The sequence below is a fragment of the Wolffia australiana genome, chromosome 14, assembly GCF_029677425.1.
Source record: "Wolffia australiana isolate 7733 chromosome 14, ASM2967742v1".
NCBI classification, from domain to species: Eukaryota; Viridiplantae; Streptophyta; class Magnoliopsida; order Alismatales; family Araceae; genus Wolffia; species Wolffia australiana.
Window position 1 is genome coordinate 5339949 of NC_135848.1, and position 64648 is coordinate 5404596.

The following is a 64648-nucleotide window of genomic DNA, read 5'->3' on the forward strand; positions in this document are numbered from 1 at the left end:
GTCAACAAGATAAATAACACAAGACGAATGCCAACATATTTAGATGGCATGGGGGGATGATAACCTTCGCAAATTGAGTCAGGGGCTGGCTTGGATCTCGTGATGTGGTGAGGAGAATCTTGGGGTCATTTTCCGATGCATTCGCATACTCGTCATCCTCATGGGTCCTCGGAACTAAGTCAAGAAATGAATAGCAATTCGAAAGAGGAATATGACAAGTCAGAAATTTAACAGACTTCTTTTCTCAGTGTAAGTAACAGCTTGTGAGTCTACGTATGGCCTAAATATTTTATGATCAATTATCTGTATAGCACAGAAGTTTTCCAACCAAACATTCCAAGTTTAGCAGCATTTCGACCTCTTGACAGAGAGGCAGAAGAGGGCTAAAAATTATATCTTCTATAAAAGTATGATTCAAGATTTGTTTTTGAAGAAATAGCATGATTCAAAATAAGAACTCGAAAATTAAGAAACGCGAACAGAAACAAAGACTATAGGAGGCTATCCTGCAAAGAGGCAACATTTGATGAAGGAACATGGAGATAAATTGATGGGTCACAAACCATGTTATACCAACGAGAACTTCAACCAAAGAACAATCATCAAAAACAACAAAAAAGGTAAGAGAAATCTCGGGGTCCTTTTCTGATCCTCTGAACTGAGTCAAGAAATCAAAAAGTAATGAATTTGAATGCAAAGAGATTCCACATGGGGATAACTCAACGCGCCGCAAACCACGGTATTGCAACAAACTGGGTTCTTTCAAAGATTGTTTTTTTAAAGGAAGAGAAGGGTAAGAAGCAGCCGCACCAGCCGTTTGCTCGTCTTCGAGGTCAATCTCCTTCCGGAGCAGAGCTTCCTCGTTCCTGAGCTCAGTCGGAATGGGTTTTTCGTCTGCCAAGAGGGAAAATCGGGCCAAAAACAAAAACCCATCAGGGGAAAGAAGCGGGGGAGAACAAAGAAGGAAAAAATGGGAATGGAAGGGCTAAACACCGGCGATGGCCTCTCTGATCTTGCGCTTCTTGTCGTAGAGAGCGCGCTCCTTGGCCTCGAGGTTCTTGCGGTAGAGATATTCCCGCCTCTCCCTGATCGTTCTGCGCAACATTTTGGCGATCCTCTCCGATTGCAGAGATGGGCTTAGGGAAGGGCTTAAGAAACAGCATAATTATCATTAAGTCAATATAATATATGGCCCTTCTTGTAATAATTCGCGCCTGTAGCTCAGTGGATAGAGCGTCTGTTTCCTAAGCAGAAAGTCGTAGGTTCGACCCCTACCTGGCGCGATTCTAACAATAATTTAATTTTTCTGTTCCTTTAATTTAGTTTGTTCCTTGTTTTTGAATCCTTATTTTTTTAATCCTTATTTTTTGAATCCTGGAAATAATTTCTAGAGGATGTTTAGTGTTTTTCCTGGGAATAATAGCTAGGTCTAAAAATAGTATTTACCTACTTTTTAGACTTATAATTACTTGCAAAGTATAAAAGTATTAGCCTGTATTTAATGCTTTAAACTCTGTACTATATGAAATATGTATTCGCTATAAACATTATGTACTATAAAGAAATAAAATAAATGCATAAAAAAATAAGATATACCTGGAGATTTCAGTCTACCATCCTTCTTGTGGAGTTTCTTCGTCAAAGTCCCCTTCCACCAATTCGACCTCTTCAATCCCAGACAATGACTAGGCTCAAATGCTTTTTAGATTTTGTTGCCTCAACCAACATTTTAATGTTATCAATATGGATATGCCTTGAATATTTGTACGTACTAATTCCATGGCCTGCAGAGAAGAATTGTTCGACTAGTGCACTGAATGCACAAACATGAAGAATTTCCCACACCAAAACAGAAAGTTTACGGAATATCTTGCATCCTTCGCCTTGCCACCATAATAGAGCATCATTCGACACATGATTCATTTGTAGGTAGCTCGGTAACTCTTCTTCCATTGGTGGGTGACACAATCTTGATGTGGGAACCCATGTGCAAGCCTCGACTTGATGGACAATGCATGGCTCTCATCCATCATAGCATCCTCAACGCCAACTATGCATTGGTGTTGACTCCTTCGCCTCTTATGTAGCGGCCATCCCTCAAGTTTGGGACTTCTTCCTCACTTACGTCATTCAAAAGTCCTCGAACATATGCCGCCAAGACGTCACGATCCTCGGGTGCGATGGAGTTTTTAATTTGTGGATCTACAGCTAATGCAATTAAAAATGCAGTATTTCCCCAAATGCAAACCTCATACTAAGAAAGTTTTACTCTCATGGGCTACATGTCATTTGGATGGCAGCTCGCTAGTCCACTGTGAGGATAACACCATTCGCGAAAACGCGTCGTTAGTCTATAGCATCAATATGTTTGAGAAGGTATTTATCAAGGACTTGGAGCAATGATAAAGTTTTTATCGCCATAACACGTTTAGAGCTGCAAACAATATATAATGCTTCACGAAATGCCTTTAAATTTTGAGCAAAATGTGCCACCAATTGCCACCTGTGTTCATCAATCACGGAAATTTATTTTCCGCCATGCTGTCTAGCTCAATAAGAGTCATCTTGTTCAACTCTTTTTCTCTTATGATATGCTGCCTACAACATTTCATGTGAGAAATTTTATCTATTCTTCACATCCAACACCAATTTTCTGCTAGTAGACATCTTTAATTGCGCATGCCATTGGACATAGCTAATACGTCAATCATCTAATGCATGAATTGCCACAACAATTTGACATACTCTTATTACCAAGTCTAACAACGAGGTAGATCGCTCGACCCATCGTGTTCATGCTTCTTCAGACTCTCCATTCACTGGCTATATTGCCTCGTTAGGGGGAAATGACGATAGAATTCCCAATGACCTTTAGTCCACCTTGCACTACAAGATTGATGACATGCATAATACAAGGCATGTGGTGAGTTTGATCAAAGTTGGGGTTCACTTGTCTTATTGCACTTGTCAACGATGTAATCATCAATCTTTTGTTACTTGTGCGCCCTTCGTAATAGTGATTACTTTCTTCTCTATTCCATAGTCGACCAACACCTCTATAAGCAATTACACGAGATAACTCCCATTATGTGGCTCTTCTGTAAGTGCCTCCAAAATATAGTTGTTATCCTGTCTTTGTTTCTCTCAATAGTTGTAATGATTGGAGGGTTGTTCTCCTTGTACACCATAAATTCTTACGGGTTGGGGGAAAACTCTTTAAAATACTGCATGGCCTCTGATTCTCCACCACCACGCTTTCTATGTGAGGTTACCAGAGTAAATCTATCTGTACAATATTCCCAACTACGGGTAAAACCTTGTGGCCTTTCAACATTTTCCTCCATCAGGCTTGAATTGTTGTCAGTCTCACATTCGTTAATGCTCAAAGAGGATAAATAGATCGACCTATTGTTGGATCTGTCAGAGAAATCACACATAGACAATGAACTGCAACAATACTAATAGAAGATAATAACTCTACGGCTTTAGATGACTTAGAAAGCCCTTCCATGATGTCTCGAGTATGAATAGTGCAACTGGTCTTGTGTAAGTATCACATCTCATTTTCAAATGCCACATGTCATAGATAGAAGCGAATTTCATTATGCAACTAAAAAATTAAACATTTAAATGTTTCTTCATCTCAACATTAAGATTCATTACGACCTTGTGATCGATAATTACGAATATCATTTGGAATATGGGCTATAGGATATCAATGACAAACACATAGCAACAAAACATAAAAATACATTATTCATACGGTGCCTTACAATGAAAACAATCAGTGATCAAGTACCTTTTTTTAGTTAACTAGAGGGGATGCCTTGTTGAAGGGTGGGAATGAGGAGGAAGAGCTGAAGAGAGGAGCTTTATAGAGACAAGAACGAGAGGAAGGGATGGGGGCTTTCTAGAGAGGGTGAGGGGAGAAATGGGGGACAAGGGATGGGGGGGCTTGCTGGATATGGGATCTAGGGGGAGAAGTGTAGGGAATGAGGACGAGAAGGGGGGCTTGCCATATAGAGGAAGGGGGGAGAAGGGGGGGCCTTGATGAAAACATGGTTTAGGGGAGAGAGAGAAGGGGGAACAAGAGGAAGGAACGGGGCATGCAGGAGAGGGGAAGGAGGGAGATTGAGAGGAAGACTGGGGCCTTGTTGGAGACAGGATCAACAGGGGAGAGGAAGAAGGGGGGAACAAGCAGAAGGAACGGGGGCTTGAAGGAGAGGGGAAGGAGCTTAGAATGAGAGGAATATGGGGGCCTCACTATAAATAATATCAATGGGGGAGAGGGAACAATAGGTGAGGGGATGAGGGGAGAGGGAGAACAATAGGGACGCGGGGGAGAAGGTTCCTCGGGAACAACACCTTTTCGTGAATGGTTTGTCTGTTTGCGAATCTTTCGTGAACAGGTTTGTGTCAGATTTTCACTGTTTGCGTTCTTTTTTATTTGTGTTCACTTGCATGTTCACGAACGAACATAACTTTTTTTTCCCTATCCCTACCCTTGTTCAACTTCATTTTCCTAAACCATGGTGTCTAAGTTGTCTTCCTCATTCCTTTTTTTAAGTATGAACATTGATACTTCTATTTGATGGAAATATATATGGCCAACAAGCCAATTACACATTCAATTTATCATTCCATGTTCATTAATAAACCATATTCATTCTACTACATGTGTAATGAGCATAATAGAGTCCATGAATACATGATCATACTTAATAAATTATGAAGAGATCATAATATAGCGATTAATAGTCTCTAAGCATGTGTTCTAAATATTCTTCTTTGAAGAATACTCGAGAAGAACATCAAAGTATCCGGATAGAATAACACTATCAAGCATCACTCATGTGATGAGTATGGCCGGTCTCGGTCTTGTAGACATTAGTGTGGAGACACTAAGGAAAGATAGTGGGTACTTTTTAGTAGAAAAGATTTAACCAAATTGTTCCATACAAATCCCTAAATGGTATTATATCAAACTATCAATTAGGTTAATTCACATCACGGTTGTATTAGTAGCCCTTAGACCTGAGACATTAAAGACGTATTGTGGACGGACAATTGTACTTTGATTACGACCTACGAGTGTCTAATCACGAGATTCTAAATAATCTTAGTTTGGTTGCATCAAGAGGTTCACGAAGATGATTGAGTGATTAAGATAGGATTATTCGTCCTCGGTATAATAGGAGATAGTTCAAGGAAGATGATGTGATGAAGTCCTTCGCTAAGGAAGCACAATATTAAAAAAGAGTTCTTCATTGATTTATGGACGCATTAGTACTAACTCGGATGACCGATTAGAGTTTGATAGTTAACCATACCCTAAGTCATCCTAGGAGCATCACGTGGATGAGGGACTATACATCCAATGGAACCAATGATGAAAAGTTCCGTGAGTGAGTCGATACACACTCCTTTGTTCTTCTATAGCACGAGGTGTAGCTTGGCAACCCACAGGTTGGAGATTCAATCTATCGACTGGGTTAAATTGAGGTTGACACTAATTAATCTATATGTTGATATCATTAATTAATTTAGAAGGGTAATAAATGTCATTGGGCCACTCGAGTCATTTTAGACTGATGCATGGGTCTAGAGGGTCACATGCAAATTGTCTTTTGGACGTCGGAGGATACATTTGAGTTTTGGGGTTTCGTGAAAATACCTACTTAGTACAAATAGGGGAATGCCTTGAATGAAATTCACCCATGCTAAAATTGTTCAGGGGCCTTTCCCTTCTTCTCCATTCTCTCCATGGCTCATCTCCATTCCCAATGAGATCGGATGAAGTAACAAAGGTGACGGGTGTTGAACAAAGCTCATCAAGGTGAAGGAGGAGATTCAACATGTCAAGGACTACATGCATACTTCTATAGGCTGCACACATGAGCAACTCAACATCACTCATTCGGGGATCAAAGGAATCACAAATGCAATTTGTGCCAAGGTAATTAGTTTCATGTTTTGAAAGATGATGCTATGATTCGTTAAAGTCTTCTGCTATGGATCATTTTGATTTGTTCATCTAAATCAAGACATATATAACCTAATACGATTAAAATATAAAACACCATTTTCTAGAGTTTTTTTAGCTGATTTTCTCTTAAAAGATGTTACGATAATAAAAGGAAATCACCAAATAAAGAGATTAAACATTCATAATGGCAATCAACCCCCAGTGACAAAACCAATTGATAAACTTAACTTTCAGGTTAAAACTAGAAACCACTATGCACATAATAGTTCTAGATATTGGATGAGTATGTGTCATCGGCACAGGAAACAAACCTTAAGGGTATGTAATTGTGAAATGAGAGGGGAGGTGCTAGGTGTTCAATGAAGACATGACATTCAATGGAAGATGGGGTAAGGGTGACATGAATAGAGTGAATGAAAATGAGTGAGTAAGGCATACAAAGATATAAGAGGAAGATGGTAGATGTAGGAGATGACTACCAAATGAAGAGGTTTAGAGTTTGTGAGGTAAGTGGAGAGGAGACCACGAGACAATATCGTTACAACCTAGGTGATGTGTGACGTTACTGAAGGATGGTGATGGATGATGAAGGGTGGTGATGAGAAAGGAGGTATTGATCTAACTAAAGTATGTGATGGAGAAAGACAATGTAAAGCAATATATTAACCTTAAAAATCTGTATGTTCTACCATGATCTAGGTATTTTATGATGCAGATCAACTGCTCCTCTTTTCCATTGATATTCTCCAAACACTCAATTAACTGAACACCCTTGATGGACTTTTAAAACATTACTCTATTTCAATCTGCCTCGCTAGGAGGAAGTGAGTGTAAAGACATTTTATATAAATATCTCATGCATGTATCCAAGCTATAGTATCGGGACGCGGGACAAACGAATTGTTCATCCCGCGGGACAAATTTCGTCCCTTTCGAGACCTCCGGACGAATTTCCGAACGAAAATTCGTCCAGAGGTTCTTAGGACGGGACGAAATTCATCCCCCCGGACGAAAAATTCGTCCGTCTGAGTACTGGGGACGCTGGACGGACGGTTTTGGACGAAAAAATTACACTGCGTTGTGATTGCACATTTTTTTTGGAAACTTTGCTATATTTGTTGGAATATTTCACCCTTTTTTTGGTTAATTTAATTGCATGACGTAGTAAATAAAATAAATATGTGAAATGTAGTATACTGAAAATAATTAGAGGTCGGCATAAATTTATATGCTTTAGTCTATCATTTCATTCCTTAGAGATGTTTCCACCACCAAAACAACATGTCTCCAAAATGTTTCAAGTGGAGATTATTCTCCTGCAAGGGACACTTCAACCAACTTCATGTCTGCTACCCTTTTCCCTGAAGATGCTATTACATTTATGCCCATTTGTATACCTTCAGTAGCAACCTTTTAGGGTGGAATTTTATTATACTAATGAAATTAAAAAAATAAAATCACCTGATTTAAATGAGAACTAAGAATAAAATCACCTCTGTTTATGATTCTGCAAGGGACACTTCCACCACCTTCATGTCCCCTACTTTTTTATGCCTCAGGTGGAGTACGTAAATGAATATGAAAAACTCACACATTTACTTTATCCAAAACAGAAAATTGGTAGCCAGTAACTGAATTGTTTAGAAGCTAGTTGTACTGTGCGAAGAAAACAGATAAGTAATACGACGTCCGGGGGTCGGTCTGGGAGCCGCTTTGTCTCTGCGCAGAGGACGCACCATGCCCACACCGTATCCGCTGCCCTTAGATGAACCGTACACCCTCTTCCTGAAAGTAAATGGGCATGTAATTGTGAGATATTTGACACAATAATTTTGACACGCACAGTCTGCGAAGAGCAATATATTGTTCATGGGAGCGACGCACATCTCTTACGGTGAACACTATAGAGTCGAGAAGGATGCAAGTGATGTACAAGGAAGTATTGACAATGTTAAGACGAAGACTGTACTTACAATGACGATGTCTGCCCTGCTTGCATTTGACAACGCGATCCTATCGTGTCTCCCGTTACTCTGCAACATGAAACATGGGGGCTTAATAAAAGAGAAAAATGATTAGGAAAAGAATGAAATAGCTGTAGCATAACCTACCATCGATGGAGCTCTCATCGTCATTGTCGGAGTCATCATTGGAGTTGTCGGAGTCCTGCTCCTCCCGACGGAACCAGGCACGAAGCATCATCAACATTTCAATGCTCTCTGCATCAAGCCTTGATCTTCGGTACGTTGTGATGCCTTGGCCAACCGAAAAAAGTCGCTCCACCAGTGCGCTGGTTGGACTGACGGCAAGAAATTGACGAGCAATTACCGTCAGATTTGGCAAGTACTGCATACCAACATCCTTCCACCAACTAAGTGTGTTATCTTCCTCCTCGCTGCATGGGATGTTAATATACGTATCCAGCTCTTGCCGTGGCACTGACCTCGGGCGTTGACGGCTACATGGACGTGTATACTGGCGCTTGGCTGAATGTTACTTCGGCCGTCGATTTAGGGACACCGTGACCCACTCCGTGTCACTTCCATCTCCTTTCACAGAAGCCGTAGACTCCAATAGAGTGCCTAGGTAGGAAATCACATTCTGTCTGCACGAAGGATGCACCACATCTAATTTGGAGAAAGGATCTAATGTTGCGGCTGTTGCGACGGTTGTGTTGGCCCAAAGCACCGTTGCATACTGCATCAATTTGTTCCGCATAGCACCACACGCTGATCGTAGGGCATTCCGGCGATCGGCATCCAAAGTTGCCCCCGCGTTTTCCGTGGCATGCTCAAGGTGCGTTGAGAGCTCTGCCACTAATGATGTCACTTCAATTATTGGCAATTTCTTCGTCGAGCACACAAAGTCAGTCCCCTGGCGTAGTGGCCCAAGGACGCATAGGTATTCATCTACCATCTCCCAGTCCTCCTGACACAGCCCGTAATCTCTGTTCGGCGTCGAGAGGAACCGCATAGCCAAGTGGTCCAGCACTTCTCTCTTCCCAAGCGCACGCTCTAACGTCTTGAAGGTTGAGTTCCAACGCGTGGGGCAGTCGACCTTTATCTTGTTGGAATCGGGCAAGTCAAACATCCTACACATGTCAACATATTTTTCCATACGCAGCGTTGATCCCTGAATGGCGTTCACAATGGCTCTCACGCGTGAAACGGCTTCCCCCAAAGGTGCAACTACCGCCGCCATCTCTTCTTCAACATTTGAGTCTGTCGGGTCTTCCGTGTCCAACGGTGTCACTGGGCGACTATCTCGGACACGTAGTAAATTTGCTGTAGGGGGATCCGGATTGCTAATTACCTTGAGGCCGGCCTAGACGACGAGGTTCAGGATATGGGCAAAGCACGGTACATGTCGGTCTATCGTGAACTGGGGGTTCCTTGGCTTCAACTGCTGCACTATAGAAGCAATCATTGTTTTGTTGTTCGACGCATTGTCCGTGGTGATGGCACATATCTTCGACTCAATGCCGTAATGATATGCCACTTCCACAACGAGCGTCACTAAGTTCGAGCCGCTATGTGATCCCTTTATCTGACGCAGCCCTAGAAGAAGCTCGCGTATCTTCCAGTTGTTGTCGACCCAATGAGCACTGATCCCTAAAAGGGAGATGTTGTTTTGGGATGTCCAAGCGTCCACGGTAAGTGATACGCCAGAGACCTCTGCAAACATCTCCACCAGCTTCCCTTGGACATTTACGTACATTCGTTCGGCTGTCGCCTTGACCGCATCGGAACGCGGAAGGTCGCCCAACGCTTGTGTCCCGTAGAACCACAGCCTTCGGAAGGACTTCTTCTTTACAAGCCGCCAAGGAAGATCATTGTCGCAGATGAACCTAACGAACTCTTCTTTCGTCTGCTCCATAGTGATGCCGCGTAAGTAACACTTACGTACGAGTATTTTGTAATGCAGAATGGTTCTCTGTTTCAGTTTGCGCCCACATATTTCGTCATGAACTCTGCGGTGCGTCTTCTCGAGATGCAGCCAAAAAACATTCGTGCTCTTGTCTTTGTTCCTCCGGATGACGAGCTTGCAGAGGGGGTTCTCAGCTTGACAGAGCGTGCACTGATACTCATCCGGACTAGATTCAACGAAATAATCTAAAACTCTTGATCGATTTTGTCTGTTGCTACGAGTCGATAAGTTATCATCAACCTCGACTGCGTTGCAATTTGTGGACATCGACGGCGTTGCTTTAGCCGTCGATTTTGGGGTGCTGGCAGAGTTCGATTCCATTGCTCTACCTGAGTAGTTATTGAGACAATATCACTTATAAAAAAGGAAGTATGAATTACAATATGAAGTAAATTCAGTAGTAAAACGCAATCAGTACTAGAGAAGGGCAAGAACATAGAGACGTAGCACATAACAAGAGCAGAAGTAACGATAAACATAAAGCATAACATTCAATTCAGCGAAAACTGTGTTCATCCAACTTATAAGAGAAATACAAAAAAAAAAACTAGTGATAACGCGCAATTTTATGTGCTAACTAGGGTATTTTTACCCAATTATTTAGAGGAAAATCTTGTTATATGCGCGTTATCATAATTAAAAATGATTAATTTCATGATTTTAATGATGTTTTGATTTTTCTGATTTTTTGGTATTTTTCCTGAATATTTTGACATTAAAATCAGATAGATCTCATTTTTCTGATTCAAAATATGTATTTATTTTAATTTTTTGGCTTTAAAAATAAAATTTAATGATTTTAGGGGCGATTTATTTGAGTGCGCCACGTGGCGCAATCGGAATCGTCCGATTTAAGGCGACGTGGCGCTTTCCAATTGGGCCGCCCAAAGCGGTTGTTGGAGCTATGAAAATAGTGAGTCAAAGGGGAAACGTGGCCCAATCAGAGGAGGAGAGAGAGTGGAAAATCGTGATTTTTTGGCCAACTTCCAGGGCCAATATCTCGCGATCCAGAAGGCGGTTTGGGCTGAAATTTTATGGGCTGATTTGTCTTTTCACCCTCTATCCAGCCATGCCCTCAGATTGTAAAAAGGGCCACGAAAAACCCTCATTTTTCATCTCGGAACATTGCTCCCCAACCTAGTTGGCCAGAAGGAAAGAGGGGCTGTTGGAGGTCGTTTCTGTGTTCGAACTTCTTGAATAGTGAGTCCTTTACTTGTTATTCTGTTTGATTATGATTTTTGCAAGCCGCCATGGTCTGGGCGTAATGTACAGGCCCGTAATCGACGAATTGAACTAGGAAGCATCACTCTCTTTGTTTGTTCACTAATCATCTTATAAAAAAATTATATAAAAAAATAGAATTAGAGTTTCTTCAACTTGTTCTCTGTTAAATTTAGAATATTTGAACCAGTTTCAATCCCAATTTATCTATCTGGTAAATCTCGATCTTGGAAACAAAATCGAGATTCACTAGATCGATTGCGCACTTCTTCTCATCTTCTCACCTATTTCACTTTCTCTTCCACCCTAATTTCGTCTCTTTTCTCCGAAATCTTTATCTTTACTGAATTCTGTTCTTCCCTGTGGATTCGACCCTTGCTCACCCTTTAACGGGACCGTGTTTAAGGAAATTAGAAATTTATTGCATAAGTCTAAAAACCCTAAACAACGACGTAATATTATCATCAATTATGGACTTATCAATTGGCGCCGTTGCCGGGGAAGTAATTAGAAATCAGTTTTGATATATTTTTCAGAATCCATCCTTCTGAATACTTTTCAGAATCCTCTGTCGTCATTTGACCTTTTTTGTCTAACACGAGATACCCTTGATGTTTGCTTTTGAGTTTATTTTATGAACGACAGGAGATCGTTGAATCGGCCATTGAAAGGTCCCTTGCGTCAGGAGCCAGTGTTTCATCGGAACCCATTTTTTGACAGTTCAGAAGGAGAAAATCAGACTGCTGAAACCAACATGGACAATAGGCAAAATGAAGCACAAAACGTTCGAAGGGACAATGAAATACAAGATGAAGCCCAAAATGTTCGGGGGAATGAACAGAGGCATGAAGTACGCAGAATGAGGCTAAGGGAGTTTTCTGACCCATCTGAAAGTCAGACAAATACTAGAATTAATGCCCCTACAGCCGAAGGTGTACAATTTCGAATTGATCCTCATATGCTACAACTTTTGCCAAATTTTTATGGTAGATTCAATGAAGAGCCATATGATTTTCTTGAAGAATTTACGAATATTTGCTTTACTTACAGCTATCCTGGAGTATCTCAAGATGTATTGAAAATGAGAATGTTCCCTTTTGTATTGAAAGATAGAGCTAAGGATTGGTTTAAATCCTTAGGTCAACACTTTCAATCTTGGAGTGAAATGGAGAAATGCTTTTTAAATAAGTTTTATTCTTTTGGAAAAACTAATTCCTTGAGAAAGGCAATTAGGGATTTCACTCAAGGGAATGACTCATTTAGTGAAGCATGGGAGAGATTCTTGGGAATGGCTAGAAAATGTCCTCACCATAACATTCTGTCATGGGAACTAGTTCAAATCTTTTATTATGGGTTAAATGATCATGAAAGAAATATGGTGGATGTAGCTAGTGGAGGTGCATTTGTAGATGTATATGCTGATGAATCTATGCAGTTCATGGAGAAACTTGTGGATAATTGGGGTTATCAACAAAGTTTCTCTAATAATGGAAGAAATTGTGGACAAAGAGGTGGAGGTCTCATTAATGTTAAAGCCGTAGAACCTGAATATAAGATGGATAGAATGGAAAGAGAGATAGGAAAGATGGGGGAAGCTGTGACAGAACTTGCTACCCATTTTAAATCTTTCATGCAGAATTCACAAGGGCAAGGAAATACATTTAATGCGATAAATGATGAGAAACTTATTTGCTCAATTTGCTCTAGTGATGAACATTCTAATGAATCATGTCCATTGAGTGAACAGGTGAATGCATTTGGAAGACCTAATGAAGGGCACAATCCTTGGAGAGCAAATGGCAATTTTGGTGGAGGACAGAAATGGAATAGAGGAGAAAAGAATAATTTCCATCAAAAACCATTTTCTCATACTCAATTTCCACCTTCTAATAACAAAAATTTCACTAAATTTCAATCTTCTTCTTATCAAGATCAAACTAACAATACTTTGATGGAATTTATCAGGGAACAGCAAAAGAAGCTTGAGGAGAAAGATGCAGTGATTGAAGAAGTACAGAAAAGAATGAACGCAATGCAATCGGAGCTTGAGAAAGTGAAAAGAGACCGTGGAGCACAAGAGTACCACCCGATGGCCAAGAATGATAAGCTAAAAGGTAAATTTGGTGAATGGGGTCAGAGAGAACCACATTCAGGTCAACTTCCAACCCAACCTTTAGTAAATCCTAAAAATATTTCTTTGATTGATAATGCATCTTTTAGTGGCTCATATATAGATAATCATAATGAAGATTCATACAATGTAGAAAGCATGCATATGGTTTCAAAATTGAGAAATGGAAAAGCTTTACAAGATCCTTATGAATCTAGAGCAGAAGATCATCATGAGGAAAGGATGGAGGATAATCAAGAGGGAGAGGATTTGCAAGTAGAATTTGAACATTCTAAAGCAAACCCTAACCCAAAAGATTATCAACCATCCGTTCCTTTTCCAAGTGCTTTGAAATCATCCAAGGAAAAACCCAAGGATAACAAACTTTTAGAAATATTTAAGGAAGCCACCATCACTATCCCTCTGATTGATGCTATTCAACATATTCCATCTTATTCTAAGTTTTTGAAAGAGTTGTGCACTCCTACTAGAAAACCTAAAAGGGTCCATCTTTCTGAAAATATTAGTTCAATATTATTTGATGATATTCCTCAAAAGAAAAGAGACCCTGGAGCGCCATTAATTAAATGTGAAATTGGTGGAATGATTTTTAGTAGGTCTCTTTTGGATTCTGGTGCTAGTGTCAATATAATACCAAAAGTTCTTTATGATAAATTTAAATTTGGGGATTTAGAGCCAATATGGATGGAACTTCAACTTGCTGATGGATCCATAAGGAAACCTTATGGAGTCATCGAAGATGTGCTTGTTAGTGTTGAAAAACTCAAATTTCCGGTTGATTTTATTGTTACAGATACGAAATCAACAACAAATTTGAGTCATTCACCTATAATCCTTGGTAGGCCATTCCTTGCTACTGCTAGAGCTAATACTGATTGGGACACAGGCACTATTTCTTTAAAAGTCGGAAATGAAGCAATTGTATTACCTATTTCGAACATAATGAAAAGACCTAAGGACTTAAGTGATGATTTGTGTCTTGTTGATTTAGTGAAAGAAGATGATTTTGGTTTTGATGTTTGTGAATTATTTACCATGGATTCAAATGAGTTTATCGATGAACCATATGGACAGTTATCCATATTATCTACATCAAATCTTGAACTAAAACCATTGCCATCTTTTCTTAAGTATGTTTTTCTAGGACCTAACCAAACTTTTCCTGTGATTATTTCATCATGTTTATCGAAACATCAAGAAGAATGTTTGATTAGGGTTTTATTGAAATACAAGACTGCTATTGGATGGTCCATTGATGATATTATAGGGATTTGTGAGCAAATTTGTAAGCATAGAATTTTTGTTGATGAAAATGCTAAGCCTACAAGGCAGCCTCAAAGACGATTAAATCCACATATGTTTGAGGTTGTTAAGAATGAAATAATGAAGTGGTTGAAAGAAGATTTCATCTATGCTATTTCAGATAGTCCATGGGGGAGTCCTATTCATGTGGTACCAAAAAAATCAGGAATCACTTTAGAGAAAAATGAGGATGGTGAAGAAGTTCAAAAGCGAGTAGCTTCTAGTTGGAGAGTTTGTATTGATTATAGGAAGCTAAATTCTGTGACAAAGAAAGACCATTATCCTCTGCCATTTATTGATCAGATTCTTGAAAATCTTGCAGGGCAGAATTTTTATTGTTTTTTAGATGGTTATTCAGGTTATAATCAGATAGCTATTGATGAGAATGACCAAGAAAAACTACTTTTACATGTCCAGTTGGTACTTTTGCTTTTAAAAGAATGCCCTTTGGACTATGTAATGCACCAGCCACATTCCAAAGATGTATGAATGATTTATTTTCAAGCCTAGTGGGTGAATCTTTGGAGATTTTTATGGATGATTTTTCAGTATTTGGTTCTACTTTTGATTCTTGTTTAACTAATCTTGAAAGAGTTTTGCAGATTTGTGTGGAGAACAACTTAGTGCTCAGTTGGGAAAAATGCCATTTCATGGTGGAGGAAGGCATAGTTTTAGGCCACCATATTAGCAAAGATGGGATGGAGGTAGACAAGGCAAAAATAGAAGTTATCAAAAACCTTACTTTACCTACTACAATTAAGGAACTTAGAGGATTTTTGGGACATGCAGGTTTTTACAGAAGATTCATTAAAGACTTTGCTAAAATAGCAAAACCCTTGACTACGTTACTTTCTAAAATTTTTGATTTTATTGTGGATGAAAATGCTAAAAAATCCTTTCTGCAGATAAAAGAAGCACTTGTACAAGCACCGGTTTTACAAGCCCCTAATTGGGATTTTCTTTTTGAATTAATGTGTGATGCCTCAGATTTTGCAGTTGGAGCAGTTCTAGGTCAAAGGGTTGACAAGAAACCGGTGGCCATATATTATGCTAGCAGAACCTTGGACGAGGCACAGGTAAATTATTCTACTACGGAGAAAGAATTGCTAGCTATTATATTTGCTTTAGAAAATTTTAGGTCTTATATATTAGGAAGTAAAATAGTTATATTTTCTGATCATTCTGCTTTGAAATTTTTACTTTCCAAAAAAGAAACTAAACCTAGGCTTATGCGGTGGATATTACTTATGCAAGAATTTGATTTAGAGATAAAAGATAGGAGAGGAATTGACAATTTTGTAGCTGATCATTTGTCCAGAATTTCTGGAGGATTATCTCAGTCAATTTCCGACAGTTTTCCTGATGAATATATTCTGGAAATTCAAAGCCAGAAACTTCCTTGGTATGCACACATTGTGAATTATCTTGTAACCGGTCAACTACCTGATGATTGGGATTATAATGATAGGAAGAAATTTTATAAGGATATTCATTATTACTTCTATGATGAACCCGAGCTATTTCATCAAGGAGTTGACCATATTTTAAGGAGATGTGTGCCTGAGGAAGAACAATGGAAGATTTTACAAGCTTGTCATTCTTCTTTTTGCGGAGGACATTATTCGCCAAAGATCACGGCATATAAAGTTTTACAGTGTGGATTCTTTTGGCCAAAATTATTCTCTGACTCTTATGAATTCTGTTTAAGATGTTTGAAATGTCAAGCTGCAATAAACATAAAGAAGAGAGACCGCATGCCTCTACAACCGATTATTGAGGTAGAAATATTTGATCTATGGGGAATTGATTTCATAGGACCATTACCTATTTTGAATGGTTATGAATATATTCTTATGGCTGTGGATTATGTGTCTAGATGGGCATAAGCAATTCCCACAAGATCAAATGATCATAAAATAGTTGTCAAGTTTATTCAAGAAAATATTTTTTCTAGATTTGGATGTCCTAGAGCTATAATTAGTGATGGGGGTACTCATTTTAATAATTACAAATTTAGCCTCTTATTGAAAAAGAATGGTGTTGAGCATAGAGTTACTACTCCATATCATCCACAAGCCAATGGACAAGTGAGGTCACAAATAGAGAGATAAAGAAAATTATTAAAAAAATTGTTAGGCCCGATGGGAAGGATTGGTCAAGCCGATTATATGATGCATTATGGGCATATTGGACAGCATATAAAACACCATTAGGGATGTCCCCTTACAGGTTAGTGTTTGGAAAAGCTTGTCATCTTCCTGTTGAAATTGAACATAAGGTATATTGGGCTATTAAGAAGTTAAATCTCTCTTTAGATGTAGCAGGAAAACATCGGCTTTTGCAAATGCATGAATTGCAGGAACTCAGGAATGAAGCATATGAGAATTCTCTCATTTACAAAGCCAAGATGAAGCAATTCCATGACAAGAGTTTGAATAGAAGAAATTTTCAGAAAAATCAGAAGGTATGGCTTTATAATTCTAAATTGAAACTCTTTCCAGGAAAACTAAAGTCAAGGTGGGATGGACCTTTTATTGTTATTGATGTATTTGAGAATGGTGCAGTTATGATTTCTGATCCGAAAACAGGTGGACAATTCATGGTAAATGGACAAAGATTGAAACCATATTTGGATGAGCCACCTCCTAATTTGCCCATATCACTATATTTGGAGAATTCATCTCCATCTTCACCAACCACTAATTAAGAATGCTAGGTTTAGTTAGTTTCTTTAGGTTTTCCCTTCTTTTATTTTACTTTCTTAAGTCTGAATTTTCTTTTCAAGTCTAATAAAGTGAACAGGAAATGATATTCGATGAAATCACCGAGCACGCATTGAAGCCTCTCTTTCTATGTTAAAGCCAAAGAGTATATGAGGAATTCTTCACCACTGTTTGCCATTCTTAACCCTACACTTTACTGTTTTTATTTTCACATACATGCATTGAGGACCATGCATATGCAAGTAGGGGGGGGGATTACTTTGTAATGATTGGATATCTTCATTGATGGCAAACCATGTTATGATCTAAGTAGGGGGGAGAAGAATAATACATTTTTTTTTAACGAAATTAATCATAACCCACTTTAGGCGACATTCTTCTTTCTTGAGGCATGTGCATAGAGGTTGAGCTATTAGAAGGAATCAATGGCATGCAATAGATGATATGCAGGATGATTTTAGACAATGTGTTGTCAATTCCCAAATGGCGAGGGTATCTGGTAGGGTGACGAAAAGACATGAAAATCAAAGGGTTGAAGTACTATCGTCTTCGGATGGAGTGTTTAGATAGGGGAGAGCCCCCACTCCACCAACATTTCTCATTTGCCGAACCTACTTACGTGTTTTGGCTACCCACATTCAGGTAGGATTATGCATTCCTTCAAGTCCTAAGCACAGAAATGTCTACGACCCCCTTGTTGCCGTCCAACATTACCATCTTTGTGTGCATCACCACTTCATCGATTCTTCCACTTGTATTATACCTTCATTATTCCTTTTCACGACCATATACATTTGTACCCATTTCTTTCACTACACGAACTCATTACTCCTTTACCTAATCCACTTGACTCATTATTGCTAATGGTATGTCTCTCTCCCAAGTACGTCTATCTTCCTTTCCAGGGTATCATCATCATACCGCCTCTCATCTCTTCTTTCCAAAAATTCACTCTACATGATCTAATCTCATTCGTCAATCTTTTCTGATTTTTCTCAACACATTCTCATTTGAGTTGGTTTTAGATTCACACTGATTCCAAACCTAGCAATGGCCAAGAGCATAACGAATTATTCGTTGGAGCTAAGGTTAGATTCACATTGATTCTAAACCTACAGAGCATGACTTCTACACACCTAAAGAGAAGAGACATTACGGAAATGGAGAATTCATGGGCATTAGATCTTCTTTTGAGATCTCAATTCATTTCTTCAAGTACTCATCTTTTGTGAAAGTTGAGCTTCATTATCATCTTATTCTCATCATCATACTCTCTCCTACATCTATCTATTGTATGTTGTTTTTATCCCTAGTTATAAAAAAAAGGAAGCTACAAAAAAAAAGGAAAAATAGGGATTTTTCTTCTTCGTCATCTTCTTCTTTCTCAATCATTCTTGTCTCATATCATAATCTATGATTGAAGGCCCATGCACAAGTACAAGCACACATGGAGGGAATGTCACATTATTTGGAGCATCTCTTGGATTTTACTCTTGAGAATGTTGTTGAAACTTCTTCTTCAAAAAAATATTTCCTCTTATTCTACCTTCCCCAATTTCACTCTAAAATCTTGGGCGTAGTCTATCATTAGTAGTATTGACCTTTGTTTGCCCATATTCCACTTCATTGAACCATATCCACCTCCTTACTCACTTGTAGTCCACTTACCTTGATTTGACCTTTATCCATACCTATTTTCCTTTTCTTCATCCACACTTGTTTATTGACATGTTCTGTGTTGAGACAGGAGGAGGAGGATGTATATTTTCTACAATCATTGAGAGGGATATTTAGTGGGGAAACCAACACTAAGTAGCCGCAAGCCGTGAGAGAGTGATCTCGAGGGGTGAGGCCTAGTATCAATGTGTGAAGTGAGGAAATTCCAAGATTATAGTATCATACCCAGAGAGAAGTAAGCTTTCTCCTCATGACCGCCAGCTCTTCCCAGACCAAGAGGGGGTTGATCTCATGTTCTTGTAAAAGCTAGTGTCTAAATCGTCATTTTGTTTATCACACTAGGTATGACATTGATTGCTCTAATACTTAATACTCATGTCTCTTGTTTCAAGAATAAAGAACTACCCTAAAAAGAAATCATGGGATATTTCTCAGGGACGAGCAATAATTTGAGTAGGGGGGTATGATAACGCGCAATTTTATGTGCTAACTAGGGTATTTTTACCCAATTATTTAGAGGAAAATCTTGTTATATGCGCGTTATCATAATTAAAAATGATTAATTTCATGATTTTAATGATGTTTTGATTTTTCTGATTTTTTGGTATTTTTCCTGAATATTTTGACATTAAAATCAGATAGATCTCATTTTTCTGATTCAAAATATGTATTTATTTTAATTTTTTGGCTTTAAAAATAAAATTTAATGATTTTTTAATGATTTTAGGGGTGATTTATTTGAGTGCGCCACGTGGCGCAATCGGAATCGTCCGATTTAAGGCGACGTGGCGCTTTCCAATTGGGCCGCCCAAAGCGGTTGTTGGAGCTATTAAAATAGTGAGTCAAAGGGGCGACGTCGCCACGTGGATTTATTAAAATAGTAAAGATAAAGATTTTCGATTCTCCGAAATCTTTATCTTTACTGAATCTGTTCTTCCCTGTGGATTCGACCCTTACTCACCCTTTAACGGGACCGTGTTTAAGGAAATTAGAAATTTATTGCATAAGTCTAAAAACCCTAAACAACGACGTAATATTATCATCAATTATGGACTTATCAACTAGCCTTCAACTTTAAAAGAAGTAAGCTTGGTTATAAGCATGCGGCAGATGTCACTCGACTAGCCACCCATTCTCGCCGCTTTCTGCCAAGGGGACTTCAAATGTTGGGGCACCGGTGCCGACATTGTCATCGCGGAAAGGTTGGGCTCCTATTGCTCGTACGACGCCGATCATATCTGACGAAAAGTTATGGGCTTCCCAAAAGGCTGTATCCGCGAAACAATTTTTTGGTAACTTTTGGGGGGGATCTGAAAGCCCAAAAAGGAAGGGACGCAGACGGGACAAAAGGCGGCGTGAACTTTCCATGATAAGGGCGTGGTGTCGGGCCGTGCCATGTGGAAGTAGGGTTCTTGGAGACGGAAGACAAAGTCCAGCCGGTAGTGGTTCTGTGGAAGGCTTCGGGTTGTCAATATCGGAATCCGAATCTGAGGAAATAGCGACGATGTCGTCATTGGGGTGGTGGTAGGCAAGCCGTTGGAGGAGCAGTCGGATACTACGGCGCGGAATGGGACGACTACCGTGCATGGCGACCTTGCAGAATAAAACCTGTTTGAACAGCTAAGTAGGAGTGCATATAATGAACAATCTAATTACTACATGTTAGGAAGAATATAAATTGCCATCTACCTAAATGTCTAAGCGTAAGCCACGGGTATAGTTCGGGGACAATGCAAGCGTCTACGTCTAGCGGAGCATTACTCAGAGGATATAAAATTTTATCCACTGGCGTGTAATAGAAATAAACAATCTACGAAGTAGCAGGTTGAGGGTGTTACCAACCGGTTTTTAGCTCCACGGACCAAATTTTACTCTTCACCGCAATACCAAACTTGATTTTCCAACTGTGCGCAAGGCTGCTGAAGAAGAAATATAATACAGAACGTAACTGTGTTAAGTCTTAGAGATGGCAACACATTACGGTAACTGTGTTAAGAAGAAAAAGATGGGCACATACGTTGACAGTGGAGAGCGCCGATGCCGCTTGACGCAGTGGAGAGGGGAGCGTGGAGAGTCGAGAGTGCACGACGCCGCCGTGAGGGGAGAACGCCGCCGCCGCTGCGGAGGTCGAGGTGGAGCGGGGAGAGCCGAGAGCGCAGGACGCCGCCGGCGCCGCAGAGGTCGAGGTGGAGGGGGAAGAGCCGAGAGCGCAGGACGCCGCCGCCGCCGGTGAGGTCGAGGTGGAGTGGGGAGAGCCTAGAGCGCAGGACGCCGCCGCCGCCGCCGAGGTCGAGGTGGAGCAGGGAGCGTTGAGAGCGATGGCACCGCCGCGAGGGGAGAACGCCGCCGCCGCCACCGCCGAGGAGGAGAATGGAGAGGGAGGACCGCAGGAGGGGAGAGGGGGGAGGGAGGACCGGAGGAGGGGAGAGGGGACAGGGAGGACCGGAGGAGGCGGAGAGGGGAGGGGGAGGACCGGAGAAGGGGAGAGAGGACAGGGAGGACCGGAGGAGGCGGAGAGGGGAGAGGGACGACCGGAGGAGGCGAGAGGGGGGGGGGCGGACCGGAGAAGGGGAGAGGGGACAGGGAGGACCGGAGGAGGCGGAGAGGGGAGAGGGAGGACCGGAGGAGGCGGAGAGGGGAGAGGGACGACCGGAGGAGGCGGAGAGGGGAGAGGGACGACCGGAGGAGGGGAGAGGGGAGAGGGATGACCGGAGGAGGCGGAGAGGAGACAGGGAGGACCGGAGGAGGGGAGAGGGGAGAGGGAGGACTGGAGGAGGCGGAGAGGGGACAGGGAGGACCGGAGGAGGCGGAGAGGGGAGAGGGACGACCGGAGGAGGGGATAGGGGACAGGGAGGACCGGAGGAGGCGGCCACTGGACAGACGGGCCCTTTAGGGCTCCACAAGCGGGAAACCCATGGCGGGCGGGCAGGGAAAAAACGGGTCTGAATTTTCGTCCCGGACGAAGGGACGGACGATTTTTCGTCCAGACGGGACGAAAAACCATCCTGGACATTCGGGACGGGACGGTTTTTTTCCTCCCGGACGAAAAATTGTCCTGTCCATCATCCGGGAGGTATCGCGGGACGAAGTTCGGGACGAATTTCGTCCCGAACCGTTTCCGATCCGTCCCGTCCATCGCCCCGGAACTATAATCCAAGCATATCTATGGATAGAGGAGAGAAACATAGAGCTACCCTAAAAAATTTAGCTCGATTGGCCTTCTAGATTATTATATATCAAGAATTGAAGATGGAATCTTCTAGTTGATATTAACTAAATACTTCTTTCTCATCACCCTTGTTAGTTTTGCCATGTCACATTTAGAGTTTTTTGTCTTTACTCTCGCATTAAATGTAAGGATTAGTTCATATGCTCCCACATCATACTCTATTGACGAGTGACATAAAAAAAGCATGAATAACGATATCTGGTTATAATTATGTTAATAAAAAAGACATGTTTGACGTGGCGGCTGATAACATGCATTTCTAATACCTTAATTTGACCATATTTATATTTTTATTTGCATTAATACAATTATAAATGCATGCTATCAATCTTAAAATGATTAAATTAATTTCTATAGTGATATTCTCAATTCTCATCATTTTATATATTTATGGAGATTTTTCTGACATTAGATTATGAAAGAATATAATTTTGTGAGTCAAAATATTATTTTTCTGAAAATTTTTGACATTAAACTTGGAAAGATATGAATTTTCTTAGTCAAAATTTTTATTTTTATTTTTACCTTTATTTTATTAAATATAGATTTTAGAACGTATTTTGAATATCTTATTTTGCGTCGCCGTGTGTCGCCATTTGATTTGTTGAACATCGACGAATCTTAGCTAGTGGTATTGATTGGCATCAGCCAGTCAGTTAGGTAAGCAGTTATGGCATCATGAATAGCGATACCACAGTTGTATTTAAAGAATAATGAAATCACTTTTCACTTTTTCAGGCTAAGGATGATGTGGACAAATAATAAAAAGAGCTCTTTTTTGTAATAAATGTGGCACAAAAAACAAGGGGTGACTTTTAAATTTTGATTTTTCTTATTCTGATTGACTGGTCTAATATTGCGGTTGGCATCGACCTGTCAAAGAGACACGTGGCGCCACATGTGCACATGCATGCCACACGTACTCGTGGTGCGCATGTGGCAGCCCTTGATTAGATGAAAATGAAAATGTGCTGACATGGCGCACACTAACGCGCCACTATGTCAACTGAGGGTTAGTTACTTTATAATATATTTAAATCATATAGTATTATTATTCTCTTTTGTCTTCCACAGGTACACATCACAACTCCAAAACATTCAAGGGCAGAAGACGAAAGGACGAGGAAGCTGAATGATTAAACAGTTCAACCTAAAATGGAAAAAGAGGAAGCATCAGCGCCGATGATGAGGAGAGAGAAAAATCAAGGGACAGGATTGCTCCAAATTCAAAGTGTTATATCTAACAATCCACGTGTCCGATTGAGCTGAAATTTTCAGTGTTGCTTCATCTCCCCCTTCCCTTTCCATCCATCTGGTCTATAAATAGAGGCCTGGATCACTATGAAATGTATCCTGAACTTGCTTCCTACTCAGGTGAGTTGATTGAAAGATAGTGACTTTCGATATTCATGAAGTGTGTTCTTGGTGTCTTGGGCGTGTGGGAAATAACATTAGGGAAGAGGGGGAGCTCACTGGCAATTGTAAATCATCGTGATCTTCGCCGTAGGTTGCTCAGTGGCATTTGCGTAATTCTACTTTTATTTCATATTTTATTCGCTAATTATAAGTTTGAATTCTAGCTATTTACAACCTTTTACTCGAAATCACTATCTTGCCTAGTAAAATTCTCTTCTTTATCTATTTTCATATCGATAGGAATAAGAAAATTGCATCCTTAATCATCACTAGCTAAATATTCATAGGTAAATACTGGTATATATTTATTGCATAATATCAATTGCCGATGATGAATTAAAACACAAAAATTGATACTATCAACGGTGCTTAAGTAATTAATGCCATTTGGGTGTCACTAAGTGTGATGCCATAATAATATTGTTTAAATATTTGGTTGATCATTAATGAGATTGAATGATTGGTTGATGCCAATCATTAACACAACTAATCTAGTGGTTGTCATTAATGAATTAAAAATCGATATCTGGCAAGGTAACTTTCAAACTCAATATATATATTTGTAATTCATATAAAATTAAATATAAAGACGATTTATATGTACTTAGAAATTTCATATCTTTATGACTATAATGTTGAAAAATTTAGGAAAATCATATTCTACTAAAAAGTTATTTTTCTTCTAGAATATAAGGTTAGAGAAATCTTAAAATACTTTAAAAATCAAAATATCATTTAAAAAATGGATTTTATCATTTCGCGCTTGGTAAGGCACACACACATGAATATAACCAATTTCATGGAAATAAGCGTGTAAATATTGTCATATTAACCATTAAAAATGTGTGTTATCACTCATCCACTAGCTATTCTTTTTGTGAGTACTGGTTTATAAATTTTTTCGAGTAAACTCATATCAGTATGACATAATTTAATTCCATATTTTACTTTTTTAGGTATACATTCATTTGTATATTCTAGAACTTGAGGCGTAGGTTGGAACCTCACGGGATGGAGAATCAACTTATTGATTGAGTTAAATTGAGCCTTGATTAATAAATCTATATGATGTTATAATTAACTAATTTGGAAGGCCAATGAATCCTAGTGGGCTGTCAAATTAATCAATTAAAGATATACATGGGCCTCTTCGTACAAGACAAGAGTGAAGGTGGAGGCTTATTTGAAACAAGGAGGATTTTCTTCTAAGCCTATTTTTCTCTATGTTCTTGCTCCTGATCTGGCGTAGAGGTCCCCTCTCTCTCTGTCAAGCACATTTGAATCAATCCCCCCTATACTCCCTCGGTGTATTCATCTTATCTGTCAAGATCGGGGTAAAGAGAGATACATAGTGTTATGATATTATAAAGGGCATTTTAGGCATTGTTGACAATACTCCGTGCTTGTATTTATCTTTAAATAAGGCAGCTCCCCTTTCAGAAGTTCAGACAAGGAAGTGTAACCAAGCAGGTACATCTCTTTCTCTCCTCTACAATGACCATCATGGTAGTGATACTTCCTTGAGCAACGTCCATTCTGCCTAGGCCTCTCCCCTTGTCTTGCTGAAGCTGGTTCATCTCTCTCTCTCTCCCCACTGACAGCTGCCGGCCCTCTTCTTCCTCCTTCCGCGTCCTCTTCCAGATAAGGAGGTCCAGTTTCTTACGAGACAAATCAGAGAGAGGGGGGGGGGGAGAGAGAGAGAGCAAAACAGAGAGATAGAGAGAGAGAGAGCAAAACAGAGAGAGAGAGAGAGAGCAAAACAGAGAGATAGAGAGAGAGAGAGAGCAAAACACAGAGAGAGAGAGAGAAAGAGAGCAAAACAGAGAGAAGGGGAGAGAGATAGAGAGAGCAAAACAGAGAGAGAGGGAGAGAGGGAGAGAAAGAGAGCAAGCAAGACAGAGAGAGAGAGAGATCAAAACAGAGAGAGAGGGAGAAAGAGAGCAAAACACAGAGAGAGAGAGAGAGAGAAATAGAGCAAAACAGAGAGAGAGAGAGAGAGAGAGAGAAAAACAGAGAGAGAGAGAGAGAGAGATCAAAACATAGAGAGAGGGAGAAAGAGAGCAAAACAGAGAGAGAGAGAGAGAGATCAAAACATAGAGAGAGGGAGAAAGAGAGCAAAACAGAGAGAGAGAGAGATCAAAACATAGAGAGAGGGAGAAAGAGAGCAAAACAGAGAGAGAGAGAGAGATCAAAACATAGAGAGAGGGAGAAAGAGAGCAAAACAGAGAGAGAGAGAGATCAAAACAGAGAGAGAGGGAGAAAGAGAGCAAAACAGAGAGAGAGAGAGAGAGAGATCAAAACAGAGAGAGAGGGAGAAAGCGAGCAAAACAGAGAGAGAGAGAGAGATCAAAACAGAGAGAGAGGGAGAGAGAGAGAGATCAAAACAGAGAGAGAGGGAGAGAGAGCAAAACAGAGAGAGAGAGAGAGGGGGAGAGAGGAGAGAGAGAGAGAGAGAGAGAGAGAGAAAAAAAAATAGAAAGTGGGGGGGAGAGAAAGGGAGAGGGAGGCAGGGAGAGGGAGAGGGAGAGAGAGAGGGGGGGGGAAGGGGGGAAGAGAGGCAGAGAGGGAGGGAGGGAGGGGGAGAGAGGGGGAGAGGGGCAGAGGGGGTGAGAGAGAGGGGGAGAGAGGGCGAGAGAGAGGAGGGAAAGAGGGGGAGAGAGAGAGAGAGAGGGAGAGAGGGGGGGAGAGAGAGGGAGGGAGAGAGGGCGAGAAGGGAGAGAGAGTGAGGGAGAGAGGGGAGGGAGAAGGATAGAGGGAGAGAGGGAGGATGGGAGGGAGGGAGAGAGAGAGAAATAGGGAGAGAGAGAGGGAGGGATTAAGGCAGGGAGGGAGGGAGAGAGAGAAAGAGGGAGAGAGAGAGGGAGGGATTGAGGCAGGGAGGGAGAGAGAGAGGGAGAGGAAAATTCAAACACGAACAGGTTCGCAAACGGTTTGCTAACAAGCGAACCATTGGCAGCCCCGAGGATTTTTTCTTTTTACAACACGGTTGGTCTTCCCATCCCTAAAAAGTTTACTCTCTGGTTTGTCTTTCTCTCCCCTTGTGCAGAGTCTGAGGTTTTACTTCTCCACATTACTGTGAAAAGAGGCCAAGGAATTTGAGCTCATACAGGCCCATGCTCTATCTGAGTGGACTCAGGGATCAGATAAGAACAGTGGGTCACTAGATGAGACTATCTTCAGTGTTATTCCTGTTCTGAACTTTAGTAGATCTGCATCCATGGATGATTTACTCCCATGCAAATTATTTACTTCTAAAGTTTGGCACATGCTTGATTGTGACCATGCATTGGTTAATCTACACATGGAAGTTAGTTTGCACTGCCTTTTCACTCTAATCAACATTAAGATTCAACAATCCTCCATTGTTGAACCTTACAATTTGTACATTGTTCAAATGGAACATTGTAAAAAACCCTAAAAGAACATCAACAAATTTCATGTTGATGATTTATCTTGATGAAGCTAATCAGTCTGATTTTGCATCCATGGATGATTTACCCACACGCAAACTATTCACTTCTAAAGTTTGGCATATGGTTGATTTTGACCAGGCATTGGTTAATCTACACATGGAAATGATTTTGCACTGCCTTTTCAATCTAATCACCATTCAGATTCAACAATCCCCAATTGTTGAACCTAAGAATTTGTACATTGTTCAAATGGAACATTGTAAAAGATTCTAAAAGAACATCAACACATTTCATGTTGACGATTTATCCTGATGAAGCTAATCAGTCTGATTTTATACCTGAGAATGTTTATCGAACTAATTACTTTGAAAAAACCAACGCATGGAGAAAATATAAGACCATTACTTGGAGTAATTTAACCACAATGGTTTTCAATCCATGTCCTGAACAAGAACATTACAGATTATTAAGGTTTTATTGTCCTTTCCAAAAAAATAGTGGAGTGGTTTTCTTTGTAATTCGTCATAAGATAACACATGCATCTAAGATCCAAAGAATAACAAAATTCAGTGAAGCGCTAAACTCCACGATTTTGAAGTTAGACTTACAGGTAGAACTCAATTTGCACCGTAAAAAAAGGAGAGATGAAATAAACTAGACATGGAATTCAAAGAAAGAAGGTTGAGATTAAAGATGAAGAGGACAATCCTTAGACACCCAAGTACATGATGATGCTTGGGCTCTTTTTCTGAATAGGACAATCCTTCAAGCACAAAAAACCTTTGAAAAGGAAATTAAAACAATGCCCCTCCTGACAGTTCGGACGCAACTGTTTTCAAACAATTACTGCCTAATAGCAGATCCTTGAATGAGTGGAGAGATGATAAAGAACATTTTCTTAAAACAACTATGATAAACACCATGGAATGCAGAAAATTTACAGTCCTAAGAAATTCTCAACTTTTCAAACTGTGAAGAGCATCAGTAAAATAATACTCAGTAAATTATGTTGCTCTGAGGGGTCAAAGCCCAATCACAAAAACCATTTCACCCAAACTGCTTCTTGCGTATAACACGACCGAATTTACAAAAGATGAATGCAACATCAACACAATCGACACCCATCAAAAGCGAGGTGATGGCGATTGATGGAAAATAGTGAATTTTTACTTGACCTGTGGGGGAGGGCGTGGGCTGGAATTAATTGAGGACTTCCCTCTAATCCTGGGCAGAATCCTTAATAATTGTTGTCTCCAAATCGAAGAATTCTCGAGAAGTAGAAGCAACCCCAATCTACCCTGGTCAAACATATACCTGATCCCGGAAGCAGAGAGTGTAAAGAATAACGACTTATAAAACAAGGCAGCAGGGCTCAGTAAAAGACGTTTACCTCGTCTGTTTTTTGGGCTTCCACCGAAAAACAAAGGAGACAACCCACTGCAACACCACAAAAAAGGAAATCTTAATTTTTTTCTAGCAAAGTCTCTATTTCTCAAATGGATACGACGATGCATTTCTCTCCATTTTGATAGAAAAAAAAACATTAGATAGGTACAGATAAAGAAGTGTTTAATTCAAAGATGTGGGTATTCTTCGTCCTAACATTGTTCAACAGGATTGAGGAAAAAGGAACGAGAAGAACCCTCTTTACCTTAATGGCGGACATGAATGAGAAGCGACCCTGGGAAGATTGCTTCTTTGCGACAACCTTCCTTGCAGGGCCATCTCTGTACATTTGCTGCGCGATCTCTCTCAGCAGAACTTGAGTTTTCTCTGTTTGCATTGACATGATAGCTTGCTTCATTGACTCCCTGTCCAGCTCTAGCGCTTGAAGCCTAGCGTAGAGCCTCTGTATCTCTGTCTCTTCTTTGCTGCTGATAACCTCGCCCCTGGTTAAGTGATCCTCACACACTTTTACTGTTGGTGTGCCAATGTGTACAGCGTCGATGGTGTAAATTCTATCACCGCTGCTTTCGTCATCCCCAGTTGGCCCATCAAAGCCCATCGGAGATTCCAACTGTTGCCCACTGTTCGGGCTGCCCACAACCGCGCTAATCTCCAGCTTGTTCATCTGATCCGGGGCTTTTTCAAGATGGTGAATTCTCCTCTCTAAATCCTGCAAACGCACCCCCTGATGTGGGTTTTTGATCAGCCGATCATCCGCCCAATTGAAACTTTGGTCTTCTCCGCTGTCTTGATCGGAAAAGAGAGAATCCGGGTCGACGCCATAGCTGAGGAGACGATGCCGGAAAGCTTGAACTTCGCAAGAAAGCGCTTGAAGAGACTGCTCGCGCTTGAAAATCAAATCCTCGAGAATCATGAGCTCTTGCTGATCGTGAGCCATCTTCTCCTCCGCAAACCGCTTGAACTGGCGCGCCTCCATCAACACCTCAGCTTTCTCTCGCTGAAGCCTGAGAATCATCGACATGGCTTCAGTCGCGGAAGAAGCCGACGCGGCCCGCTCATGCTCGAGCTCCTTGCACAACTCCGCGATCTTCCTCTGCTGCCTCGCCACAGCTTCCCGCAACGCTACAAGCTCGTTCTCCGCGTCCACGCGAGCCGCGAGATCGACGAAGATCGCGCAATCCTTGCCATCGCGATCGGTTTCCCCAATCTCCTCCACCTTCCTCTTCACAGAGCGAGACCAAGCCATACTCGAAGATGCCGATTCCTCTTCCAATCGCGCAAATCGTTCTTCATCCATGGCGACGATCCGATCTTTCTACTTCATCCAAACATCGATCAAACCAAAATCAATCTCCGGAGCAGATCTACATCGATCTCGTCGACGGAGGTAGAAGACGATCGATCGAAACCCTAGAGAGAGAACGAGGCAGAGAAAGAGAAGGAGAGAGAGAGAGAGGGGTATTTATAGCTGCGGGGTTCCCGGCTACGTCGAACGGTTAGGAGAGTAAACGGGCGGGAAAATTAATATTTTCTCCCGTCTATACTTTACCAGTAAATCACGGGTTAGTTTCGACTTTACAAGGTAATAATCTTTCCGTTACAAAACAGAAGGGGTAATTTGTCGTGTAGTGGTTAGTGGGCCACGTCGTCTCGTACGGAACACGTGGCGCAGGCTGGGCCCGACTTTAGGATTAAGAAAATTAATCACAGATTAAGATCTGATTAAATTTCGGATCTATAAATACTGAGGCGTTTTAAGGTAATGATGGTGGATAAGTATTTTACCTTGCTTGTACCCCATTTCTGTTACTGTTCTACTGTCGTAGTTCTTCGTTTCGGAGCTTGCGAGTGGTGAATCTGGCGATCGTCGGCTTCTTCATCTGCTGCATTTCTGCAGATCTGTTTCTCGGTGATCCGTTTGAACTCTTTTGTTCTTGTTCATTTGGCGTTTTCTTGCATTTCGCGGCGCCGGAAGTTCAGTTCGTCGATTGTTCAGGTGAATGTAGTTTGCTCCGGAAGTTTGGCTTAATCCTGCTGAGGAAACAGCTTCGGGCTGCTCTTGTAGCGATCCGACGTTGGACTCTTGTTGCCTCGAGTTGTAGTTAGAGGTAAGCTGAAGTTCGCTCTCGTTTTGTTTTTCGCGCTGTTTCGCTGAATTCTGAAACCTAATTTTGTGTTTGTAGTGTTTGTTTTTCTTTTCCTTTTCTTGTGGATGATGTTCTGCGGTGGTCGGGGGTTTTAATTATCGCTGGTTCTTCGAATTTAATCCTTCCTGATTTATTTATTTATTAGGGATTAGGCTGCGTCGTTTTCTAAGAGTTGGTTTGATGGATTGGATAGCGTTCTAGAAAACAGGATGTTTTGTTTATTTCTGGATGATTTCCACCGGGCAAGGACAGGTTATTATAGTGCGTGGCTGTCACGATCTTTTTTTTTCTAATCCTAATTATGTGGACTTTTTTTTAGTTCTCCAAATGTCTGATTTCTTGGTTAATTTTGGTCATTACCGTTAGGTTCTTCGTTCGTTTTTCTAGATTTTTCGGATCAAGTCCTCGACTGAAGTCAATCTACCGGATAGAGGGAAAGTATCAGGGATTTGAGCGTAATCCGACGTCTTATTCGGTAGAGACGATAAGACTTGTTCTAATGTGATATCTTCTGGAACTTTAAATTCTGTTCGTGGGGATAAGTCGGTCAGGTTCGACGACACCATAGTTCAGACTTTTTATTTAATAATTTTTCCCGAGCCTGTTTTTTATTTAGGTTTGCAATACCAATCCCAAGGGGAATTCATCTTGATTGTCGAAAACTGTTGTCATAGGTCTTTGAAACGGAATTCTTATAACTTTGCAAGTTTTCTGGAAACAGAGAGACAATCGTGTAAACCAGCCGTCATGGTTAATGCCTCTTAAAGCTATCTTTTTCGGAACCTCATTTTCTTTCTTTGATTCGCTTCGTAGATGATTTTAAAAATTAGCAGTGGAAAACGTTTCCCTTATCGTTTTGAACTTTGACTATACTTGTGGGGTCTTTTTTAACTATACTTGTCTCTTTGGATGAAATCTTGTCGCCTGAATAATTTTTTTCATAATGTTCTCCTTGCAGGATCCTCATTTGAATGATCACAACTGAGTCAAGCCACGTGATTATCATTTCATGATTGCATTCACTTTTGATATCTGGAGAAGATTATTGCTGCCCCGAAATCAAGGTGATCAATTTCCCTGTCATACGAGCCTGGTCACTTTTGAGCGACGAATATAACATAATATCGTATTTAAGATGCCATCATGGTGGGGAAAGTCTTCTTCAAAGGATGTGAAGAAGAAAAGCAGCAAGGAAAATTTTATCGATGCAATACAAAGGCTCATCAATCCATCAGTTCAAAAGGGAAACACAAAACTAGGAGGATCGTTAAGAACGAATCGAGACATCGTTCCGAAGAAGGGCTCCCGATCAACTGTTGGGTCAAGGTCTCTGTCTCCCTCAACCCAGGTTTCCAGATGTCAGAGCTTTTCCGATGTAGTTCATGCACATCCACTTCCTCTTCCTCGGCTGCCCGCCGCGGATACCTTATATCAACCTTCTGCTACAAAGTCCTCGACCCCGATACTAAAAAAGAGGGGCAAGCCCCCTTTACACTTGCCTCTTCCTTCTCCACAACATATATTAAGCAGGCAAGATGTTGTCGATGCAGAGATGGACGTGGCCACTGCCTCAGTTTCTAGCAATTGCTCTGCTGAGAGTGAGGACACTCCAGATTCTCGACTACAGAGCCCTGCGGGTAACGACATGGACAATATCTTGAGGTATGCCTCTGTCTCCTTTTCACCGACATCTTTCTCTTTTTCTTTCATTGATCGAGAAGTATGTTTTTGTAGTGTGGCATGTAAGGTCGAATCGGCGAAATATTCCCCAAGGAATGTAAAAGATATCCCAAAGCCAGCAAGCAATCTCTTCGGCAATCAAACTGCATCAATGTCACCCAATCGCGGGCTTTTGGGTTATCAGGCTTATGCGCAAGCTCCTCAGCATGGTGCTTTTGCAAGTGCCCCTGACAGTTCAATGTCAAGTCCTGCCAGAAGCCCTAGAAGAGTGGTCTGCGCTGAGCACATTCCGAGTTCTGTTTTCTTAGGATCTAGGGCGTACCAAGATGTTGGTATCGTGGGATCTGGTCAGTGCTCCAGCCCTGGATCTGGGCAAACGTCAGGACACAACTCTATGGGAGGAGACATGTCCGGGCAGTTATTTTGGCTCCACAGCAGGGGCAGTACTGAGTGTTCTCCGATACCGAGTCCGAGAATGACAAGTCCTGGGCCCAGTTCCAGAATTCACAGTGGAGCTGTCTCTCCTTTGCATCCTTGTGCCTGTGGAACGGCGCCAGAGTCCCCTAAGCAGAGACATCGCCTGCCTTTACCCCCAATGTCTAACTGCAATGCTTCTCATTTTCCGTCGTCGAGTGCTAGTAGTATTTCTCCTTATCCTCGAAGCCCAGGAAGACAGGAAAATCCCACAAGCCCAGGTTTACGCTGGAAGAGGGGAAAGTTGATCGGAAGAGGAACATTTGGCCACGTATACATTGGTTTTAACAGGTATTTAAATTATTTATCTGGGGTTTCGCAGTCAGTCTCAAGATTTCATATTAGTTGAATCGTTTGTTTTGCTTTTAGCACGTTATTCAAGATTTAGTGGTCAGGTTTCCATTTGTCACTGTGTTTTCTTGTGAGATTGGCACTTTTCTGAGTCATCATTAGAAGATGGCCGTCAGATCTTATCTTATAACTAATCGTATCAAATGATACGCAAAACCTGCTAAATATTCTCTTAGAATTACAATTGAAGACAAGAAGAAAGAACAATTCTTGATACTCAAACAAAGAGATTACAAGGGGTTTTATAGGGAGCCCTAATGGGCTAATAATAGAAAGGGCCCTTAATGGGCTAATAATAGAAAGGAGCTAATAATAGAAAGAAGAAAAGAAAAAGGAAAGGAGACAATAATGTCAACAACAATCAGTTTGACTCCTTGTCTCGTCATCTAACATAATTTCCGTGTAAATCAGTGATAGTGGTGAAATGCGTGCAATTAAAGAAGTGACGCTTTTTTCTGATGATGCAAAGTCAAAGGAATGTGCCAGACAACTCGGGCAGGTAAAACATTGTCATTGCTTTTGATTTCATCGTCGTCGGTTATTCCTTTGTTACTATATAATTATAGTTTCTATATTTTTTACGCAGGAAATTGCCCTTTTGAGTCGCTTAAGGCATCCTAATATTGTACGGTATCATGGATCCGATATGGTACTAAGATTCTGTTGTTACATCCATATTTGTTCGAACTTTATTATTCGTGTATTAGTTTATTCACCGAAATGTGAGCTTTGTTGACCGTCTTTATTGAAAAGTTTTTTCACCTTGATGAGCTTTTGTCTTGTTCAATTTGATATCTGCGTTTAATATATTATCTTTGCTCGATAATTGATAAAGCCAATTGTGTTGATGCTTATTTTTGTATTTTCCGTGACTTGAGGATGTTTTATCGATTATAAAATCTGTGTGATCTTTTTTAGTGATGTAGGTCTTCACTTAAAAAATGACCTCCGGTTGGATTTTTCTGTGTTCTCAAATTAGCTGTATCTGAATTGAATTCTTGATAAACAGCTGGGTGATAAATTATATATCTACTTGGAATATGTTTCTGGTGGGTCCATCCATAAACTTCTTCAAGAGTATGGGCGATTCGGTGAGATGGCAATCCGTAGCTATACGCGGCAGATTCTCTCAGGTCTCGCATATTTGCATGGAAAGAACACTGTTCACAGGTCAGCTCATTTCTAGTTTTATTGCATTATGATGTCATCAAGCTCAATATCTTTTGTTCTATCTTATACTTCCGGAGATATTGTCCTCTGATCATTATTTGATTTTTGGTGCAGGGACATAAAGGGAGCAAATATTCTTGTGGATCCTAAAGGGCGCATAAAGCTTGCAGATTTTGGGATGGCTAAACATGTAGGTTTCTATTTGATCTATACATTTTTCACAATGTCTGTGCTATGGTATCTTTTTTTTACTAACAACCTTAATTTTACTATTTTTAAGTCAGCATTTTTTCCAAATCTAATGGCGTTCAATAGTTTAAATTCACATCACTGTTCCCTTCGACAGCTTTTTTGCACCATAGGAAAAAATATCTTTGTTCCTTTCCATTATTCATATCTCTTTTTACGTTTATTTATATTTCTAAAAGTCTTCTCCCAAAATTAATTATATTTATTTTATCGTAAAATTTGCAGATTACTGGTCAATCTTGCCCGCTGTCGTTGAAAGGAAGCCCGTATTGGATGGCCCCGGAGGTTCCAAATGCCTAAATCTTTTCTTCCTCTCTCTACTACAAATTTCTATTATTTGCATCTTAACATTTCCCAAAACTGCAACGAATACAGGTCATTAAAAATTCCAATGGCTGCAATCTTGCTGTTGACATATGGAGCCTCGGTTGCACAGTCCTCGAAATGGCTACATCCAAACCCCCCTGGAGCCAGTACGAAGGGGTCTGTGCTTTCTGTCCCAACCCTCTTCCCTTCCTTAAAAGTATTAAAAGAAAACCAACTTATCAAAACGTTTTAAAAAAGTTAAATTGGATAGACAACCCTTCCCCAGATTTTTATGCTATTTTTTTATTCCTGATAAATTTCCCGCCCCTGGTTGTGAAGATTGCCGCCATGTTCAAGATCGGAAACAGCAAGGAGCTTCCAGTGATTCCGGATCATCTCTCAGATGAGGGAAAGGACTTTGTGCGACAGTGCTTACAGCGCAACCCGTCTAACCGGCCCACCGCCGTTCAGCTCCTGGCCCATCCTTTTGTAAGAAACGCAAGCCCCGTTCCGCAACCTGTCACCAGCACTGAGGCTTTCGAGCCTGTCGCATCAGCCCTTCCCTCCAAGGTGCTTTCTTTTACTTCATCATTTTCTTCTATTTCAACTTTTCAAAAAAAAAATTATCTTCTATTTCATCGGCATATCCTAAATATCTTTTGGCCTTCTCATAATTAATGATCTAACATCCAGGGGGCTGGGCAGGGCCAGAGTTGGTCTTTTGCTGATGTGCAGGGCCTGGCAATCCAACGGCTCTCGACGACAAAGCCGACGTCCCCGTCCAGGTAAGTTTTTTGGGGATTTTTCTTTGCTATAAGACGGGCGAGGGTCCCGAATTTAAGGAATAATTATTCTTTCTAAATTACAGTGGTCGCCAATTGAGGAACTTGTCCTGCCCCATGTCGCCCTCTCCCATGTCCAGCCCCCGCGCGGCGGCGGTGTCGTCCGGCTCGTCCACGCCACGGCGGGGTGTGGCCATGCCTCCCGCCATTAGAAGGTAACTGGCGGGTATTATCTCTCTCCCATGTCCCCTTATTTTCTACCACCTTTGTTGGGTTCATCCGTTGTGCTTCGGATGAACCGATGATCCGAGCAATGGCAACAGAATGGCTGAGGGAAATTTAATATTTATTTGCCCCTGTACATAAGCTCAGAGTGGAAAATTGGATTAGGGCCAAGGATATCACCCTATTGCTAAAAATGAACTGAACTGGAAAGATTGGGAACCAGTCTTCACAGTTCAATGAATTTTAGGGAGAGCCAGTCATAAAAACATCATGAAAGCGTGCCGAAGACCAGAACAAGACGATCCGTATAAATGAATTGGATTGTCTGAAGCTTGTGATGATCTTATATATATAGAATCTGAAGTATATGCTTTGATGGTCATGGATTCCAATCCAAAGATGGATTATGAGGATGAAAGGTCCCATGAACCATGATGGTTAAATTTGGGAATGTTGTCTATGAATTTCTTTTGTCAATGTGGCATATATTTAGTGTTGCATATAATCTGGGAATGAAAATTGGATTGCTTGAAGCTAGAGATGATCTTATACATAGACTCTGAATGATATGATGTGATGATCATATAGTCCAATCCAAATATGGATAATGAGAATGGAAGCTCCCATATAGTCAATAGGGCATATATCATAGTTTGTTTTATGAAACGAACTATGATGGTCAAATTTGGGAAAATTGTCCCTGATTTTCTTTTGTTAATAGGGTATAGATTGAATGTTCCATATTATCTGGGAAAGAAAATTGGATTGTCCAAAGTTTGTGATGATATTTATATAAACTCTCAATCATATGTTGTGATGATCATGTAGTCCACTCCAAAGATGGGTAATGAGAATTGAATCCCCCATGAACTATGATGGTTAAATTCAGGAACTTTGTCTCTGATTATCTTTTGTCAGTAGGATGTAGATTGATGTGACTTATTATCTAGGGAAGAAAATTGGATTGCCTGAAGCTAGTGATGATCATATACATAGTCTCTGAATGATATGTTATGATGACCTTATAGTCCAATCCAAAGATGGATAATGAGAATGGAAGCTCCCATGAACTACGATAGCCAAATTTGGGAAAATTGTCTCCGATTATCTTTTTGTCAATAGGGTATTGACTCATATGTTAGGATATATTATAATTTCAACTAATTCATAAATTAGTTGGGCATCACTTATCAGGTGTTAGATTGAATTGATAGAAGTGCATGCTGATAGATGTCTTAGTCTACATCAATAGAAGACATAATAATAGTTTAATTCAAGATTTATGTCTTTGTAAGTTCAAGATTATTAAACCTTGGCTTGTAACTCCAGTTTTTGAGTTGGCTTAGAAGTAATGCATGATAGTTGCTTTTTTAGTCTCCTCATTTTGACTTGGGATCTCAAGCAAGTAAAATCAAACTTGCATCATGAAGATCTTCTCAAATTTTTTTCTTAAAAAAAACATATTCTCAAGTTTAACATCTAGAAAATCCAAGGATATTACGTCGACGAGTGAATCATGATGGTGTCTTACTATAATTATCAATATATTTAAAAATGTTTCGCAAAGATTCATATTCATATTGTATTTTAAAATAACATGGAAATATACTTGTTGAATAACACTATCCACTCTTCGATTGTATGATGGATGATACTTGATCTTGTCATCATTTGTGTGAACACTAAAGAGAGTGTGTGCTCTCTGAGGGAATGATTATTTAGCTTTATCTGCATGAATTATTCATTTCACGACTATATTAATAAATTTTAAACTTGAGAAAACAGGGACATCTTATGGATGGACAATGGCGTTTTGAATTTGACCTAGGAGACCTCGTTCAGATCGAATCTAGTCTTAGTTCGAATGCAATCAGTCTACCCTATAAAATTGTGTGATCAAGATGTGATTGATTACCCCAAGTCTAAGAAATAGAAAGATGAAGATACAATGAAGTCCCTGGCCACGGTAGTGAAAAAATTTAAAAACTAAAATGTTTGATAATTTCCCCACGCATGTCTTAATAAGGATGATTGATTAAAATTTGATAGTTGACCATTACATGTATCATTTATAGACTTTTGTGCAAATTGCGTACAATAATTTAAATAGTCGGCCTTTATGCGAAGCAAATAATGTGGTTTAGCCTAGCGCTTTTACGTGTTGGAGATTCAATTTGTTGATTAGGTCAATTACATCCTATTACAGTTAAAATATATTTTTATTGGCTACTGTTAATCAATGGAAATCATCGACTAGACAGATTATGACTTGTGCCTAGGGGTTTGAACACATAAGATTGGATGCCATCTTAAAGAGCTAGATATTTACTGAGGGAAATGGTTCAAGGACGAAAGGACCTAAAGTCCAAAGTGCAAAAAACACATGTATAACCCCTCCCCCCTCTTCTCCTTTATTCTGGTTGATCACTCTCCCCTCCTAGTGTAACAGGATTGATGGGAATACCCTCCCTACCTCTAGCAGCTCTGATCAAATAGACTACAAGGAAATTAGACGTGTTGAATATCGTGGGGATATATCTTGAAAGGAGGGGATGCACTTGAGATTTTTGAAACGCCTTTTTTGAGTTATGAGTGGAACTAGATTCAACTAAACACAAGGTGATTCAATCATCAAAGTGTTTTGGTTTAAGCTTAAATGGTATCACAATTCATATTTTCTATTTTGCAATTCTCACCTCGTACCATCACTTGTGGCATTACCAAGCATTCGGATTAGCTGATTACCTTGAATCTCGTATTAGGTGGATTGGATAAAATATGATTCTGAAGTTAATGGTACTGGGTGGTTCTTATTAACTTGTTTAGCAGGTTCGCTGTGCACTGACCATCACCCTTTGTGAAAATTTTAAGAGCTTGTTTTTGTATTTTTAATGAGAGCTTGAGCATTATTTTTAAGTGGTAACCATTAGCTTTTGTAGGATGGATTCAGTACTTTTTTAATTCTAAAAATTGAGGAGGGGTCAAACGAGAGTTATTCACATCTATTAAAGGCTATATGCTGAGTGATATTACATGTATATTTTTATGATATTTTTTGCTATTATATGATTTTAAATATGCAGGTTTGAGAAATAAACTGATATATTCATGGAGGGATTACTCCAAAAATATCCATACAGACAATTGCTAGTTTATGGGTTACAAAAGGAAACCAAAGCACAAAAAATATTTTACACAAGAGGAATCAACAGTTAGGAATGTAAACTATATCATTATGATGATGACAATCATATATTTTAATCCCATCCTAAAAATTTTCCCAAGCCTAAAAATAATATGATAGCCAAAATAAAATTTCCATTAACCTAAAAATAATATAGTAGCCAAAATTAATATTCCTATGGACTACAATTCAATCGCACTTTCATATCTTATATATGTTCATTTAATTAAATTATTTGTTATTACTAGTATCAATATATAAATAAATTTAGTGAATTACGATAAACTCATAATACATAGATCATCGGCCTTTAAACATGTGTTTTTAAGATTTTTATTCAAACGATACCCAGATGGATATCAAAAAATCTTAATCGGATAGTATTGTCCAATCTCACTCAGATGAGGGTTATATCTGATCACATAACCCATTAGTGCAAAGACACTAGGGACATATGGTGAGTGCTCTTTATTAGAAATAGTTGATTAAACTGAATAAATATTAATTCTTGAATGGTATTGTACTTAATTGTCAATCACCTTGATTCATGTCTTGATTAAACGGTACTTAGACTTGAGACACCAAATGCATATTGTAGATGGACCATTATACGTTAACTATGTCATATAAATTCTCATGTTTCTGACTGTATTAACTATAAAGCATCATTAGTGAATGAAGATGATTGAGTGGTCAACATGGAGTTGTCTGCCATTTTTGTCACATGAGACAATGGAAATAAGATGATGTGATGAAGCCCTCAGTCTAGGTAATTGAATATTAGAGAAGTAATTCACTGATTATTTCCCAAATGCGTCGTACTAACCACATCCTTGGTCATCATAGATTCAAAAAAATATATACATGGTAATTGATGAAGTCAAGGTTCTATGAGAGATTTATCATATTCCTTCGTACCTTGGCAACCAACTGGGTTTGTAAAATATATCATTGATTAATTATATCTATATGTTGATACAGTTTATTAATAATGTTGGCAGAAAAATAGTAGACCCTCAAAGTCATTCACTAAACTAATACATGGGCACAAAGGATCACGTGCGTACAATTTTTGGATATTGGTATATATATTTTAATTTGGGGTATCTAATGAGAAGTTCATGGGAAAAATAAACTTTACAAAATTTTTCCAATTTTTTGGATATTCCTTATAGGGTATGTACAAAGGAGAGCACCCTCATTTGACTCTTATTGAATACTTCCCCTTTTCTCCTATTTCTCTTAATTAGAGCGAGATTGAATTGTAAAAAAATCCTCTCGAATCTGTACTAATATGCTTTTGAGGGAATGAAGATGAGATCCAAAGCTCTAAAGATACTTGATAATAATAAATATGGAGTTAATCATGGAAAAGTTACACTTGTTTATGTATTATAATTATTATAAATGTGTGTTATTAACCTTTAAATGATTAAAGCTATTTTAGATTCATATTCTAATTTTTTCTTGATTTAATAAGATTTTAGATTCAGAATATATTTTTTATGATTTTTTGGACTTATATTTATATAGATACGAATTTTCTAAGTCCAAATATATATTAAATATATTTTTATGACGTATTATTTAATTTATAATGATTTATATGTTTTTCTTTAATATGCGCTTTCCATACATCGCCATTCGATACATCGAATTGCAACTAATCACACGTTTCTACAATGACTACCTGCACTAATCATTGCAAAATGGCTTAATTATGAGATTGTTAATTGTGCCAATGACGACGAAGCCGAGGACAGGGAGTGAGAAAAATGAATGGTTAGGATTTCTCCAAATTTAAAATGTGATATCTAATGATCCACAATGTCCAGTTGAGCTGAAATTTTTATGGATACTTTGTGTCCCCCTCTTTCAATCCATACCCTCTTATCGATAAATAGAGGTGTGGATCGCTATCAGAATCATCATTAAAATTTCTTTTTACTCATGTGGGTTGATATAAAGATAATGAGTTTTTGAGGTCGATCAAGTATGTTCATGGTGTCTAGATGGCAGCAGCCACTGGAGGCCTGAGGCCCCTCTAAGGAAGAGGGAGTCGACATCTAAGAGGTAGTTCTTGGACTGCAGAAGATTTGTTTATTATTAGTTTTGTAAGGTTTGAGGAAAAAAAGTCATGAAATGAAATTTCAGTATGTTCGTCTCATTTGATGTTTGAGCCCCTCAATGAGAGCTGAAAGATGTAACTCACATAAGCTAATTAACCTCTCTAGGAAAGAAGTAATTAGACATAAAACTCCTTGAACCTTGTTTTCTTGAGATTATGGTTGGACATTCAATATGAGGTTGTCACTTTTAATTTTTTCCTTTTTATTTATTAATTTTTATGACATAATATGAAGAAATAAGAGAAAGAGATCTAGTTTGTACTGGATTAGCAAAAATATGGCAGCCGTCATTTTTTGGATTATTTTGTTACAATTATTTTTTAACAACCCATGTAATATACGGTCATTACATCTTTATCAAATATTCAAATGCTTTTATTTTGCAATATAATCTAAGGTTACATTGGATTTGATGGCTTCAATCAACAATACAAAATTAATTGCATAATGGAATATTGAACACAAAATGGATCTTAAAACTGCAAACACTCGGCTAGCTAAAACAACATCCTAGATCACTCGGCTATTCTGGTGAGTTTCTTTAATCCATTAAGATGTTTGGCCTCTATTGTATCCACACTATTGATTATCTCAAAATTCAAGTTTTAATTTGTTGTTGGTATCTTGACATAATTCAATAAAAATATAAGCATGTACTCAGGAAGTAATCTTAGCTAGTAATGAGTACGGATCATCTCCATAGGGAATGGCTTATAAGGATTTAATATTCTTAATATGGTGATTATTGAGATTAGAAGTGATAACTATTAATACAAAATAAAGTGACAAGGAAATATGAGGCGAGACAGTGATATTGAGTCAAGGAAAGTAGTTGTTAGATTGTGATAATTCAAGTTTTAGACAACCAAGAGAATGCTAGAATGAAATAATGACGACGAGAGGTATGGCGAGAATAGGGTAGAGACGAGTCAAATATGATAATTAACAAGCAAGTTAATGGCACAAAGATGACATGAAGGTGGTAAGATGTGATTTGGAGGACATATGGGGTGATAGAATGGATATGTGTGTTGTGAAAGTGAACTAAAATACCAACGGGGTCAAAAAAGAACAATGTACGGTGAAGATGCTTGCCGTAAATCTTTACGTTCTACCGGGAACAGTGTGATTTGCATGTGCAGTTAAGCTCTCCCTCTTCACTGTTACTTCTTTTCACACACCCAAGGCACCAAGAACATACTTGATCGATCTCAGAAACTCATTATCTTTATATCAGCCCACATGAGTATGAAGAAATTTTAATGATGATTCTTATAGCGATCCACACCTCTATTTATCGATAAGATGGTATGGATGGAAAGAGGAGGGGGACACGAAGCATCCCTGAAAACTTCAGCTTAACTGGACATGTGGATCATCAGATATCACGTTTGAATTTGGAGCAATCCTAACCATTCATTTTCCTCACTCCTCATCCTCGGCTTCATCGTCATTGGCACGATTCACAATCCCATAATTAAGCCATTTTGCAATTAGTCAATGCCCTGCTGTTGTGTGAATCCTTTAGCTATTAGGCATGCTTTGTATCACTCTATATCCCCATTGGTTTATACCTGACAGTGAAGATTCAACAACAAAGGACTGGTTTCTTCCTAGAGGGCAAGGGCACTAGGGACCATGTCTCATTCTGGGTTAAGGCATGCATTTTTGTGTCTATTGCAAATTTCCAATTTGGATCTTGAATCAATTCGGATATAGTTGTTGGGATCATAATACCGTGAATCCTGATAGAAATGATTGATATTGAGTGGACAGGTGGGTTGGCGAGACACAATGCTGAATGTGATATTGAGACACAATCCTGATAGTTTGTCACTCACAAACTAGGAAATGAAAAAATAAATAGGGCCTTGGGAAACAGGCCCAATGTGTATTTGTACCTATGACTTCTTCAGATGATATCCTGAGACTTAGGATTAGACAAGCTCTTGGAGGCTTCTAGATGTGCAAGGACCTGTTCTTCTCCATTGGAAGTGTGGGTGTCTAAAGTATTTATGACTTCCATCATAGGTTCCCCCCACAAATGGTACTGAGGTGGAGGGTTAGACTGTAGCCCTGCAAGCTAGAGCCTTTAATGGTCTCAACCTGTGGTCTAGTATGTCCAGTGTATCAGGTTTGGAAGGACCATAGTGATATGTCTGTTCATCAAAGGGTACGTCTTTAGTGACATAATATTTCTTCCCAACAAGGTCATAACACTGATGTCCTTTATGGATCAGTGAGTACCCCAGGAAAAGACACTTCAGGACATGAGATGCCAACTTTGGAATGGTAGAGAGGTTTACATAAGTCTGATTCCAATCTTACGGAAGGGTAATGTTGCTCTAGCACATTGAGGGGACTTTCCCCTTTGAGCACCATCGTAGGCCACAGGTTGATCAATTAGGTGCCTGTGAGAATGGCCTTGCTCTATAGAAAGTTAGGCACATGACTCTGGGGCATTAGGAAACAGGTTACCTCCAATAAATGTCTATTTTTCCTTTCAGCCACCCCATTCTGTTGGAGTGCGTAGACACATGAGGCCTCATGGATTACTTTTTTATCAATGAAGTTCTTAAGTTCATTATTCACATAATACTTAGCATTGTCAGACTAGAAATGTTGCATCCCCTTTACAAACTGAAATTTAATAAACTTGAAGAAATTAATAACAATTTGCCATGATTCTGCCTCGTCAGTCATCAAATACACCCAAGTCATACGAGAACAATCATCAATGAGTGAGACATACCTATTTCAAAAAAACTATATATATGTGAGACATACCAGTGTTTCCCCTCTGCATATGGATGAGGGGGATGGACCTGAGATGTGCCACTTCCTCCGAGTGTGGATTCTTAACTAGCCAAAAGTAGTCCAACTCATTCCAAAAAATATCTAAGGCCGAGACATATTAACATATACTCATATCCCCTTGAGTAAGTATGATGGATTTCATTACCAAATAGGTAATGTGGGACTTGTCATTTCCTTTTCAGTGCATCTCATGTACCCTATCCCATAAGTCCTTCAAGGATGGTAGCCTAAGAAGAATGCTAGCTATTTTGGGTTCAATGCAGTCTAACATCCATCCTCTAATGAGAGAATCGAGGAATTTCGGGAAATTCGCTTACATTCTTCTCATACTCGGCTGAAGGGGTTGTGGGAAGTGGATATGATTAGGGAAGATCTGATGCCATTAACAACCAAGTGGAATTTCAGAAGTAATGTGGATAGTGGTTGGAAAATGAAAATAAATTCATCAAAATATGCATTGGGATTCAGCAACTATTCAAGAGCCCACCCATGAATGCAGAGGAGTACTCCCTCAAATAGAATTAAAATAGGCTACAATAGATCACTGAAACATAGAGGTGTCTTGGAGTTACAATTGCATGTTAGAGAGATTAGAGAGATAGCATTTGTGTTAAGCTCTGATGCCTCACTGGAATTTCTGATAACCTGGGTGCATCCACGACTCCAGCTAAGATGAAATGAAGAAGAGCTAGGACTCTACGATGAGAGATCAGAGAAGATTGGCAAAAGCGAGAGAAAAGTTGAGTTAAAACAAGTCACATTCATTGTTTAAGGCAAACATCCAAATAATGAATCAAGGGGTAAGGACATTCAGATACAACCCGAGAGCCTTACAACAGTCATATATACTAACCCTCGCACTGGGTGGAAATACAAATATGCATGAAGTTTCAAATTTTCTATCTTCAACTTTGAACAGCAACTGGGGAGGTGTCAGAGGGGTCTCAGTCCTCAACGCCACTTCTCACCTCCTCCGCCTCCATGAAGGTAGGTGATAACATACATTTCTAGTACCTTATATGATCATATTTACATGTTGATCTGCATTGAATTACTCATATTTGCATGTTGTCAAGCTTAAAATGATTAAATCTATTTTTAGAATGAATTTATAAATTTTCTGCATTTTTTATGATTTTTATAACAATAAATTCTAAAACAATATAATTTTTTAGACAGAATATGATTTTTCTAGAATTTTTTGACATTCAATTTGGAAAGATATGATTTTTCTGAGTCAAAATATATATTTATACATATTTTTTGGGCTTTTATTTTGTTTAATATGAATTTTTAAGTATTTTTGGCTTTTTTTGGTGCATGGTGACGTGACACGCTCACGTCCACTCATTTCCAACAAAGAAAAGAGAAGAAAAAAGAGGGTGACGGGGCGCGCTGAAGCACCGCCACATCAGCCTCAAGAAAGAGAGGTTTTTGAAATGTTTTTTCTTCGTTTTTATTTATCTTTTTTTCAAGTACACATGGCACGGAATACGAAGGGTCAACCACACGGAATACCAAGTGCTCTAACTTCTTAACAGGCGCAGAAACCGAGGACGTTGATGAGGAGAGAGAAGGAAATCAATGGCTAGGATTGCTTCAACTTCAAACGGCTATAACTTTTGAACTACAACTCCGATTGAGCTGAAATTTTCAGCGTTTCTTTGTCTTCCCCTCCTCTTTCTATCCATACCCTCTGATCTATAAAAAGAGCCTGGATCATTGTCACATTCATCTTGAATTTGTTTCCTACTACTTTGTGGGTTGATTGAAAGATAGTGAGTTTTGAGATCCATCAAGAGTGTTCTTTGTGTCCTGGGTGTGTGGGGAGAAGCATTGGAGAATAGGGGGAGCTTACCAGCACTCATAAATCAACGTGATCCTGCTGGAACGTAAGGTTTTAAGATAAGTATCTTCTCCTTACGCTGTCTCTTTCCCAACGCCATAGTTAATGTAATTAGGGTTTGTCATCATTCTTGCACTTTCATTTAACTCTCTTTTCTCATCTCTTCATCCTCGCCACTGTACCATTCCAAGTCCAATCACTATTGTCGTTTATACCATCGTCCATCATCATGTGTGTCACGTGCACTTACTCTTTTATTTAAGTTAAATTAACTTATAACTTACGTATTTTAATCTATATCACTAGATCACATCCTTGAATCTTGTTTTCGTCGATCCTCTTGTTGATCATCACTAGTATAAGAAAGTAATTCCTTAATCATTGTTCCCTGTGGAGACAATCCGTACTCATCACTACCTACGTATTTTTAAGTACAGTTAAACATATAATTTTATTGAATAATATCAATCACCGACGATAAATTTTAACCCTCAAATTGAGATTATCAGTAGGCTCCACCGTGTCTCCTCTCTGGTTAATAAGCCTAGAGATATGGAGGGACTGGGCTGGCAACATGGTCTGGGAGGTTATCAACAACCATGGAAAGGACGGCCTCAGGAAGAGACAACCACCAGAGGCCTAAGACCCCTTTGACGAAGAGGGAGTCGACATCGGAGAGGTAGTTCTCAGACTGGTACGCACTGATTATGTTGTTGACCTCGTGGATACTTCATTGTAGCCTGGTGTAGGTCTCCATGGGGGTGAGTTTGTGCTCAATTGAGCAATTGGAGAGAAATTGAGGAACTCTTCATTGTGATTCCTTGCTACTGCTCCTCCTCTAGGTGGTCCATGAATCACAGTTACCCGGTGAGCTTTGTATGGACCAGCCTGCTGGCCCAGGCCGCAATCAGGTGGTCCGCCAACGTCATCTTCCCATGGTAAACGTGCGCCAATATACAGATATTCCTGATCTTTTGACAATTCGCCATCTACACAACACCTCAGCAGCATCCAGATAATGTTCCATATCAAATTTCAATTCACGAACCACCAATTCAGCAGAACTAGAGCAAGCGAGACAGTGCCAACAGCTTCCAGTTGAAATTAAATTGAGCGCAAAGGTTTCATAGCTTGTAGGGAGCACTATCATCTGGATTGAATAGTGTCAACTTTCAAAAGAAAAATTGAACGAGAAGGAAGGGATGAGGATAAACATGGGTTTCTTCCTAAAGTTTGAAAATGTTCATTTTCAGTTTTGAACCATGAAGAAGCTCGTTCATGGAAATTTTTTTGTCATGATGAATCATTCAAAATTTGATTCGCTCATCCTAGTTCAAGCTGGGAGCAAAAGAGATTGCGAACTGGAATCCGGCAAATACAATTTGAACCGAGGGATCAACGGGAAGAGCAAAAACAAAACTTGCAAAATCAAATATTCGAGAATCAAACATGGATGGAATCAAGAGGAAGAAAAATATTACCAGTCAGCCGTTGAAGGAGTGGTGGTGGAAACCCTAGAAACCCTCAATGGCAGGCTGGCAGCAGAAGAACCTCTCACATGCGGAAATAGCCTGGTGATTGGGTAATGGAATATTAAACCTCTCAAAGGCAAAAAAGAGTTACCCTTTAGTCACATTTAAGGCTGGACTTTTTGAGACAGACTGGACTTAACAACTAATTTTATTGGCAAAAACACAGTGTCGAGTACGACCGACTCTTGGGTCGTGGTTATTTCCTGTGCCATTGGATGCCAGCTCTCGGAGCATTTGCATTCGTTAAAGTGAAACGTCTGCATCCGTTACAGGATGCTGCTTACTTAGGGTGGTAAGACAGCTCGTGATGGTTTTCATCTCGTCTCGTGTCCCATTTCTTTAGGCCCTCCGAAATCATTCCATCAGGAGATTGGCGCACACTTGGCATCCCGGGTTCATATGTCATAGGGGACAGAAAAACTGCGGAAGTTTTGGTTATTATTAGTTGTGTAAGGTTTGAGGAAAAAAGTCATAAAATGAAATTTTAGTATGTTCATCTCATTTGATGTTTGAGCCCCTTTACGCGAGCTGAAAGACATCACTTACATAAGCTAATTAACGTCTCTAGGAAAGAAGTAATTGGGCATAAAACTCATCATATATCCTTGAACATTGTTGTCTTGAGAGTATGGTTGGATCTTCACTATTAGGTATAAACCCAATGGGGATATAGAGTGATACAAAGCATGCCGAATAGCTAAAGGATTCACACAATTGCAGGGAATTGACTACAAGGAAAACTGTGCTCTGGTAGCCTAGATGACCACGGTATGCGTACTCATCTCTTGTACAGCTATCAAAGGATCTAACCTTAATCAACTTGATGCCAAGAACACTTCCCTACTTTGTTTCTTGGAAGAAGACATACATATGCACATTCCACATGGATTCGAGATTGCACAAAATAGTCATATTGTATGCGAACTGCACAAATCCTTGTATGGACTTAAATAATCACTACATGCCTGGTTTGGAGCACTTTCCAACACTTTGAAGTCCATGCATTTTAAACGAAGTAACATGGTCATACCTTGTTCCTCAAACATTCCAAAGGGCATCACCTTATGACTCGTATATGTTGATGGCATAATTCTCATAGGGGATGATCATGAAGAAATTCAGAAACTTGTATCCCACCTATCCCAGGAACTTGAAACGACTAGGAAAATTTAAATATTTAATGGGCATATGGCTCGCTTACTTCCCTTCTATCCCAACTTAAGTACACCTTGGACTTATTGAATGAAACTGGCCTATTGGGTTGTAAACCAGCCCGTATGCCTGCTGATCCAAATCACAAACTGGGACTTGGCCATGGCAATTGACCGATCAACATATGGTTGGTAAACTGATCTATCTCACTCATACCAGTCCTGATATCTCATACTCTGTTGGGTTAGTTTGTCAATTTATGCAGGACCCCAAGGAAGTTCATGAATGTGATGCGCGTTGCTTACCCAAATACCTGGAGGGCACTAGGACTCAGAATTGTTTTTCAATCCAATGGTCGCACTAACCTTGAAGTTTACACTCAAACAGATTATGCAGGTAATATTGTTGATTGAATATCCCTCTCAAGCTATTGTGCCCTCCTTGGGGGTAATCTTATATCCTGGAAAAGTAAGAAGCAACCTGTCGTATCACGATCCTTGCCAAACCTTAACTTCGGGCCCTACCATGGGTCTTTCTGAAGCCTTGTGGATAAAACACCTATGTGAAGAGCTCAATATTTCTCTTCCTGCGCCAATCAAGCTCTACTGTGAGTAGACATGGTTGTTTTGTTCTTTTGAAAAGAACAAAAAAATTGCACAAAAGAACCGCACAAGGCCTTGTTCTTTATTACGTTTTTTTGTGTGTTAAAATTAGAAAAACTTTTCTCACAATTAGAACAATTCAACCAAATTCACACAATTTTGAAAAAAAATTTCACAATTTTTAAAATTTGCAAACATTGCTACAAATTTGCACAGTTCACACAAATTATCAGGAAAAAATATTTAGATTATTTTTTTTCTTTACTAAGTGTGGATGTATTATTAAAGAAATAGTCTTAGTTACCAAATGATCCTAATAATAAGATTAAGTTAAGGCGATAAATAATTTATGCACAGAGGAAATCGCTGAGACGTCGAGGGAGAGAGGAAATCGCCGAGGAACTGAGGAAGAGAGGAAATTGCTGAGCTGCCGAGGGAGAGTGGAAATCACCGAGGAACTGGGGAAGAGAAGAAATCGCCGAGGACGGAGGAACTGAGATAGAGAAGAAACTGCCGAGCCACTGAGGGAGGGAACTAATCGCCGTGCTGCTGAGGGAGAGAGCAGATTGCTAAGGCTGCCGAGTAAACATATTTTTTAATAAGTTTTTAAAGAATAAACATATGTATAAAAATATACATATATTTATTCTTTAAAAACAGTTTAATAAAAATTTTCACAAAACGAACAATTCGAACAGCACACGGGTGATCTGTGCGAATTTGTTACTGTTCTGTTCGAAAAACCAATCAGAACAAACAAATCACGCAGATTCACACAAAGCGAACCGAACAACTATGTCTAACTGTGACAACCAATCTGCCATTGCTATCGCTCACAATCTGGACCATAACGCTAGAACCAAACATGAGTATGTTGACGGTCACTTCATCTAAGAAAAGCAGGAAAACGACACAATCTGTGCCTCTCATGTCAACGAAGCGGCGCAATGTGCGAATCTTCTTACCAATAGGGTCCACAGTCCTTTATTAAGAAGCGTATCTTCAAACTTGGAATGACAAATATTCATTCCCAGCTTGACGGGGAGTGCTAGCTGTTAACATTTATACCCTCAACATACTGTACTTATATTTTTATTTCTCCCCAGCATAATGGTTTGTAAACATTTGCTGGTCCTACTCTTAAAACCCAACACCTCTCTCTCATTATTTCATTCCAAAACCTTAACATTTGCTGGTACTACTCTTAAAACCCAACACCTTTCTCTCATTATTTCATTCCAAAACCTTAACATTTGCTGGTCCTACTCTTAAAACCCAACACCTTTCTCTCATTATTTCATTCCAAAACCTTAACGTTTGCTGGTACTGCTCTTAAAACCCAACACCTTTCTCTCATTATTTCATTCCAAAACCTTAACATTTGCTGGTCCTACTCTTAAAACCCAACACCTTTCTCTCATTATTTTATTCCAAAACCTTAACATTTGCTTGTACTGCTCTTAAAACCCAACAGCTTCATCTCATTATTTCATTCCAAAACCTTAACATTTGCTGGTCCTACTCTTAAAACCCAACACCTCTCTCTCATTATTTCATTCCAAAACCTTAACATTTGCTGGTCCTACTCTTAAAACCCAACACCTCTCTCTCATTATTTCATTCCAAAACCTTAACATTTGCTGGTCCTACTCTTAAAACCCAACACCTCTCTCTCATTATTTCATTCCAAAACCTTGACATTTGCTGGTACTGCTCTTAAAACCCAACAGCTTTATCTCATTATTTCATTCCAAAACCTTAGCATTAGCCTCCCCTGCGGTCAAAATATCGGAGTTTTCATCATCTATTTGTTGCTTTGTTCGTATTCTAGCACACCTTAATACTGAACTATATAACATATTTAGGGAAGTAAGAAATTTTCATAGATCAGTTCTGGCTCACAGTACATCGCGGCAGAACCATCAAGGTTCATTGTTTACTTTCCTAGATCATTCACCAGACTAAAATCTTTACCTTTCTCGTTATCAATTTCCAGATTTCCCTCTCTCGTTATCAATATCCAGCTTTCCAGTTCTTCGTCGCCGAGTTTTTTTAACTAAAAATCATCTGCAGAACAAAAATCTTCATCTGGGTCTCCTCCAGTTTACCCTTCCCTTTCCTTTTTTCATCATCTGACGATTTTTATTTCCCATTCCGTTGAAATTTCTGCACAGGGGGATTTGCGATCTTTGCTTTTGGGATTCTTCGGTTGGTAAAATTTTGTTGCAGAGTGATTAAATGGGTTGATTCCACGCAGGAAGAAGCAGTGGGGAAGATAGAATCTTTGGCTAACCTTCGATTGTGTTGAGAAATCTCAATATTCTTCTAGTTTGCTTCGATTGAAGAGGAAGAATGAAGGTGGTGGCATTAGTTAGCGGCGGAAAAGATAGCTGCTATGCCATGATGAGATGCAAGGAGTATGGCCACGACGTAATGATCTTTTGAATTCTGATATGATGAGATGCGTGTACATGCTTATAAAATTAGGGGATGATCAAATCATTGTTCATTATTGATGTTATCATTTTCCATCCTGATTTTTTTGTGTGCAGATTGTCGCGTTGGCCAACTTAATGCCATTGGAGGAGTCTGTCGATGAATTAGACAGCTACATGTTCCAGACTGTATGATTCAACTTTCCTTTATCTTGTAATAGCAGTATATCGTACTGGTTTAGTAGGTAGCAAGGATAGAAAGATGATCAGGCTGGTCGGTCATGTATTTTTCACGATCATATGTACTATTAATTTCGGGTTGATCTTCCCTTTTTAAAAAACAGTTTAAATAAGGTTCAATGACTGGTTGTAATTGAGAGTTTTGTTTCCGTTTTAAGTTGAATAGACCAAGGTTAAACTTTCAAAGTCCATATCAAGATGGGTTGATAATTGATTTGGGGTGATCTTCCCTCTTTTCTTTAAAAAAAGTCCAACTCAAGATTACGCGGAGAATCGACCATTAATTGTGGTAGTATTCTTAAGAAGGACATCACATTCTGATATGTTCTAGGATTTTGGTTTTTCCGTTTGTCCGCTTTAATGTTGGATCCTATTTCTGAAATTTTCACTATTTTTACAGGTCGGCCATCAAATTTTAGTTAGCTATGCAGAGTGCATGGGCGTGCCTTTATTTAGGAGAAGGATAAAAGGATCCTCTAGGTGATAATCCAACACATTCTTCTATACAAAAAATTGGGATCATTTTTTGGCTGGCTAATTTTCTTCCAATGGATTGGAATCTAAAGACTTGTTTTCTTTGTTCCAATTCTAAACAATGAGAAAGTGCTATCATTATTCCAATGGCTTGGGATCATAACACTTGTAATTTTTGTTCCTATTCAATGCCTCTCAGTGCTCTTCTCATTTGGCTCATGATTTTTCCATTGCAATATTATTCTTTACGTTCTTCATGTAATTATCTAAGGTCGAAGAATTTTAGTTGAACTGATTATGCTCCAGACATCACGGTCGTAGCCTGTCTTCTAGATCAACGAAACCAAAATTTGATGATCGTGATTTAGGCCATTTGGATGGCTTTATCACTCAAGTTGGCCAGTAACACACCTCATAAAAACACAAATTTAACAAAAAATATAGGAAGGTGACAAATGAACATAAAACCAGAGGACTGTCATTTTATCATTGTCAACTCTAAGTTCTTACCACATTATCTAGTTTTTTGACACGTCTATAAAACATTTAAATTCAGGATTATCTTTGGGTTTATCATGAAACAAGCAGCTAAATTGATGCTTAATATGTAAAATGAAAATACCCTATTAGTCATGTAACAGTTCCCTGACCTTGCTTGATTAGTACGGGAAACACCGTTTAGTTTTTTTCTTTTAGAAATTTCTATTCAGAAAATGGGAAGATAGGACAAATTTTACATGCTTATTCATTTCCAGGCATCAGCTCCTCAATTATCAGGCGACCTCAGGCGACGAAGTCGAAGACATGTTCATCTTGCTTAATGAGGTTAAAAAAAGAATTCCTTCTGTGACGGCTGTGTGTTCTGGGGCGATTGCTTCGGATTATCAAAGGTTGAGAGTGGAGAGTGTATGCTCGCGACTAGGTCTCATTTCTCTAGCCTACTTATGGAAGCAAGACCAAACCTTTCTTCTAGAAGAGATGGTATTTGATTAGTTCAACTCCATCTCGTTTAATGTTTCACTAATGGCCCCGCCGCCGTGTCTTTCATGTTAAGTTAAATCCTAATTATTTTCCACAGATAAGGAATGAGATCAAGGCTATCATTGTTAAGGTAAGTTTCTTCTCGGATTTCCAAAAGTTCACATTGTCACTGTCGTCAAATTTATGTAAGATTTTTCCTTTTTTTTGCAACTCTTCAGGTTGCAGCGATTGGATTAAAGCCTTCAGAACACCTAGGGAAGGAAATTAGTGCCATGAAATCTCATCTAATGAAGTTGAAAGAGTAAGGCATCATTCTACATTGAGATATACTTAAATTGTTTATCATCGGAAGATAGTCTTCGAATAGTTCTCTGATTATTTCTACAAGCTCACTTCAACGACATGCATGTGGTAGACTCTACGGAATAAATGTCTGCGGCGAAGGAGGAGAATACGAAACTTTGACTTTAGACTGTCCATTATTTAAGGTATGAAATTGAAATTTTCGTGTGCTTTCTACCTTACATTGAGCTAATACTTGATTTCCCAGAATGCCCAGATAATCCTGGATGATTTCAAAGTGCTTCTTCACTCAGAGGACTCCATCGCTTCTGTTGGGATTCTTCATCCATTGGCCTTTCACCTGGAATACAAAGACAGATGTTTATTTTTGAGCGGCGAAAGAACTTCACGAGTGTATGAACTGAACGAGGATTACCTATCGAATATTGTTGCATGCCCATTGGTCAATTCGGTGTACGACTCGTTTCATGATAATTACAATAACATATGCACTTCAAGAACCAAAGGGAGCACATTTTCTATCTCTGCTCGGGTTATTAACACGCCCCAAACTCCGAATGGTGAGTAGCTGCTGAGAAATACAGGACTCATTCTTATTATGTTATACATTTTTATGCATTTTCCCTCCTTTTCTTCGATTTCTTTTTTTTTTTACCGTTTTGACATTGTGGATTTGATTCCCAATTGTATAAGTAATAAGATGTTTTTATTGCGTTTTGTACTTCTGGACATCGTGATTCTCTTCTTCCTTAAAAGCATTCAAGAAAATGACGAGAGGCGCGACTTTAGGAGCGAAGAAATAAGTAGATCTTTCTATATGGACATTTCAGTAGACAAAATCATTATTTAAGCTACTTGAGTTCTTTCGATTTCTGCTGATCGATTCAAGGCACTTTCTAACAAACCCTGAACGATCTCCGCACTCTCTGAACTGCCACAGGTGTAGGGAAAGATCTGTCGTGCGTTTTGGGAAAAGTAGAGCAAGAGTTGAACAAAAATGGGTTTGATTGGGCGCAGGTTTTGTACATTCATCTTTATATTTCTGATATGAATCAATTCACTCTTGCGAATGAAGAGTACCTTAAGTTTATTACAGAGAAGAAATGTCACATGGGTGTGCCTTCCCGTAGCACAATTCAATTGCCTTTAGATGAGGTCGGTCGTGGTAATGCGCATGTTGAGGTCCTTGTCTCCGGAAACAAGAGGAAAAATGTCCTGCATGTCCAAAGCATTTCTTGTTGGGCACCCAGCTGCATAGGTCCATATAGCCAGGTAAGTTTTTGTAGTATGGAAATAAATCTTGCAGTTAATATTGAAAAAAAGCTTATTGCTTTTATTTTTATTGATTTCTATGGTAAATATGTGATTTTTAATTCCTTTTTATCTAACGTAAGTCTCAAACAGTGGGACCATATAATTTTTATCAAAAAGAAAGACGCGAGACACTTTAGGTCTTACATGTACTTAACAATAATATTTACTGCTACCAAAACAAGAACTCACTTATCCATAATGAATCCTGACGTTACAAATTTTTTTTTTGGGTTGCTCAGCCTTTAAACTCTTTTTGTATCTTGTAATTAACACCTCTTCGGCTTTATACTTTCAATGATGATGTATTTCATTTAATTTGGATTTTTTTAATAAAAAAACTAGTGCAATATGGATTTCGATGGCTACTTCTTAGCGATGAATCATCGAACTGTAATGTGATTTCTCGGTTGAGTTTCTAATGTTAGATTTTGGATAAAAACATGTAGAGATTCCGTGAAGCATGTAACAATCTCAAAACAACTTAGATGAGTGTAGACGTCTCTTATCAATATTCGTCAGCTATTTTATTCCCAAACCAAAGATTTCCTGTGTTCTCAATTATATTAAATATTGTCTATTAGATATTTTCTATCTCTCTTTTAATCCAATCCTGATATTCTATTTCTTTTTCTTCTTCTTCTTTCTCTCTAGGCAACATTAGATGGGGAAATACTTTACATGGCTGGGCAGTTAGGGCTAGACCCTCCCACCATGACGCTGTGCCCGGGGGGACCATGTGTCGAAATTATTAAGGCTTTGGAAAACTGCGATGCAGTGGCTAATTGCTTCAACGGTTCGATCTCATCCTCTGCAATTCTCCTTGTCATCTACTGCTCTTCTCGCCTCTCTGTTCAGGACAAGAGTGAAGTTCAGTGGAAGGTGGAGGCTTTTTTGAAACAGGGGGGATTTTCTTCTAACCCTGTTTTTCTCTATGTTCTAGCTCCTGATCTGCCAAAGAGGTCCCCTCTCTCTCTACCCTGCCTTTTATGATTTGAAAGCACCTCTCTCTTTCTCTACTGCTTTATTTAGGCGCAAATCTAAGCATGCAGATACTGCATACTTTTGAACCATTCCCCTTATATCTCCCTGGGTGTATGTGTTTTATCTGTGCCAGCATGGGGTAGAGAGAGATATAGTGCTATGGTCCTATAGCGGTATTTTCGGCATTTTTGCCTATACTGTGTATAGGAGTTCAGACTGGTATAACCAAGCTGGTTCCTCTCTTTCACCTCTGTACGATGTCCATTCTGCCAAGGCCTCTCCCCTGTTGTTGCAGAAGTCCACCCCAGCATTACCCTGTCCCTCCACCGACAACTAACCCGGCCTCTTCTCCTTCCTCCCCCATCCTCTCCCCGATAGGAACTTCCAGGTTCTTATGAGATGCAGACAGAGATGGAGAGAAAGAAACGAGAGAGAGAGAGAGGCATCACTTCTTCCTTGTGCAGCTCTTTTACTGAGACCAATACATTTACTTATCATACAGGGCTCTTGTTGAAGTAAAGCCAGTGCTACACATTCCCCAAGATATGGAAGCTAGTGAGCAAGTTGAAGAACAAGACTCCAGCTTTATCGCAATACCACAGTCGTGGGATTTTCAACATTCAGTTGTGCATGAATCTTATAGCCAGAAATGGGTTCTTCCCGGAAAGATATGCGCGGCCACTGTCTCTGTCACCCGGAATCTTATTCCGCAGTTATGCTCAGGGCTTGAAGAAGCACCGTCGAATTCTCATTTTTCCATCCCGATGAAACAAGTGGAAAGAATTTCGCAGTTCTGCTTTTGTCTTGCAATCAGCATCCTTCAAGATAACCGATTCGTCTGGGAAGATTTAACTGTAAGTACTCTTTTTTTGTACTCTCTTTAACTGCAGGCCTTTTTCTTGTTGTCGTCGGCATAGACTAGAAGATCCGTGTTTATATTGGGATATTATTAGGCTTGCTGCATGCGTTAAGCAACTGATAGAGCACTAATTTCCCTCATAAATAAAGTAACTCCCTTGCTTAAGCGGTCGAGGGAATGGTTGGGCCCATTGTCGGCGTCGTGATTATTTCGAATAGAAAAGCTTTCTCTCGGGTTTATGTTTCTCCCTCCTTGTGCAGAGTCTGAGGTTCTACTTCTCAACATCACTGTGTACAGAGGCCAATGAATTGGAGCTCATACTGGCCCAGGCTCTGTCTGAGTTGACTCAGGGATCAGATAGGAACAGTGGGTCTCTGGATGATACTATCTTCAGTGTTATTCCTGTTCTGAGCTCTGGTAGATCTGCATCCATGGATGATTTACTTACATGCGAATTATTTGCTTCTAAAGTTTGACATATGGTTGATTTCGACCATGCATTGGTTAATTTACACGTGGAAGTTATTTTGCACTGCGTTTTCAGTTTAATCACCATTGGAGATTCAACAATCCCCCTGTTGTTGAACCTAAAAAATTTGTACATTTTTCAAAAAGAAACATTTGCACAAAAACCTAAAAGAACATCAAATTTCATGTTGATGATTTATCCTGATCAAGCTAATCAGTCTGATTTCTTTTAATGATGAAGCTATTTACACCTGATTGTTGTAAGAATGCTCATCGAACTAATTACTTGGATAAAAACAACGCATGGAGAAAATGTCCATTTGTTGGAGTAATTTCACCACAATATTTGTCAATCCTTGTCCTGAACATGAGACAGATTATTGAGTTCTTTTTTCCTGTCCACTAAATTAGTAGATTATTTTTTTGCAACTCTTACTGAATTTTGTGTAACATTTTAGGCTTCAATTTTCTTTCAGGAACTCGTTTTCCCTTTTTGAGTGTGTATTTTTTTGTAACTTCCAAAAATTGTGGTGTAGCTTGGAGGTAGGGATGATCGTGCAGTCCGGCCCTGTTTTTTGGGCCGCTGTGCGATTATTTCAATCGCACGAAAGGGGTAGTTCGATGACCGGTACGAATTTGTGCGAAAAAATCGCATCATACATTGTACAAATTCGCGCAGGGGGGAGAGAGAGAGAAAAACAATAAAGAAAGAGAGACCAATAGAGGACCGAGCTACGTAGTCAATGGAGGGAGGGAAGATTGAGCAGGAGAGAGAACAGTGAGAAAGAGAGAGAAGAGTGACAAAGAGCAAGAAAGAGGATGAGAGAAGAGGGATACAGATAGAGAAACAGGGAGAGAGAAACGAGAGAGAGAGAGAGAAGGAGATGGAAGGGCGCGAGAGGGAAAGAGGGACAGAGAGGAACAAGAGAGAGAAAGAGGGAGAGAGAATGAGAGAGCGAGGGAAGAGCGATAGAGAGATGAACAACAGAGAAAAAAGGACAGAGAGGAACGAGATAGAGAGAGGAGCACGAGAGAGAAAGAGGGAGAGAGGGAAAGAGGGACAGAGGAACGAGGAAAGAAGAGCACGAGAAAGAAAGAGGGAGAGAGAGCGAGAGAAGAGCGTCTGAGAGAGAGAAGAGTGTTAGAGAGACGAACGAGAGAGCGAAAGGAGAGTGATAGAGAGGAACAAGAGAGAGACACAGTGCATGATTTCTGTCATCCAAGAGCAGATGAGAGAGAGAGAGAGAGAGGAGGAATGCATGACTCTATGGAGGGTAACTCTGCTTCCCTATGCCAGAAGGGAGCGAGAGAGAGAGAGAGAGAGAGAGAGAGAGAGAGAGAGAGAAAAGCTGAGCTTTGCTATACCAGTAGAGACGAAAACAAACGAGAAACAGAGGGGGAAGATATAAACTGCAGTCAAACAGAGTATACCGCAACAAAAATTACAAAACTGCATCCCAGCGGATCGAGCTCCAGCCGAACCTGCCGGAAAACCTTCACGATAACTGCATGATACTCTTCTGCGTTCAACGCCAAGTAGCAAGCGAGCAGCATCTCCGATGTGGAAGTGTCCGATGGAAGATGGAAGTGAGACTGTCGCCGCCGCAATTAAAAAAAAAACGGATAGATTCACACATTCGCAGCACACACATGCCCATGGTCGATGTGCCGTGTGAACTACTTTATTATTGTCCGATGTGCGGTCTGGAAAATCGAACCAGACTGCACATCGGACTCTTTCCGCACCGGTCGCACGAAAGGACCAACCCTACTTGGAGACTAGATTTATTGGTTAGGTTAAATAGGTCTAAGATTAATTTATATTTTTTTGGATTTAGTTAATTAATTGAATTATATGTTAAATGATTTGTGGGCTAATGGAGTAACTAACTAGATAGATTTCTCTGTGAGCCTAGGGGTTCACACATGGAAGGTTTGCCAGGAATTGGAGGGTATACTTTAGATATAAGATTTTTATTGAAAGAAATGTGTTATGTACAAAATGATAAAAATTCCAAAGTGAAAATCACCCGTACAAGTCTCTCCGCTGTGTCTCCCACTCTGCACCCCCTTGTCCTTCATTCTGCTTGAGCACTCTCCCGCCTGGTGTGACATGATTGGCGAGAAGATCCTCCCTATCTTTAGCTGCACTGAATCGAGTAGACTATGAGAAGATTCAACATGTCGAAGAATACACGGATATGTTATATAGGTGGGACACTTTGGCTGTTTGAGATTACTTGTTTGAGTTACAAATGGTATCAGACTCAACTATAGTCGATGTGATTCTATCATCAAGGTGTTTTTGGTTTTAGTTTTAAATGTGTCCTTTGATTCATATTTCCTATTGCGCAAATTTATCTCATACCGTCAATTTCCGTAGAACCTAACACATCAATTGGTTGATTAATGTGAATCTCTTCTTAGATGCTCTATTAAAAATACTTGGTGGAGCTAATGGTCCTATGTGGGTAATATTAACTTATATAGCAAGCTTGTAGTGTACCATGAATCAACCTACGTGGATAGTAAAATATGTCAATCTGATGGTAATAAATATATATATGTCAATCCCATACTAATGCCTTCACCTAGCCCAAGAAGAATGAACTAATTCAGGCTAATGGGTCATTGAACCCTTACTGATGGTTGGGACAAATGTACTAAAATTCCATTTTATAGTTCTTTTTCTCTAGAACCTTAGTACTTCTATTATTTTATTTCCGTGATGTCAGACAGAATCAGGATGCTATGGTTGCATCAATTTCCCGACGAGCTGTTCTCAAAGGGACAGTTTTCCGATTATAAAATTCTAGTTGAGACAAAGAAACCGTCCAAAGCGTCTCACATCAGTTGTGCTCATAAACTGATGTAGATATAACCCTGAATATCATCTGGAAGGTTTATATGTTAAGGTTTAGTGTTTGTAAAAGTTTGTAAGTGTGTCTTACTTACAACCAGTCATCTGTAGGAGGGCTTGTTATTTCATTATCTTCCTGTCAGAAGTGCTAAGGTGCTTGATACAAAGTGCACGTTAGCAGTTACTTTCTTGTCCAAAGGGCACCTTTGCACTTATTGTCTTGTCTTAAGTGCACCTTAGCACTTTAGATGGGAAGATAATGAATTAACAAGTCCTTCAACGGATAACTCATTGTAAGTAAGCCACACCTACACAAGTTTACAAACACTAAACCTTAACATATATAAAACCCCTATTGGGTGGTTTACATTGGTCTATGAACACAACTAGGCAATGACATGGTCCTGTCTCAGTCCAGTTTTACCCATGAACCTAAACCTAGACCTGAATTTTGGTCCGATCTTGGCCATGTTTGGTGGATATTATGTGGCTGTCAAGCCAATCACACCACCATGTTTATTTAAGTTCATTACTATTCTAGTGTGATGATTATAATGAAGTCTATGAATGCATGCAATGACCTAGTGAATTATGGTGAGTTCATAATACAATGATCACTTGTCCTTAAACATGTCTTATAAATATTCCTATTCGATGGATAGTCGAGATGGAGATCAAATTATCCGGATAAAATAGCACTAGATGATCCTACTTATACGATAAGTATAGCTGATCCTGTGGCTATTAGTGTACCGACACTAAGGACATACATAGGGTGCTCTTTGGAGAAAGAGCACATTGAATTGATCTGTATGAATCCGTCAATGGTATTATATCTAACACCAATTAGGTTGATTCATGTCACAGTTGTATAAGTGTCCACTGACCTGAGACACCAAGGACATCTCGTGACTGGACGATAGGGTTTGCCCAACTGATATCCATCCGACATCTGATATCAGACAACTGATATCCGATATCGGGAAGAAAACAGGGACGGTGCCAGATATTGGATATCAGATATCGGTCTATATCCGTCTCTGAAGGGTAGATGGATATCGGTAATGGATACCGTAGATATAGGGACGCGACGAATGTCGGATGCTGGATATCGGTTTCGATATCCGGATATTGGAAACAGATTTTCGGATATTTTTTTCCGAATCCGTCGCAATCAAATATGGTAGATTTTGAAAATATTTAAAGGCTTAAAGTTGCTCCAGCCGTCTTATATGTAAATCCTTCTTATGATTTGCGCGCACCAAGGAATGCTACTTGTAGAAATTATTAGAGAAATGCCCCTATGACTTTATATTGTCGAAATTTGTACAAGGGAACTTTATGAAAACAAAAGTTCATACATTAAGCCCACATAAACAATTATTTTGATCCTTAATCGAGCAACAAATAACCTATAGTTTTACGGGGACTAACCAAGTAAGGAATATGTAAAATATTTATCTCAAAGGTTGAAAAGAAACTACAAGCTTATTTGGTTCTTTAACATAGTTTATTGGTTTATATATTTAACATTTATATTATTAAATTAAGTACAAATATGAAATATGTAAATGACTAACTGGGTAAGTGTAAATTTATAATGTTCGAAAATTCAAGAAATTTTTATGAAAATGTTGCAAAACTATTAACAAAATTGACCCCCACTTTTTGGTTCTTTAACATGGTTTATATACCTAATATTTATATTAGTGAATTAAGTTCAAAGTTGAAATATGTATATTACTAATTGGGTAAGTGTAAAGCTATAATGTTGGAAAATCCAAGAAATGTTTATGAGAATGTTGCAAAATTTTAACAAAATTGACCCCCAATTGTTGGTTCTTTAACATGGTTTCTATACCTAATATTTAGATTAGTGAATTAAGTGCAAAGTTGAAATATGTAATTTACTAATTGGGTAAGTGTAAAGTTATAATATTGGAAAATTCAAGAAATTTTGATCAAAATATTGCAAAACTTTTAACAAAATTGACACCCACTTTTTGGCTATTTAACATGGTTTCTATACCTAATATTTATATTAGTGAATTCAATGCAAAGTTGAAATATGTAATTTACTAATTGGGTAAGTGTAAAGTTATAATGTTGGAAATTTCAAGAAACTTTATGAAAATGTTGCAAAAATTTTAACAAAATTGACCCCCACTTTTTTGTGCTTTAACATGGTTTATATACCTAATATTTATATTCGTGAATTAAGTGCAAAGTTGAAATATGTAATTTACTAACTGGATGAGTGTAAATTTATAATGTTGGAAAATTCATGAATTTTTTTATGAAAATGTTGCAAAATTTTTAACAAAATTGACCCCCAATTGTTGGTTCTTTAACATGGTTTATATACCTAATATTTATATTAGTGAATTAAGTGCAAAGTTGAAATATGTAATTTACTAACTGGATAAGTGTAAATTTATAATGTTGGAAAACTCAAGAATTTTTTTTATGAAAATGTTGCAAAAATTTTAACAAAATTGACCCCCACTTTCTGGTTATTTAGCATGGTTTATAAACCTAATATTTATATTAGTGAATTAAGTGCAAAGTTGAAATATGTAATTTACTAATTGGTAAGTGTAATGTTATAATGTTGGAAAATTCAAGAAAGTTTTATGAAAATGTTGCAAAACTTTTAACAAAATTGACCCCCAATTGTTGGTTATTTAGCATGGTTTATAAACCTAATATTTATATTAGTGAATTAAGTGCAAAGTTGAAATATGTATATTACTAATTGGGTAGGTGTAAATTTATAATGTTGGAAATTTCAAGAAATGTTTATGAAAATATTGCAAAAAATTTTAAAAAAATTGACCCCCACGTTTTGGTTATTTAACATGCTTTATATACCTAATATATATATTAGTGAATTAAGTGCAAAGTTGAAATATGTAATTTACTAACTGGGTAAGTGTAAATTTATAATGTTGGAAATTTCAAGAACGTTTTATGAAAATGTTGCAAAACTTTTAACAAAATTGACCCCCACTTTTTGGTTATTTACCATAGTTTATATACCTAATATTTATATTAGTGAATAAAGTGCAAAGTTGAAATATGTATATTACTAATTGGGTAAGTGTAAAGTTATAATGTTGGAAATTTCAAGAAAGTTTTATGAAAATACTGCAAAAATTTTAAAAAAATTGACCCCCACTTTATGGTGCTTTAACATGGTTTATATACCTAATATTTATATTCGTGAATTAAGTGCAAAGTTGAAATATGTAATTTACTAACTGGGTAAGTGTAAATTTATAATATTGGAAAATTCAAGAATTGTTTTATGAAAATGTTGCAAAACGTTTAACAAAATTGACCCCCACTTTATGGTTCTTTAACATGGTTTATATACCTAATATTTATATTAGTAAATTAAGTGCAAAGTGAAATATGTATATTACTAATTGGGTAGGTGTAAATTTATAATGTCGGAAAATTCAAGAACGTTTAATGAAAATGTTGCAAAACTTTTAACAAAATTGACCCCCATTTTTTGGTTATTTAGCATAGTTTATATACCTAATATTTATATTAGTGAATAAAGTGCAAAGTTGAAATATGTATATTACTAATTGGGTAAGTGTAAAGTTATAATATTGGAAAATTCAAGAAATTTTGATCAAAATATTGCAAAAATTTTAACAAAATTGACACCCACTTTTTGGTTATTTAACATGGTTTCTATACCTAATATTTATATTATTGAATTCAGTGCAAAGTTGAAATATGTAATTTACTAATTGGGTAAGTGTAAAGTTATAATGTTGGAAATTTCAAGAAACTTTATGAAAATGTTGCAAAAATTTTAACAAAATTGACCCCCACTTTTTTGTGCTTTAATATTGTTTATATACCTAATATTTATATTCGTGAATTAAGTGCAAAGTTGAAATATGTAATTTACTAACTGGATGAGTGTAAATTTATAATGTTGGAAAATTCATGAATTTTTTTATGAAAATATTGCAAAATTTTTAACAAAATTGACCCCCAATTGTTGGTTCTTTAACATGGTTTATATACCTAATATTTATATTAGTGAATTAAGTGCAAAGTTGAAATATGTATATTCCTAAATGGGTAGGTGTAAATTTATAATGTTGGAAATTTCAAGAAATGTTTATGAAAATCTTGCAAAAAATTTTAACAAAATTGACCCCCACTTTTTGGTTATTTAACAAGGTTTCTATACCTAATATATATATTAGTGAATTAAGTGCAAAGTTGAAATATGTAATTTACTAACTGGGTAAGTGTAAATTTATAATGTTGGAAAATTCAAGAATGTTTTAATGAAAATGTTGCAAAAATTTTAACAAAATTGACCCCCAATTTTTGGTTCTTTAACATGGTTTATATACCTAATATTTATATTAGTGAATTAAGTGCAAAGTTGAAATATGTAATTTACTAACTGTGTAAGTGTAAATTGATAATGTTGGAAAATTCAAGAAATTTTTTTGAAAATGTTGCAAGAATTTTAACAAAATTGACCCCCACTTTTTGGTTCTTTTACATTGTTTGTATACCTAATATTTATATTAGTGAATTAAGTGCAAAGTGAATTATGTATATTACTAATTGGGTAGGTGTAAATTTATAATGTTGGAAAATTCAAGAAATTTGATGAA

At 38.8% G+C, this 64648-nt stretch overlaps 4 protein-coding genes and 1 non-coding gene across 13 annotated transcripts in view; 3 read left to right on the forward strand and 2 right to left on the reverse strand.

Moving 5' to 3' along the window:
- IMP4 (Ribosomal RNA processing Brix domain protein) overlaps nucleotides 1-1146 on the reverse strand; it is a 14989-nt gene extending 13843 nt beyond the window's left edge. For all 5 annotated transcript variants that reach the window (XM_078586167.1, XM_078586166.1, XM_078586168.1 and 2 more), the window contains exons 1-3: nucleotides 994-1146; nucleotides 811-894; nucleotides 65-174 (exon numbers count right to left, since the gene is read on the reverse strand). In XM_078586167.1, coding sequence (XP_078442293.1) covers nucleotides 65-174; nucleotides 811-894; nucleotides 994-1105 — 306 coding nt within the window. In that variant the 5' untranslated portion in view covers nucleotides 1106-1146. The remainder of the gene's footprint in view (nucleotides 1-64; nucleotides 175-810; nucleotides 895-993) is intronic.
- Nucleotides 1147-1210: 64 nt separating this feature from the next.
- TRNAR-CCU (transfer RNA arginine (anticodon CCU)) lies at nucleotides 1211-1283 on the forward strand. The gene has a single exon. It is a non-coding gene; the product is annotated as a tRNA-Arg (tRNA).
- Nucleotides 1284-27999: 26716 nt separating this feature from the next.
- On the reverse strand, nucleotides 28000-29875 carry LOC144711683 (myosin-binding protein 7-like). The gene is made up of 3 exons (XM_078585684.1): nucleotides 28677-29875; nucleotides 28416-28462; nucleotides 28000-28339 (listed from the first exon to the last, which is right to left on the reverse strand). The coding sequence occupies exons 1-3, from the start codon at nucleotides 29727-29729 to the stop codon at nucleotides 28192-28194; spliced, it is 1248 nt and encodes a 415-aa protein (XP_078441810.1). The 5' UTR covers nucleotides 29730-29875; the 3' UTR covers nucleotides 28000-28191.
- Nucleotides 29876-30189: 314 nt separating this feature from the next.
- On the forward strand, nucleotides 30190-35957 carry YDA (Protein kinase superfamily protein). 3 transcript variants are annotated; one of them, XM_078585683.1, is made up of 13 exons: nucleotides 30190-30341; nucleotides 30429-30540; nucleotides 31538-32241; nucleotides 32314-33024; nucleotides 33496-33583; nucleotides 33671-33733; nucleotides 34094-34254; nucleotides 34369-34444; nucleotides 34729-34788; nucleotides 34879-34986; nucleotides 35149-35379; nucleotides 35503-35594; nucleotides 35678-35957. In XM_078585683.1, the coding sequence occupies exons 3-13, from the start codon at nucleotides 31715-31717 to the stop codon at nucleotides 35808-35810; spliced, it is 2250 nt and encodes a 749-aa protein (XP_078441809.1). In that variant the 5' UTR covers nucleotides 30190-30341; nucleotides 30429-30540; nucleotides 31538-31714; the 3' UTR covers nucleotides 35811-35957. The 3 variants fall into 3 exon arrangements, with proteins under 3 accessions (XP_078441809.1, XP_078441807.1, XP_078441808.1); XM_078585681.1 differs by having other exon boundaries at nucleotides 31538-31643; nucleotides 31715-33024; XM_078585682.1 differs by having other exon boundaries at nucleotides 31538-33024; nucleotides 35515-35594.
- Nucleotides 35958-50848: 14891 nt separating this feature from the next.
- LOC144711971 (endoribonuclease) lies at nucleotides 50849-57197 on the forward strand. 3 transcript variants are annotated; one of them, XM_078586137.1, is made up of 13 exons: nucleotides 50849-51005; nucleotides 51336-51508; nucleotides 51631-51702; nucleotides 52154-52233; nucleotides 52983-53208; nucleotides 53306-53338; nucleotides 53427-53509; nucleotides 53624-53696; nucleotides 53759-54071; nucleotides 54452-54783; nucleotides 55477-55784; nucleotides 56309-56660; nucleotides 56926-57197. In XM_078586137.1, exons 2-13 carry the CDS (start codon nucleotides 51431-51433, stop codon nucleotides 57139-57141), a joined length of 2166 nt encoding a protein of 721 aa, XP_078442263.1. In that variant the 5' UTR covers nucleotides 50849-51005; nucleotides 51336-51430; the 3' UTR covers nucleotides 57142-57197. The 3 variants fall into 3 exon arrangements, with proteins under 3 accessions (XP_078442263.1, XP_078442262.1, XP_078442261.1); XM_078586136.1 differs by having other exon boundaries at nucleotides 50855-51005; nucleotides 51253-51508; XM_078586135.1 differs by lacking the exon at nucleotides 50849-51005 and having other exon boundaries at nucleotides 51051-51508.
- Nucleotides 57198-64648: the final 7451 nt, after the last annotated feature.

Excerpts from the sequence above, each read along its gene's own strand:
- LOC144711683 (XM_078585684.1), bottom strand. The coding sequence starts at position 29,729 with ATGGATGAAGAACGATTTGCGCGATTGGAAGAGGAATCGGCATCTTCG. Across the intron at positions 28,463-28,676 it reads CATTCATGTCCGCCATTAAG|TGGGTTGTCTCCTTTGTTTT; the intron begins GTAAAGAGGGTT and ends GTGGTGTTGCAG. Across the intron at positions 28,340-28,415 it reads AAGCCCAAAAAACAGACGAG|GTATATGTTTGACCAGGGTA; the intron begins GTAAACGTCTTT and ends TTCCGGGATCAG.
- YDA (XM_078585681.1), top strand. The coding sequence starts at position 31,715 with ATGCCATCATGGTGGGGAAAGTCTTCTTCAAAGGATGTGAAGAAGAAA. Across the intron at positions 34,445-34,728 it reads ATTTTGGGATGGCTAAACAT|ATTACTGGTCAATCTTGCCC; the intron begins GTAGGTTTCTAT and ends TAAAATTTGCAG. Across the intron at positions 34,789-34,878 it reads CGTATTGGATGGCCCCGGAG|GTCATTAAAAATTCCAATGG; the intron begins GTTCCAAATGCC and ends CAACGAATACAG.
- LOC144711971 (XM_078586137.1), top strand. The coding sequence starts at position 51,431 with ATGAAGGTGGTGGCATTAGTTAGCGGCGGAAAAGATAGCTGCTATGCC. Across the intron at positions 53,339-53,426 it reads TCAAGGCTATCATTGTTAAG|GTTGCAGCGATTGGATTAAA; the intron begins GTAAGTTTCTTC and ends GCAACTCTTCAG. Across the intron at positions 53,510-53,623 it reads CATCTAATGAAGTTGAAAGA|ACTCTACGGAATAAATGTCT; the intron begins GTAAGGCATCAT and ends TGCATGTGGTAG.